The sequence below is a fragment of the Doryrhamphus excisus genome, linkage group LG11 (assembly GCF_037039965.1).
Source record: "Doryrhamphus excisus strain RoL-2023G ecotype Guam linkage group LG11, RoL_Dexc_Guam_v1.1, whole genome shotgun sequence".
Taxonomy (NCBI): Eukaryota; Metazoa; Chordata; class Actinopteri; order Syngnathiformes; family Syngnathidae; genus Doryrhamphus; species Doryrhamphus excisus.
The window spans coordinates 3,029,794-3,101,882 of NC_136367.1; the positions used below are offsets into that span (position 1 = coordinate 3,029,794).

Consider the following 72,089-nt stretch of genomic DNA (forward strand, 5'->3'; position numbering starts at 1 on the left):
CGCTGTCTGGCACTGGACATGACCCGAGGACCGAGTTGAGAAAGATATGGGGGGCGGGGTGGGGGGGGGCGACTACAGACTGCTTCCAAGCCAACTGGGAGATCCAACACAAGGAGAAGCTTGTTCTTTTTTTTTTTTTTCTCAGCTTTTACCATCTTAAAGGGGGAAAAAAAAGCTGGAATACCAGGAATAATGTAATTACAGGCAAATAGAAGAATGAGGGTTAATTGGAGTTAAGTGTTTGTAAAAAGCAAAAAAAGTTAATATTATATGCGGGAGTATAAATATACGTGGGTTCATTCCGCCAGCAGTGCAGAAGCAGCAGAATTCCTACTCAGACTTTTAAAATAAACACATAATCCAGTAGTTCCGAAGGAATGGTTTGAGTGTATATTTTCTGGAAGATAATACCTGGCTATTTGAGGTCCAATCATTAGGTTCTAGTCGATTGTGACATGAGATTAGAATAACATGTAGAAAACATGAAGCTGCCCCCGCATGGCTGGGAGGTCGAGCACGGCGATCCGACACCGCAGTGATGGATTCCACCTCCTGTTGTTTTCATCAAACAATCATAATCTCCCCCTTGTGACCATCCATGCCCTGGATTTGGTGGGAAGTGCCCTGAAAGCATCATAAAGGGGACCTCACATAAAAAGTTACACCTAAAGAAGGCGCTTAATGGTGTTTTCTGGATTAATAAGTCGAATTGTGTATCAGGATATTAATATAAGACGACTGAATTATTATTTAAGTCACATTTTTTTGTGTCCTTTTTATACTGTATGTAAATTTGATGCTTCTCCCCAATTATTGCCGAGATACGCCTTTAATTAGTCCCTTCAAGTGGACTAATTAAAATCAGTACAAATAGTAATACAAATGAGAATTTATTGCACAGTTTATTGCACAGTTATTGTACAGGATTTTTGGAGCAGTCTAAGAACGCAACCTTGATGAAAAGCAGGGGATCTACGGTACTTCGAGAAAGAACAAGGGTGGGCAAACTGTGGCTCATGGGCCACATCAGCCCTCCTAGTGTCTTAATCCGGCCCACTTTTAACATGGAAAGCGTAGCTAGCAATTATTGACGAGATATACCTTTTAATTAGTCCCTTCAAGTGGACTAATTAAAATCAATACAAAAATCACACATGCAAAATCAAACTAATACAAATAAGAATTTATTGCACAGTTTATTGCACAGTTATTGTACAGGATTTTTGGAGCAGTCTAAGAACGTACCCTTAATGAAAAGTAGGGGATCTACGGTACTTCTAGAACAGGGTGGGTAAATTGTAGCCCGTGGGCCACATCGGCCCTTCAGGTGTCTTAATCCGGCCCACTTTTAATTGGAAAGCGTAGCTAGCAATTATTGACGAGATATGCCTTTAATTAGTCCCTTCAAGTGGACTAATTAAAATCAGTACAAAAATCACACATGCAAAATCAAAGTAATACAAATGAGAATTTATTGCACAGTTATTGTACAGGATTTTTGGAGCACTCTAAGAACGTAACCTTGATGAAAAGCAGGGGATCTACGGTACTTCGAGAAAGAACAGGGGTGGGCAAACTATGGCTCATCAGCCCTCCTAGTGTCTTCATCCGGCCCACTTTTAACATGGAAAGCGTAGCTAGCAATTATTGACGAGATATGCCTTTAATTAGTCATTTAAAGTGGAATAATTAAAATCAGAGTACAAAAATCACACATGCAATAAAAAGAAGAATCCATGATTGATGCAGTCACACATTTATTGCACGGTTTATTGCACAGTTATTGTACAGGATTTTTCGAGCAGTCTAGGAACGTAACCCTAATAAAAAGCAGGGTATCTATGGTACTTCTAGAACAGACAAACTTCGGCCCGTGGGCCACATCAGCCCTCCAAGTGTCTTAATCCGGCCCACTTTTAATTGGAAAGCGTAGCTAGCAATTATTGACGAGATATGCCTTTAATTAGTCCCTTCGAGTAGACTAATTAAAATCAGAGTACAAAAATCACACGTGCAAAATCAAGGTAATACAAATGAGGAAGTTATATACAGCATTTATAGCTGTGCACATGTTGATCCAGTCACAGGTTTATTGCACAGTTTATTGCACAGTTTTCCACTTTTATTTACTTTTATTGTACACGATGTTTGGAGTAGTGTAAGAACGTAACCTTGATGAAAAGCAGGGGATCTACGGTACTTCTAGAACAGGGGTGGGTAAACTGTGGCCCGTGGGCCACATCTGCCCACCAAGTGTCTTAATTCGGCCCACTTTTAAATGGAAAGCGTAGCTGGCAACATGACTTGCAGTGTTACTGTGGCGTGCTTGAGTCGCAGTTGCGGATGTGTTGCGTTTTAGTTTTGTTGAACCGTGAGAAAGTGTGTCATTCTGCTTGATGTCACGTTATACACAGTATTATATCGTAGTCGTCTGTCATAGAACATTTTAGAATAGAAAAAAATTGTTTTGTTGTTTGAGTAAATCATTGGTACATATTTTTTTTGCATGTAACAATCTGTTGAAATATTAAAAAAATGAAAAAAGTCCCCATAAAAAGTGTCCACTTTTGGGGTATACCCAATTGTACTGAGCTGTAAACAAACACGTTGGAGCTTACACATGCATATCAAAGTAAAACAAACTTTTTGCGAATGACTTCCTTGTCTTTTTAAGCTAACCTAAACCGGGAGATTATTCATGTAGTTTTCAAAACCAGAATAAATTACCAAGTATTTCTAAGAGGCAGGTTGACTGGTGCTGATATACAGTAAGACAGCAGACCCTAAATCAACTGGTCAGTAACTCAAATGAAGCAATAAATGCATGAGCAAAAGCACAACTGCTTTGATTGCTTCAGTCACAATTGACTGAAAACAACCCTCAATTATAATCACGAGGACAGAACGAGGCTGGGGGGGGGGGGCATGGCGTAGTGGTGTGTGCTGTGGGAGTGTACCATGGAAATCAACGGTGTAGTTTGTGACAAACTGATTTTTATTCGTAATTCATTCCAGAAGGTCAAAAGCAGTTTTTTTTTTTTCAAAATGAGATATTCAGTAATGTTTATTCAACGGTGATACGTCACATTTGGCAGGGGGGGGGGCTCTAGTTATTTATCAGCCATGCACGGACAGTAAGTCAGCAATGCGTAGGTTCTTTGTTTGGGTACTTTATTCTGTGGCGTGATTGGTTCCAGACCTTACGGTGGTAGGATTCCTTCTTTATAAATAGATTAGTTATTGCATACAAAACCTGTTTATGACCCTCTTAATGCATTTTTTTGTAACATTAGAGCCCTGTAGACATGATATAACACCCCTATAGTAACCATACCCATTCATATTACCCAATATAGTAAATATAATCAGAGAAAGAAAGCAATTTAAGACATAAATACAAGTCCCAGAGCCTGTGTTTATTAATATGATTATCTTATGTCTGCGGTGAGATCATTTAAACCTGCAATAAAAGTTGTTGTTCTGGCGATCAAGTCTGACAGCTGGATTAAACCTTTTGATTAATTGAGCTACTTTTAAGCTTCAGTTAGTTGAAAATACTGCAAAGTCAGCTGTCTTCGTGGCTGGGAGGCGGGGTACACCCTGGACTGGTGGCCAGCCAATCACAGGGCACATATAGACAAACAACCATTCACACTCACATTCATACCTATGGACAATTTGGAGTCGCTACTTAGCATGTTTTTGGAATGTGGGAGGAAACCGGAGTACCCAGGGAGAACATGCAAACTCCACACAGAGATGGCGGAGGGTGGAATCGAACCCGGGTCTCCTAGCTGTGAGGCCTGTGCGCTAACCACTCGGTTGCCGTGCAGCCCCGGAAGAAGTACGTTTTTTTAAGAACTCTGCATTCAGTGTCTTATTCAGAGATGGCCGAGGGTGGAATCGAACCTGGGTCTCGTAGCTGTGAGGCCTGTGCGCTAACCACTCGGTTGCCGTGCAGCCCCGTAAGAAGTACATTTTTTAAGAACTCTGCAACGAGTTTCTTATTCAGAGATGGCCGAGAGTGGAATCGAACCTGGGTCTCCTATCTGTGAGGCCTGTGCGCTAACCACTCGGTTGCCGTGCAGCCTCGGAAGAAGTACATTTTTTAAAAACTCTGCATTCAGTGACTTATTCAGAGATGGCCGAGAGTGGAATCGAACCTGGGTCTCCTAGCTGTGAGACCTGTTCGCTAACCACTCGGTTGCCGTGCAGCCCCGTAAGAAGTATTTTTTTAAGAACTCTGTAATCAGTTTCTTATTCAGAGATGGGCGAGGATGGAATCGAACCCGGGTTTTCTCGCTGTGTGGCCTGTGTGCTAACCACTTAACCACCGTGCAGCCCCGTAAGAAGTATTTTTTTAAGAACTCTGCAATCAGTTTCTTATTCAGAGATGGGTGAGGATGGAACCGAACCCGGGTTTTGTCGCTGTGTGGCCTGTGTGCTAACCACTTACACACCGTGCAGCCCCGTAAGAAGTATTTTTTTAAGAACTATGCAATCAGTTTCTTATTCAGAGATGGGTGAGGATGGAATCGAACCCGGGTTTTGTCACTGTGTGGCCTGCGTGCTAACCACTTATCCATCGTACAGCCCCGTAAGAAGTATTTTTTTAAGAACTCTGCAATCAGTTTCTTATTCAGAGATGGGCGAGGATGGAATCGAACCCGGGTTTTCTCGCTGTGTGGCCTGTGTGCTAACCACTTAACCATCGCGCAGCCCCAATTAGACAAATAATTAAAATAGTATAATATAAAGTATAATATAGTTAACTCAATATACTCAAAATATTTACCCACCACTGATTTAGACGGACACTTTAGATGAACAAAACCGTGGTACCAACTATAGGTTGTCATCATTCTTCTCCTTGGATGCACACGTACTCCAGTTGAAGTGGTGCTCCTTTCGTATGATTGACATTAAACTTAAATTGTTTGGCTGGAGGATCATTTTAGTTTCAATGCAGGAGACGTTAAGACTGACATGATTAACCCATAGGTGAGCACTCGCAGTCCGTGATTCCTCATGTCTGCGAGGCCCGACGCTGCACTTGAAATTATGGGGTATTGTATGAACGGCGGGGACCCGCGCGGTCGACTGCGAGTTTGAACAATCTGGTCATTTGCCATCACATCTGGACTATGAAAGAGGTCTTATTATGGATCCCACTGCTATTCTTGGCAAGCCACGCCCTGTTTGCATACCGTGGAAGTTCAGAAAGAGCGGCCAGAGACAGCTGACTCTTGCAAGATTAGCTCCTTTGCTGCAAACACTTAAGTTAACAAGCTTTAACTAGCAGACAGGAAAACTGTCATCAGTGATTTAACAGGCGTGGGTCTTCACGATTAGCTTTTGGGGGGTTGAAAAGGCGGTTCTGGTTCATAGTGTTCAGTGGCTGCAATTCTGCAATTATTTTAAAAATGATATTTAATGGTAATGGTTTTATTTCATTTGAACATGCATCAGATTACAATTGAATGCATCACATAATCAAATCAGTTCACAGTTCCACATGTGCAAAAGGAGTAGGAAGAACTTTTACAATCAGTAACTGTTACATTTGTTCACTTCCTGCTTTCCATAATACAGTTTAAGTTTTTTTTGTTTGTTTGTTTTGTTTTTTTAATGCATATGACCATCCAATGTAAGTGTCAATATAGTGAGATATATATATATATAGCACGTCATGACTGGTTAAAGGACTCCTTGTATCCTTGGTTTATGAACCAGTTCTCCATTATTTTAAAAATGATATTTTATGGTAATGGTTTTATTTCATTTGAACATGCATCAGATTACAATTGAATGCATCACATAATCAGTTCACAGTTCCACATGTCCAAAAGGAGTAGGAAGAAGCAAAGCTTATTAAATCCTACCTCTCCATCTGGTACTTTTACAATCAGTAACTGTTACATTTGTTCACTTCCTGCTTTCCTAAAATATTTTTTTGTATTTTTTTCATTTTTTTTCATTTTTCTTGTCACATACCGAAGTACGAAGTGATATGAGCATCCAATGACATAATGGGTACCATAGTAAGTGTCAATATAGTGATATATATAGCACATCATGACTGGTTCAAGACTCTTCATCAACTGCTTGTATTGTTTCTTGAATTGGCTCATCGTTGTGCATTGTTTGAGGGTCTTAAACAATTGTGTTATGGGAACACAAAGTGAACTTTTAAACTGCGATTTTGTGAAACGCTGTGCTGCATCTGACCGAGTAGTTTTGACATGAAAAGTTTTACGAGGCCGTTCTTGTTTGCTTTGGAGTCTTGTGAAAGAGGCCAAAAAAGAGCCTGGTGAACTCCGGCCAGACCAGCTGCCGGCAGGAGCGCAGCTCGCTACTTAGAACCCAAGTCCTTGATTTTTCTGCTCCAACCGCACTGAACTTTTAGCTGACTCTGTGATGCAGACGCATTTTGGATTCTACGCAGGTTTCCGTCCTCATCTTTCTCCTCTGCTTTACACCTCATAAAAACACAATTTGTCTCTACGGTTGAATCTTTTGCAATAAGTCCCTTTTTTTCAAATTGTCATTTACAAGCAGTGTTTTTTTGAGGCTATCAGTATTACTTCTGTGGCGCTAATGCATTCAGTGACTCATGTTGCATGTTTCCAGAACAGAACTAAAATAGAACACGGTGGATTAGAAGAAGATTGAAGATGTATCCTCTCACACGTTCACATCAAAGCAAAAAGAAGCCTCAGAGACTTGGAGGATTAATATGTGCAGACATGTTTCATGTGGCAGCAGCCGCGCAAACTAAGTATGTTTACGTTTGAGTTCTTCCCCCCCCCCCCCTTTTTTTTTTTTTTGCCTGTCAATGATTTTCCTGGCAGGCTACAAGTTAGCCAAGAGATACCAAAGCAGTCTGACTTTGTCGGATTTTCTTGCCTGCTACTGTAACCTGACAAACTTTCCAAATATTGAACAATCATAATTGACCGTGCAGGTGTTACAGTTATTGCATAAAAAACTTGTTCACGACCCTCTAAATGCATTTTTTTTAAACCTGCAATAAAAGTTGTTGTTCTGGCGATCAAGTCTGGTGTTTGTATTTTCAGGCAATTACGCAATTCCACAGAGAGGCGCAGGTGTTACAGTTGTCCCTCGTTTATCACTGTTAATCAGTTCAGACCCGACTATGATACGTGAATTTCCATGAAATACATTCAAAAACGAAATAACACCCCGATAATCACTTTTACACTCATATCACTCAATATAATAAAAGAAAATAAGACATATATAAATATAGACTCATGTACATGTTGCCATTAAACGCCACTTTGGGATTTTTTTTTTTTTTTTTTTTGTAAAATCGCTTCAAAATTCTCAGGTTCTTTGTTATTTTTGACTTATTTTCAGTGCGCGACTCCCTTGTCCCTGACCTGGGAACACGAACACACATAGTTTTAGTATGTTTAGTTTAGTACATGTCAGAGAATAACAATTTTAGAATTTCCAAATTTTCATTTCTAAAATGCTATCAGTTGATATCAATATCTGATTTTTTTCTGGATCATTTTAAAAATTCCACATGTCGTTTTCCACATATTGCTATCTGTATCGGCTGATATCAGTATCGGAAATTGAGAGTTGGACAATATCGGCATATTGGTTTTCTGCAAAAAAAAAAAAAAAATCTGCAAAAATTTTGCCCATTTTGGACATCCCTATCCATTTCTAACCTTGGAAATTTAACCTTGACATATTTCAACTTGGGGCTGCACGGCGGACGAGTGGTTAGGACACCCGAGTTCGAGTCCACCCTCGGCCATCTCTGTGTGGAGTTTGCATGTGTGGGTTTTCCTCCCACATTCCAAAAACATGCTAGGTTAATTAGCGACTCCAAATTGTCCATATGTATGAATGTGAGTGGGAATGGCTGGAGACTGACAACGTGTGTGATGAAAGAATTATGAGCCTGTTCAATTGTAACCCTGAAGAAGATGACTTTAATGGTTTGAGTTCCCAGTTCCTATGACATTTATGCTAGGCTACTGTTACTAGTAACTAGTCATGTTATACTCACTGTTGGGAACGGTTCAAAAAAAAATTTTTTTTAATGGGTTTTCCTCCCACATTCCAAAAACATGCTAGGTTAATTGGCTACTCCAAATTGTCCATAGGTATGAATGTGAGTGGGAATGGCTGGAGACTGACAACGTGTGTGATGAAAGAATTATGAGGTTGTTATATATATATTATATATATTTTTTATATTTTTTATATATTTTTTATAAATAACAGTAAACATTGCCCTTTGATGTTATTAAAAGTAATGGACTTATCATGTGAATTTTTTTTCCGCATTGTGCAGCAGTTGGCTTTGACATCACTGTCATGTGTTCCGGGTTAAATTCCGTGAGTGATGTAAAGGATGGTTAGAAATCTGATTTAGATAGGTCGGCTAAGTCGGAAATTTGATTTGAATCAGATTTCACACCACCTACAGCTAAACTTATAGTTATTTCTTGCCATTCACACTTGATTAAGGGTCTGATTTCAATCTTGCTCATCTAAAATCACTTCAGTCCGTCTTAACATAACACATTACAACATAATCCACTCCGTCTGGCTGTCTTTTAGCCTTTGTGTGACACCTCCCCTAACCAGACAGTGTGACATCATCTTCTAGTGACTGTTGCAAAAACCCGTACAACAAAATAAAGCCGCTTCATTTTCAACTAAACACCACAAAGGCATTATGCAACTCCCTGGACTTCCTGTTATTGCCTAAGCTTTTTCTTTATTAAAACTCTTCACCCTCAGTATTATATCAGAAAATGAAATAGTCTCCATATGGGACAAAATGTTACCATTTTATTTATTATGTAGTAGTATGGCACACAAAAAAAGTAATTATCAATTTTGCTCAGCTTTTTGACTGCATGTGGGGCTTATTCCAGGTTAGAGATGTGCAAGTCATGAACGAGTAGTTCAAAACGTGTGAGTTATTTTACCTTATGGGATGCATACTTTCTTCCCACTGCTACTGCTCTTTGTATTAAAAATAAAACAGGTAACATGGAACAGCAGGTACTGGACAAAGACTCGAGTTTCACTAACACAGGTACTGGACAAAGACTCGCGGTTCACTGACACACAGGTACTGGACAAAGACTCGCAGTTCACTGACTCACAGGTACTGGACAAAGACTTGAGTTTCACTAACACAGGTACTGGACAAAGACTTGCGGTTCACTGACACACAGGTACTGGACAAAGACTCACGGTTCACTGACACACAGGTACTGGACAACGACTCGAGTTTCACTAACACAGGTACCGGACAAAGACTCGCGGTTCACTGACTCACAGGTACTGGACAAAGACTTGAGTTTCATTAACACAGGTACTGCACAAATACTCGCAGTTCACTGACTCTCGGGTACTGGACAAAGACTCGAGTTTCACTAACACAGGTACTGGACAAAGACTCACGGTTCACTGACACACAGGTACTGGACAACGACTCGAGTTTCACTAACACAGGTACCGGACAAAGACTCGCGGTTCACTGACACACAGGTACCGGACAAAGACTTGTGGTTCACTGACTCACAGGTACTGGACAAAGACTCGAGATTCACTGACACACAGGTACCGGACAAAGACTCGCAGTTCACTGACTCACAGGTACTGGACAAAGACTTGAGTTTCACTAACACAGGTACTGGACAAATACTCGCAGTTCACTGACTCTCGGGTACTGGACAAAGACTCGAGTTTCACTAACACAGGTACTGGACAAAGACTCGCGGTTCACTGACACACAGGTACTGGACAACGACTCGAGTTTCACTAACACAGGTACCGGAAAAAAGACTCGCGGTTCACTGACACACAGGTACCGGACAAAGACTCGTGGTTCACTGACTCACAGGTACTGGACAAAGACTCGAGGTTCACTGACACACAGGTACCGGACAAAGACTCGCAGTTCACTGACTCACAGGTACTGGACAAAGACTTGAGTTTCATTAACACAGGTACTGCACAAAGACTCGCGGTTCACTGACACACAGGTACTGGACAAAGACTCACGGTTCACTGACACACAGGTACTGGACAACGACTCGAGTTTCACTAACACAGGTACCGGACAAAGACTCGCGGTTCACTGACACACAGGTACCGGACAAAGACTCGTGGTTCACTGACACACAGGTACCGGACAAAGACTCGTGGTTCACTGACTCACAGGTACTGGACAAAGACTCGAGGTTCACTGACACACGGGTACCGGACAAAGACTCGCAGTTCACTGACTCACGGGTACTGGACAAAGACTCGAGTTTCACTAACACACAGGTAATGGACAAAGACATGAGTGTCACTGTCTAATGGGTTCTCAACAAAGACTCCAAGTTTCACTGAACAAGGGTACTTGAGGAAGACTCGACTCTCACTGACTCAGGTAATCGATGAAGATTTGTATTTTCCTGGCTCACGGGTACTTGAGGAAACAAGTGTTCCACTGAGTCACAAATACTTGATAAAGACTCAAATTTCACTGACTCACCTCATGGGTACTCAACAAAGACTTATGTCAATAACTCATGGGTTCTGAACGAAGACTCGAGTTTGACTAACTCACAAGTAATGGACGAAGATTTGTGTTTTCGAGACTCATGGTTGCTTTGACGAAGATTTGAGTGTCACTGTCTAATGGGTTCTCGACAAAGACCCAAGTTTCAGTGAACAAGGGTACAAAGACTTGCATTTTTTTGGTTCACTGAGTCACAACTACTCGATGAAGACTCAACTTTCACTGACTCACCTCACGGGTACTCAACGAAGGCTTTTGTCAATAGCTCATGGGTTCTCGACGAAGACTCGAGTTTCACTAACTCACAAATAATGGTCGAAGAACTGCATTTCCCGACTCACGCGTGATCCATCACTCCAGCGCTACTGATCAAGAGTACTCTAGGAAGACTAGAGTTTTACTGGCTCACAGGTAATCGACAAAGACTTAAGTTTCAGTGGCTTATGGGTACTCCAGATAAATTCTAACTCCACTGACTCAAACCAACTCAACAAAGTCGGAAGTTTTTCTGACTCACGGTACTCGACAAAGACTTAAGTTTCAGTGGTTCATGGGTACTCCAGATGAATTCTAACTCCACTGACTCAAATCAACGAAACAAAGTCGGAAGTTTCTCTGACTCGCGGTACTCAACAAAGATTTGAGTTTCACTGACTCGCAGGTAATCGTCAAAGACTTTAGTTTCGTTAACTGAAAGGAAGGATTGATTTGTTAAAAACCGCAAACTTAAGTCTAAAAGAACGTATCAAGATCAAGTGGACTGATTTTACGTTTTTTCACACGATGTTAATCTGTGACAGGCGATTCATGGGAATAGTACCAAAATCCCACAAAAAAAAATTTGACTCAGCAAAAGGAATTAACTCTTGCTACATTATGATTTAATTACATGCCATTGACTTATTTGCTAACTATCAGGTGCTTGCTGAGCGATGCATCCTTTCCGTCTCTAAAGATTCCTGGTCATCATACAGTAATTACTCGCCCGGCCTCTTTGCCCACCCACTCTCTTTGTATCTATTGAACTCGGTCGAAACAATACAAACCCAAATGAAAATATATTTCGCTTCCTGGCAAGACATTGGCACATGTATCCAGACCAAAAAAATTCCAAATAATCTCAACACTATGTACGGAGAAAGGAATAATCTCTCCCAGGTGGCATACAGTTTTCCCCTTTGTTAAGAAAAATAAGCTTTCTCGACTGAACATAGCCGCAGGCAAGGATCCAGCTGAACAGCATTCCACTTTCACATGACCTTCTTGTAGACCTGCCCTGGAGCTAAAGCCTCACTGTCCATTTTTTTGGCCACACCCCCTACCCATTTGAGTGGCCGAGATCGTTTAAGACTCCCCCGTTCGTTTTCGACGTCTTCCACCTCCTCCTTATTAAATAGCTTGAATCCGTTCCATCAGGACTTCTATTGCCTTGTCCATTTTATTTGTGCATTTATAGTTTTATTTATAAGTGCAGGCCCAGGAAAGTTATAGCGCCAATGTTATGCCAAGGAATGTGATATTTCTTGTAAAATGAAAATGTCCTCAGATTCATCAGGTCATGCCCAAACACTGCAAAATACTAATTATCCACTTATGATATTCATAATTCTATTCTTGTTTTAACAATGGGAAATGGAATATATAATGAGTGTCCTTGTCAATGTTAACCAGGATCTTTGTAATAGTGGTGTGTCGGTCATGAACGAACGGGTCAAAGGAACGAGTTCTTTTTGTAAACAGAATGAACAAGGTCACCACCCTTAAAATACCCGTTCAGTCCGTTCACTTGCAAATGTTTTTTTTTTTTGTTTGGCTGGAGAGTCGGTTCACCGTTCCTTTTGCAGTTTGGGACTATTTGCGTACTTGCCTGTCTTATCCTATCGGCGCGCCTCGCTCTGTGGGTGGGGTTAGCTGACTGAAAGACCGAGACCGAGAGATTGACCGACACTGTCTGTGACCTTGTTCATTTGGTTCACAAAGAAGAACTAGTTCTTTTGACCTGTTCGTTCATGACAGACACAGAGTCGGAACAAACGTGAACATGAGTGAACGGACTAACTCAAGGCTATTGACCAATTGAGGGAAATTAACGACTCTTTTTCCTGAATGAACCAGAATGATGGCTGCACGGCGGTCGTGTGGTTCGTGTGCAGACCTCACAGCTAGGAGACCCAGGTTCAATCCCACCCTCGGCCATCTCTGTGTGGAGTTTTCTCTGGGTACTCCGGTTTCCTCCCACATTCCAAAAACATGCTAGGTTAATTAGCGACTCCAAATTGTCCATAGGTATGAATGTGAGTGTGAATGGTTGTTTGTCTATATGTGCCCTGTGATTGGCTGGCCACCAGTCCAGTGTGTACCCCACCTCTCGCCCGGAGACTGCTGGGATTGGCTCCAGCAACCCCACGACCCTCGTGAGGATAAGCGGTTTAAAATTAATGAATGAATTTTAGAGCCCTCTAGGCATAAAGTAACACCCCTATAGTGAACTTTATACTCATATTACCCAATATAGTAGACATAATAAGAAAAAATAAGATGTTTTTTTACGCAGCATGACAGACAAGTGATTAGCACGAGGGCCTCACAGCGAGGAGACCCGAGTTCAATTCCACCCTTGGCCATATCTGTGTGGAGTTTGCATGTTCTCCCCGTGCATGCGTGGGTTTTCTCCGGGTACTCCGGTTTCCTCCCACATTCCAAAAACATGCTAGGTTAATTAGCGAGTTGCAAGTTGACCTTACAACAATAATCTCTTGGAAATTGGTACAGTGGCCTTAAACACCAAGAGGACTCTAATACCGACCAATACCGACTCTTACATGTTGTGCTGTCATTTTTTACATGATTGTGGTCTCCCCACTTCCCCCCCCCCACTTTGTGACACACTCAATGTGAGTTCAGTATTGACTAATGCTTCCCCAATTAGACCCTCTTCTTTTCCCACTCTCGGTGATTAAACACATTTCAAATTGTAAAATGCATAGGTACTCGCCACTAATGAATGATGATGATTAAAGATGATGACGATAATTAGATTTGCTGTGCCTTACGATGGCGAAGATGATTATGAAGATGCCACAGCAGCCAAATCAGCAGGAAGCATACATGTAAAAAATCAAAATGCCCACATCGTTGTCATTGTTCTAACCATGTTAATATTATTATTATTAGATTAGAGCACCGTATACATGAAATAACACCCCTACATTACATGAAATGAAACCAGGATCACTGCAGAAACATAAGAGACAACATTAAGCATAGCATGCTAGCTGGTGAGACTCCAATATATGTATTCTAAACTTAAGAAAGGGTTGTCCCCGCCTCGCGCCCAAAGACTCCAGTGAGGATAAGCGGCATAGAAAATGTATGGATTAAGAAACTGTTTATGGTAATGGTTTAATTTAATTTGAACATGCATCAGATTACAATTGAATGCATCACATAATCAGTTCACAGTTCCACATGTCCAAAAGGAGTAGGAAGAAGCAAAGCTTATTAAATCCTACCCCTCCATCTGGTACTTTTACAATCAGTAACTGTTACATTTGTTCACTTCCCGCCTTTCTGATATAATTTATTATTATTATTATTATATAATTTATTATTAGAATTATTTATTTATTTTATCATAATTAAATATATTATAATTTATTTATAATTATTTTTATTTTTTTTAATTTATTATTATTATTATTTTGTATATATGTTTTTTGTCACATACCGAAGTATGAGGTGATATGACCATACAATGACATAATGGTTACCATAGTAACCATCAAACAAAGTAGGGACTAAGGACAAAGTGAAGAGCCAAAAACTTACCACTTCCACATGAAATGGGAGAACCTTTTTTAATTACTAATTTAATTTAAGAGCATACGTGTAAAGTGTACAATTATGTATTTTACTACAACCATTGCAAGGTTTTTCCAAAATGATAATTACTTTACATTGCAAATAATTATAATTCCATTACCACTCGTTACCAAATATTATTACTATAAATCTATAAAAAATACATTTTTTAAAGTAATTTTCCCAACACACTATATTTCTTACTCTGGGTTTTCTGCGAAAAAACTGCCTAATTTTGGAAAGAAAATACTGTGAAATACTGAAAACAAATACTGTGAAATTATTTATGTTTACATGGGGATCTACTGTGCAAAAATACTACCTAAGTACTTAAAGGGTCTCTACTCTTAAATCTGACAACAGCTTGCTTCATAAAGAGAAAATACCCCTGGTTTCTAAATATGGTGTCATGTGTTTGTACTGAGTAGTCAGTACAGCGACGCGTTGCAACAATGGAATAGACGGGGCATCTGTTTGATAACGCTACATCACAAGAAACTATATGTCAGTCAAGGCTTTTGCATACAGTACACGTTCCTTGTTCTTCACATCAGTAACCGATGAGTGGAAGAAGTTTTTTGATCAAAGCTCCATGTGGCGACGGAAGCTGGCAAACGGGAACAAAATATATACTCGACCCCAAAATCGATTATCTTATCGATGCTTGGTTTGTTCTTTTTTTGTTCGACGGTGTTTCATGAAGGGATGTTTTCCTGTCATGGCATCTGGTGTGTATTAAATGCAGACCTGATACTGCCTGTTCAAAAAAAAAAAAAAACATGACTCAGGGATGGATGGATGGAAGCTTTCAGACCAGTGTCTGTCTTCCCACACGTTGCTCTGCTATTCTTTGTCCATCACCCAATAAAACACGCACATCGTTATCCGATACCCTAAAACTTAGCGACCGATCAACATTCTCCAGCTGGACTTTTCAGTTTTTTTCTTCAAAGCACGGCTGGAATGCCTTGAAAAAAATAAAAAATAGTCAGGATATAAAATATTTCTGTGCAGACTATACTATATACTATTTTCTTCTTGAAAGGCGATGAACAAAAGCGCCGGGAACGTGACGGAATCTAACGTAATAACAATCGTTTAGAACCCAGTCGAGACCAAATTACCTGCTAAAGTCATATTGAAGCGTCTTGTTTTGATACAGTCTACATTGCTGCGGGTCGGACTCTTAATTAGATCCTGCCTGTGTTTCCACTGAGGCCTCTCCCCGACAGGCTTTATCCAGTTACGTCTGGGCACAGCACTCCGGGGAGCTCACGTTTGTGATGGCGTTGTGGCGTAGATGGGCGGTGGGGGTGGGGGGGGTCACTGTCCCTGATGCCACCTGCCGTCTGTGGAAACAAGGTTTGTTGTCACTCAGCTGGGGACTAATGCAACAAAAAGTGGCATGGTTAGTGTAAAGGTAATCTGAATCGACGAATCTGGATTACTACACCAACTGACCCTGGTCTCTGGAAGTAAGGGTGTGGAGTTTGAACACAGTCTATATGGTGATGTTTCTGAAATATTTTTTTTAATGTATTTTGTAAAAAAGCTAAAAAAAAAAACTGATACCGATAAACATTAATCTTTTTCTCGTAACAGTTTTGCTGTATTTTTATAATTTTTGGTGGACAACCATCTTGGTGAAGAGGTAGCTAAGCCAAGTATCACCTTGTACTTCGGTACGGGACAAAAAATTACAAAATTTAAAAAAAAAATTAAAAAAAAACCCTTAAACTGTATTATGGAAAGCAGGAAGTGAACAAATGCAATGGTTACTGATTGTAAAAGTACCAGATGGAGAGGTAGGATTTAATAAGCTTTGCTTCTTCCTACTCCTTTTGGACGTGTGGAACTGTGAACTGATTATGTGATGCATTCAATTGTAATCCATTACCAAAAGCCACCGATGGTCGCGATCATTGGGTAGTGACCGAAAGCACAAAACCGTGGGTACCAGCAGACAAAATGAGTTTCCTCTGTTGGGTGGCTGGGTTCCCTAAGAGATAAGGTCAGAAAACTGGACAAACTCTGCATAGAAACGCTGGTCTTCCACTGTAAAAGGAGCCAGATGAAGTGGTTCAGGTATCTGGTGAGGATGCCCAGGAAGGAGCTGTACGGAGAACCTGGGCTTCCCGTCTTAGGCAGCTACACGGGCGAAACGGAAAAAGATGAACGAATGGAAGACTGGAAAGCCCTGAATTTATAGTGTCGCTATTTGTCAGGCTTGCGTCTTTAAGCAGGCTTGTTAGCCTCCTTTGTTATTGCATCAAACGAACCGATACATGACAGCAGTCAGTAGATCCGAAATCAAAGGAGAAGGCTAAATACTGAAATCAAAGCTAGATACTGAAATACTTGGAATACGTGTAGCTAAAAATCCAAAGTAATCCGAAGAAAAAGCATAAGAAGTTCGAAATTTTGATGCTAAACTATGGAATTACTCCAATCCCAGCAGTTTTTGAGGAATAATTTCCTCCAAATCGTACAGAATTTAAACTTTCGAGGTTTGACCAGTCTTAGGTCTCCACCCAGACTTCATATATATGTACATACGTATATGTAAGCGTGAGAAAATAAGCAAGATGAGCCAGCGACTTGACACACTGAAATATAGCCCTATCTGCTTGTGCGTGCTCGGCCTTACAAGAATTTGCTGTGGCCCTGAGGACGTGTGCGAGCGAGCGATACAGGAATCAAACATTGTTTCCATTTCTTTACCTAATCAAAGGCAAGGCTATACAATGTCTTTCTTTTGAGTGTGTGCCACTATTCCTGCACGTGCTTCCATTTCAACCCCCCTCGGCACATCAGCGACGTGTTTGCTTCCGACTGCCATTTATTACCGGCCAACTGGAAGATTCCAAGGTCTGAGTCATTTTGCGTTGCCTCAGTGGGGAGGTTTGTTCTGGGGATCTGCATGGTCTGTACCCTGCCTGTATCGTTTTAGCCATAGGTCTTGGGAAGCGAGGAACATTGCAGCAGTTCTATTTGTCAACTCGCCTTGAGCAAGTTCTCTGTATGCATAGCAACTTCCAGTAAGTAGTTATGAATATGTAACAATGCACGACATCAACATCAAGTCGGTTGCGCCATGATTCAGAATTTGACTAAAATTTTCCCAAATTTTCTTTCGTCTTCCCTTCAGGGGTCGCCACAGTAAATCAATCTGCTCCATCCAACCCCTCAAATGTACTCTTGTACTTCCTGATCCTATCCATCCCGGTCACTCCCAATGACAAACTCAGCATCCTCATTTCTGCTACATCCAGTTCTGATTCCTGTCTTTTTCTCTAGACCAAACAACATGGCTGGTCTCACCACAGTTATACACAAAATTCTAGACCGTTTCTTCGACAGTCAAACCTTGGTTTGTGAACGTCCTGGTTTTCATACGATTCTGTCTTGGTTATTGTACAATATTTTATGCAACAAAGTGTTGTATTTGGTGTATTGAATCTTGTGTGCAGAGTCACAGGTGATCGGACGATATTGATCAGTGGCTGATCAGTCCGAACATTCCTAATAGAAAGCATCATTATATTTTTATCACATGGTTTGCATTTTAAATTAGCAAATTGCAACATCATTTGAAACAAAATGGCCGTGTTTACTGAAACAGATAATACAGTCATGATTTGACTAAAAATTTCCCAAAATATACAAAAGTCTCTTCTTTCTATTTCGGTGTTTCCCTTTCAGGGGTCGCCACAGTAAATCAATCTGCTCCACCCAACCCCTCCAAATGTACTCGTTCCTGATCCTATCCATCCTGGTCACTCCCAATGACAAACTCAGCATCCTCATTTCTGCTACATGCAGTTCTGATTCCTGTTTTTTTCTTTAGACCAAACAACATGGCTGGTCTCACCACAGTTTCGTATACTGTGGTGAGTTATACACAAAATTCCAGACAGTCGGAATCTTGAAACCGTTTCTTCGACAGTCAAACCTTGGTTTGTGAACGTCCTGGTTTTCATACAATTCTGATTTTCATACACTGTCTTGGTTATTGTACAATATTTTATGCAACAAAGTGTTGTATTTGGGGTATTGAATCTTGTGTGCAGAGTCACAGGTGATCGGACGATATTGATCAGTGGCTGATCAGTCCAAACATTCCTAATAGAAAGCATCATTATATTGTCCCTACTAGTCACAATTTGCTATCAATCTGGATAGCTAATACCAAAGGTTAAATCGGTAGATCTTCTCTACGACATTTTTCCATTGGTCTTCTTCAAACTTTCAGTGATTTTAATCTAAATTTTAATTATCGCAATTGCATTAGATTGGACGACACCGCACGTAGTTTCGAATTCAATAGAAACTGTATCTCTGTCTGAGATTGAAGACAACAAGGTGATATGAGGTAACAACGTATTAGTGAAGCCGTTCATATAAGACCGTATGTGCTGCAGGGCCATATATCACATGGTTTGCATTTTAAATTGGCAAATTGCAACATCATTTGAAACAAAATGGCCGTGTTTACTGAAACAAATAACACGGTCATGATGTATTCTGCTGTTTTGATCCATTTATTTATTATCATGTGTATCACAGTCCATGGGGGGGTTGGGTTTGCATTGGAAATGCACTCAAGAGTGGAATTTGTTTTTGCTTTACCCGAAATGTCAAAGGAGATACATCATAAAGGAGCAATGTGTGTTTGCGTGTTCCTTTGCTTTCTGAAAGGATGAGCAGTGTTGATGGAGGTGATGAACTCTGTGTAATGATGATGTGTGTGTTGCACCCAGCGCGAGGTGTTAGATTTCCTTGACTCACTCATATGCTCGGCTCAGTTTCAGGACTAAGAACAAGGAACAATCGAGGTTAATTTTTTTTTTTTTTGCACAATGTCGAGGGTTGACGAGCTTTGTGGTCACACAGTACAAAAAACTCTCCCCCTGAGGTAATACCCTAATAATGCTTTTTTTTTTTTTACTCGTTTGACCTTTGTTTTAATTAAGCTTATTTCTCCCCCATTCCGCAGTGCCGCCGCCTTCAGACATGCCACGCCAAATGGCATTACCAAACGCTCCAAGGCGTGTAGCTTTAAATTAATGTTCAAATAATTATTGAAGAAACTTTGCTTTAAATGATGCTATTCCGGATATGCGTTTTTTTTTTTTAGCGTTTATCTTCTTTGAGTTGCATTCAAGAAGTAGCAGTGGTTTCTTTTGCTACAAATATGAATTCTGTGCAAACACAGCAAGAAAGCAAAAAGCACAACTTTTAAAACTTTGGCTGTCTTCGAAACCGAATACTAATTACTAAATACTTCCATAGCCATACTATCAACACTGCATACTGCATACCCGATCCATCAGACAGTATGCAAAGCGTTTACACTACAGCGTACTACATGATAACCCACAATGGCCGTTTAGATCCCGAGTGTGCCATTTATTTGTCCAAATACCAACCGTTTACAATTTAGTTCGGACGAATTCAGCAAAATTTAAGCTAGCCGAAGTGAGCAAAGCACTTTCGGTTATTTTGACAAAATAAAACACCCCGTTACTTTTCTCCGACAAAAAAAAAAAACATAGTGATAAATCACTGCTTTTACTTTGAAAAAAAGAAGCGAACCAACTCACAATATATCCTACTTGACATATCCGCCGTTTGGTCCATTATGCAGCTCGGTGTTCAGTCAACATTTTTTGGTTTTTTTTCCGTGGTGACGTCACATCGCGTTGCAAACCTGGGTAATTTGAGTGTGAGTAGTAAGCTGATGATACAGACTCAATAACATTTCTGGCGAATGCAGTATACATCCGGGAACTTCTCGCATACTCAATCACATACTGCCAGCGTAGACACACCACATACTCGAAGAGTTAGTATGAGTAGTAGGTAAGTATGCGGTTTCGAACACAGCCATTGGTTTCATTTCATGCTGAGGGCAAGACTTCCTGAATTAGGTCGGATTTACACGACATGGTTCAGTGTGAATTGCTTGTTTGCACTCAAAAATACATTTTTATTTCTGACTTTTCGCTCAAAAGTTTGGGATCACTTGGAAATGTTTTTGGCCGGTCTGAGATATGGCTTTTTTTTGGCTTCACTGGTGATACTGACATTGGTGATACTGGTGTTTGACGGGTATTTGACTATTTAGTGCAGTTGCCAGGTGACGACCTGTGAGGCGTCTTTGTCTTAAAGTACACACTCTCAGATATTTGTCTTCTTGCACAGTTGTGTATCGTTTTTGTTTCCTTGTTAGACCCAGTTTGTGCTGCTCTCTGAAGGGAGTCGTTAACAGCGTGGTAAGAGATTTTAGTTTTAGTTTTGATTTTTAGGTTTTCTAATAATCTTTTAGCCTTATAAAATGATGAACTTGGATTAGCAGCCATACCAGGAGATTGACACAGATGACTGACAGTTGTTGATCGTAGGCCTCTATGCAAAAATGTAGATCGTTCTTTGAAAATCATCAGATTCATTTTAATTGTTTGTGAAATGAAAAAAAAAGTACACACTCTCAGATATTTGTCTTCTTGCACAGTTGTGCATCGTTTTTCTTTCCTTGTTAGACCCAGTTTGTGCTGCTCTCTGAAGGGAGTCGTTAACAGCGTGGTAAGAGATTTTAGTTTTAGTTTTGATTTTTAGGTTTTCTAATAATCTTTTAGCCTTATAAAATGATGAACTTGGATTAGCAGCCATACCAGGAGAATTATGCAGAGGACTGACAGTTGTTGATCGTAGGCCTCTATGCAAAAACGTAGATCGTTATTTGAAAATCATTGGATTCATTTTAATTGTTTGTGAAATGGAAAAAAAAAATGTTTGGGAAATGAATGAAAATATGTTTTTCTTTGGAAAACAAAGAAATTTGCAAGTGATTCCAAATTTTTGACCCATCTCAGGTAACATTTTTGTACAAGTTTCCTACACTGAAATGACTCACGTAAGCTATCGGAGTGATAAAAATCGGCATTGGAATTGGCGAATCCGACTTGTCCATAGGTATGAATGTGAGTGTGAATGGTTGTTTGTCTATATGTGCCCCGCCTCTCCCCCAAAAGACAGCTGTGATAAGTGAGGATAAGCGGTACAGAAAATGAATTAATGAATGAATATGTGTTCATATATATTTTACCTGGTCCCTAAACCTGAAATGCAGTCAAAAATAATTTACCTTTAGTGAGTGATCATAAGGAAATACCTGTATTATCCGCTTTTTTTTATCACTGATTGTCAGTGGGAAAAAAAAAGTATGTTGGATTTTAACAAAAGGTATTTTTCCCAGCTTCCCATCAGGGCCGCACAGATTTGAGTTTGACGTGTTTCTATGAAAAAAATGTTAATAAATATTCATCACACAGCAATCAAGATGATGTGTTTGAGAAGGGATTGAGAGCTGTATGAAAGAAACAAAAACAATATATCAGTGGAGACTCCATCTGCTAACACTTCGCATAACTGAGCTTCCCGGTTTCGGAGGCCCGTGCACCAGAATTATGGGACTGCTTGATGAGTAGTTACGTCGCGTTGGAAGGGCCTTGGCGAGAGGCCTTGGCCACAACTGGAAGAATATCAGAGGACAGAGTCATTAGACATCCCTCATTCTCACTCTGCAGTGTAAACGGCCCAGCGGCCTCTTTCCAAAGCAACCCAAAAAGAAAGATCACCTCCGTCGGGCTGAAATTGGAGTGTGCACAGAGGAGGGGGGCGACTGGGGGGCGTCTGAGCTGAGTAGGGGGAAAAAAGAGCTATGCGCTACTATTTATTGACTCGCCCGCAGAAGATCACTAAACTGTTTCAAGGCAGAATCAAGTTAAAGGCGCTTTTCCCAGAAGCACCGCACACATTACAGGAGTGACAATTTGCCGACATAAAAGCTTGAGCACACGATAGAGAGAAGATTCCTATTGCAAGTGTACTTAACCCATCATTATGTTAATTATTTCCTTCTTCTGGTTTGCCTCACTTAACTTATGTTGAATAAGGCAAGTGAGACTTAAAACCACCAACGATAATTGGTGGCTTTTTGCTATTCGACTCCCTTTGCACTTGAGAAGTAGAATTTATTTTAAGACCTTTTATTCCCTAGAAATTTTCAAAATTTTGGTTAAATACAATCGAAAAAAAAAATATGCAATAGAAACATCTCTTTCACCTTAAGTCTGTAACGATACTGTGCAAAAAAAGCACACATTTTTCCTGATTTATCATGTTTTTTTCATTATACATTTATTTCATACTCTGTTTTGGTGATCCTTGAACGCACCGTAGTAGTCAGAACTCCATTCATGCTGAGTACCTACAGTATATATGCAATACTTTACATGTGTTTTCTCCATTTTATGGTAATTCTCGCAAAACTAGGGGCGACACTACAATTGTAAAACACGATAATGGACTGATTTAAAAAAAAACATACTTTTTGAAGTGTGAGTTCAAATGTGTTCAAATTCATCGTATATTTATGTATTTCACTGCCTCACATCCAGAACAATAAACGTTGCAGTTGAATTTGTGTGAAACCAATACAGTCTTGGTTAACAACATTAAGGTCCGACTCAAACCAAAATGGACTCTAACCAAGGCAAGTTTTCCCATAGAAAATAATGTAAAGAATAAAATAAATAATAAAGAAAAAAAATCTTGTAATTAAAATTTAGTTAATATACATTATTTAATATAATATAAAATAATTTACAAAATATTTTGACTTTATTCTCATAACATTATAGAATATTTCCTTAACCTAATCTTCCAAAACTTTCTCATAATCTAATACTTACAACTTATGCCACTAAAATTACATTTTTCTTCAGAATAACATGACGTTATGCTCGCAAACTTAGATTTTCTTCGTAATATTGTGACTTTACACCACCTTTTTTTCCCTTTTTAATTTTTCGTTTTCTTGTTACATTATATTTACATTTTATTTTCCTACACTTGTGAACTCACCGTGCCTGATGATGGCAACCAGAGGCTTTCCCGTCATTCTTATGAGAATAAACAACATAGAATATGGATGAGATAAAAAAAAAATTGTACAAATACAGGAAAACTTGAATGTTCAATTGTACTTCAATTCTGAGTTTATTTGAAAAAAGTGTAATTTTTATATATTCACATCCTTCCCTTTTTGACGAGCTTAACTACGTGCGTATGGGTGGTGTGGGTTGAAGCAAGCGGTCCTCCACAGCTCCATTTACTCACTCCATATCTCTATATAGTGCCATATTTAATAAGCCACGTCCACTTCAGTACTTGAGCAATCCACCCAAATGTGGAGGATTACATTGAAATCTCACTCATAGCTAAATTGTAGGAAAATCATATTGCTGATCGTAAGGCAAGCAAGAACTCACTAATGTTAGATTTTGATGTCAAAAGTCACTTTTATGCAATCAAATATTCATTAAAACAGTTACTGCAAATTAGGCAAAAAAATATAAATTATTTTTTTAATATATTCAATTAAATAGATTATAATAAAACAAAATTTTGAGTATTTTTTTTTTATTAATATGCTTGTCATCCTCCTGCCAAAAACCCATTCCTGTGTGATAGTCGGGGGCCAATTACAAGTTGAAGGTTGTTTTGACTGAAACAGCAATTAGAGCAACAAAAAGGCCATTTTAAGTATTCAATATGTGCAAAAAGATGAGTCCACAATTTTATGCATTTTTAATTATTAACCACGTATCAGATTATTGAAAGGTCAGCAAATGATCCGCAATGTTAGTGTATTGTGTTACTGACCTTACTGTTTTTTTTTCCAGAGCTTAGTTGCCGTGGAAACAGCCCCATACTGCAAGCAGTAGCGGAATCATCGACATAGATAATTTCATGCAAATATTTTGAATGTGCTCATCATATAAAAGCATAACCTTGTCAGAAATAGTGCTTAATTGTGTAATCAATGTATTATTTTTATTTTGTACATTGAAGGAAAGCATTTTAGTTGGAAATAGAACCTGTTTTCAAACTTGTAAATATGTTTTTTTTTACATTAGAGCCCTCAAAACATGAAATAGCACCCCTATATTCACTTTTACACTCGTATTACCTAATATAGTAGAGTTTATATATAGATATAGTTTTTCGAAGTGTGCTTCTTTCAAACCTCCACTAAAACTTGTTGTTCTGGCGATCGGGTGCGGTGCTTGTGTGTCTCGCTGAACATTACAGTGACATTACTGAGTACATTTTTGTTTTTTAATTAAGGATGAGCAAGTACACCACTATCTGTATCTGTTCACCCATCTCAATTATCTGTGTCCGTATCTGTGTAAGGTGTGGGCGGGGCATAAAGCGGACATTTGGTAATGGTAATGGTTTAATTTCATTTGAACGTGCATCGGATTACAATTGAATGCATCACATAATCAGTTCACAGTTCCACATGTCCAAAAGGAGTAGGAAGAAGCAAAGCTTATTAAATCCTACCCCTCCATCTGGTACTTTTACAATCAGTAATTGTTACATTTGTTCACTTCCTGCTTTCATAATATAGTTTTTTTTATTTTTTTTTTGTGTTTTTTTTTTGTTTTTATTATTTAATTTTTGTCACGTACCAAAGTACGAGGTGATATGAGCATCCAATGACATAATGGGTATTTAGCAAACATCAACTGTTATATTTGTTCACTTCCTGCTTTCCTAATATAATTTAAGTTTTTTTGTTCGTTTTTTATTTTATTTTATTTCATCGTTTATTCTCATCGTTGTGCATTGTTTGATTTCCTTACTCAATCCATTCCATAGTTTGATTCCACATACTGAAATGCTATGGCTAGCATAACGTAGTCCTAGCATATAAGTGTTTCAAATGTACTTCTTCCCTGACATCATATTTCTCCTCTCTTGTAGAGAAGTATTGGATGACATTTTTAGCTAATTGCTTATTTTTTAGCCTTATGCATTATTTTAGCTGCTATATCAGCAAGTTTTAAGCATTTGTGATTTTAGAAATAAGGAGTTAGTATGTTCTCTGTAGGCCGCATTATGAATTATCCTTACTGGCCTTTTTTGCAGTACATTTAGCGAGTGTGTTTATAGTTATTTAAACGGAAATGTGTAAGGGGTCTGAAATTGACATGGCTCAATGAGACGTTGCTATATTAACTATTATTATTATTCTATATATGTACTGTGTATGTGTGTCAGTGATCTGTATGACTTATTATTTAATTGATTCATGCAAACACGCAATAATGGCAAATAGGGAAATAATCAGTCAACGTGTCAGGAAGCTTGCTGATGTAGTTTGGTGCCGCAACACATTCAAGGTAACTTTAAAAAAAAAAAAATGGAAGTCAACCAACATCATTGATTGGACCGTGTCGACTTCTACTGTATTTGTTGACCAAATAGTGTTTTTTTTTCACATCAATTGTTCCGCCAACAAACAAATCACATATTTAAAGCAGCACATTTAAATATAGCACATCTGAGAGAAAAATTACACTTAACATGTTGGTTTCTTTGTGTAGTGCCAACTGTTTTGGTTTTTTTTTAATGAATTTCTGAAGTATCCTCACTTTAAAGGCAAAGAAGAGCATCTGAGCACACAGTGGAAAAAACCTCCGGAGTGTTGTAAAGGAACGCTATAAGCTTTTTACACTTTCCCCAGCAATAATGATCTGTTCAAAGAAATATTAACACCTTGCCTCCGCAGGGATCTGCACTCGATGTGTAATTATATGACACACTGTGTGAGTAATGCTGCATTTGGCCTCCGAACTACTTGAATGGGAGCTGTATTTTCCACACAGTGTACTCAGTATTTACTTTAAATCTGATTCACCGTTCGTGGCTGTTACTTATATCATTTATCTTTGTGTGTGGTTTTTTTTTTGGTCTTTTTTTTTTTTTGCATACATAATCTGATATCCAGCATTTGGAACAGAAGCTTTTGTTCTGAAAAACTTATCATTAAGGGAGTTGTGCGTATTTTTATTATTTTTTTTTTTTGCTTATGCAAATCAAATAAGTGCATTGTTAAAGTCCCACTAATAAATATGTAGAACAGGGGTCTCAAACTCAATTTACCTGGGGGTCACTGGAGCTAGGGTCTGGGAGAGGCTGGGCCGCATCAGGTTTTCCAAAAAAAAAAAAAAAAAAAAACGCATTTATTAAAAACAGAAAAATATACAAACTTTTTCAGTGCTTTGGTTCCGATTTTCTACAAGAAAAGCTCTGATAAAACATTCCACTGTTCTCAAATATCTTAATTTATATTTTTCTGCACAAAATAAGATGAAAAATAAATAAACAAATCAAGAATAAAGAAAATCAATCAGTAATAAATAAATATAATAATAATAATAAAACGGCAAATAATAAAAACTTAAGAAACCACATATAGTTGGTGGGTAGACAAATTATTTTTTTTCAGATTAAAATGAACAAAGCATTATTAGAGCCCTGTAGACATGACAAAACACGACTATAGTCACATTTATACTCTTTTTATTTACAACATATTGCGCAACTGCAGGGTCTTGAGACACATGCTAACTCGCAAACTAGAGAGCTAGCGGCCTAAACGGTAGCCTTTCAAGTTATTTCCTTTAAACTTAAATAAAAAACTTACCACTTCCACACGGATAGGGAGGATAACTATTAACAGTTATTTAACCTTTAACATGAACATTAATCAAACGTAATAATTTTTTTCTGGGTACATGATACAATACAGCATCCATATCAAACTAACATTAAACTTTCATATCAAGGCGGGGGCTTAAACTAGAGTTTACTGATGTAAAATAACTAATGCATTGAATTATTAAGCTGGAATGATTTATTCCCAGAACATTATTATCTACTATATTCTTTGAGTTTTTCATGGTTTCAGAGAAAATCTTCAAAAAAAAAAAAAAAACAGTAACATTAGCTTTAAGTAATAAACTGAATTTTTAAAGTAGGTTTTAAGGGCTCTTCAAAGATGAAGTGGTTGAATGGATTGGTAGCATTAGTGTTCTCATGCAACATTCCTTCTTAGTAACTGGAAAAGTGCAGCAGAGAAGAACTCGAGGTGAAAATATGTACAAAAATATTATATAGCCTCTCATCAAAATACTTTTTACACTACCTTTTTGACAAGGAGGTCAATAATTCTGCAAGTGTTGTGAAGCAATGGATTGGATTTTCTATAATATTCATATTCCATTCTTTGTAATGGGGAAAGTGTATTTGGTTAGAGTACGTTTTGGTTTTAGTTGAATCATCTGGAAAGGCACTCGCCAGCCAAGGTTCCAAGGTTAATTGGTGTTTTTCTTCAGATATAAAAAAATAACAGAACCCCAACGAATAGTAAATGTATTTTTTTTTCAAAATTTTCAGGATATTTCACCTTTAACACTGTTTTTGTTGCGAGTGTAGAAATTGTATACATCATACTTAGACGTGTTTTTCTGGTTATTCCCTGGCCCAGGTACATTGGAGTTGTAAATTATAACAAATACTTCTTAATATAATGTACTCCAATAAAACACCAAGCTTCGTGATAACCATAAATAGAGTTACTGCCTTTCTGACAGTGTCAACAACGACAAAAAAAAGTAAAAATATAAGCTTCATAAAAGTCAAATTCCCGGCAGAGTCGCTTTACTGGATGTTTACAGCCCATTGAACGCCTTCAGGCGAAGGTCTTTTATTTGCTGTCGTCTTTAAACCGTCCACAAGCATGGAAAGTGTGGGAATGGAGACTGTAAGAAACTCTATGTAATTCACATCCATTGGAACCTTGGTTAGCGTCCGCCTTGGTTAACATATTTTTGTTTTTCACGTTGAAAATGTATGCTTTCTGTACGTTTGTATTTCTTGTTAGCATCTTATTAATGAGCAGGAAATGGTAACCAGAAACAGAAGTGGCTAGATTACAGCACCAGTCTATGATGTCATCAGTGGTTGACTCTCAAGTACTGTACGTTAACATGTTTTTACAGTGTTCTAATTATATTTTTACATTCATAAAACAAGTGGTTGCCGAGTGATTAGCGCGCAGACCTCACAGCTAGGAGACACGAGTTCAATCCCACCCTCGGCCATCTCTGTGTGGAGTGAGGAATCTCACTTTACGGAAATACTTTATGTACTCGGTATAAACTTATCTCATAATGTACGGTGCATTTGACAAGACATCACTGTGCAGGCCTGTGTTATGATGTACATTTTTTTCCTTAAAATATATATTTTTTCTTATTCCACGAAGTAGATCCGGGTTCAATTCCACCCTCGGCCATCTCTGTGTGGAGTTAGCATGTTCTTCCCGTGCATGCGTGGGTTTTCTCCGGGTACTCCGGTTTCCTCCCACATTCCAAAAACATGCTAGGTTAATTAGCGACTCCAAATTGTCCGTAGGTATGAATGTGAGTGTGAATGGTTGTTTGTCTATATGTGCCCTGTGATTGGTTGGCGACCAGTCCAAGGTTTACCCTGCCTCTCGGCCGAAGACAGCTGGGATAGGCTCCAGCACACCCTTGTGAGGATGAGCGGTAGAAAATGAATGAATGAATGTTTACTATATTCGGTAATATAAATGTTAAGGTGACTATAGGGGTGCTATTTCATGTCTAGAGGGCTCTAATAGTGCTAAAAGCCATATTTAGAACGTCATAACCAGGTTTTCTATGCTCTCACCATGAAAATATCCACATTTATAAATAAGGAATCTCACTTTACGGAAATACTTTATGTACTCGGTATAAACTTGTCTCATAATGTACGGTGCATTTGACAAGACATCACTGTGCAGGCCTGTTACGATGCACATTTTTTCCTTGAAATATATATTTTTCTTATTCCATGAAGTAGACCCGGGTTCAATTCCACCCTCGGCCATCTCCCCGTGCATGCATGGGGTTTCTTCGGATACTCCGGTTTCCTCCCACATTCCAAAAACATGCTAGGTTAATTGGCGACTCCAAATTGTCCATAGGTATGAATGTGAGTGTGAATGGTTGTTTGTCTATATGTGCCCTGTGATAGGTTGGCGACCAGTCCAAGGTTTACTCTGCCTCTCGGCCGAAGATAGCTGGGATAGGCTCCAGCACTCCCCCTTAAAACAATACTAAATGCGTACAAATGACAAAGGGAAGTGCATAATGAACATTTAATGGTTTAATGAACTTTTATGGTTAGTTTTACTTTCAATGAAGACCATTGTTCCCAAAGACACGATGTGGTAGCGAGACAACACTTGTTTTCTCGTGAGTTATTTCTTAAATTCAATTGTGTTTCAGGCCCCAGGCACCATGAAAATGTTATAATACAAGAAAGAAAAGAAAAGCAGAGGACCAGACTGGATGGCAGGGAACAACTAGAAGACATCTACTAAACATGATGTCCAAACCAGTGAGTTTTCTTTTTGTTTTTGGTAATTTAAAACAATTCTGTGTCATATACGTTTTGTCATCCTGTTCTTGCTTGCTTCGGATTCAGACCTACCACCATTTGAGGTAGCTTAAAAATGTTGTTTACATGGCAGTGGATGTGTTATCAGCATCATCGTATCAGAATGTTGCTGACTCACTTTTGCATTACCAGAGGCTAGAAACTAGAATATTTGTATAAATTGCATTTTGGGGCTAGGCGACACAAACTTGTTACGTTATCGGCTCCACAGGGTGCGTCATTGTGACCATTTGAGGTTACTAGAAACTATGCAAACTACAGTCCCAGACCTGATTGGTGTATTTAAGGATGTCGGTATTTCTGTAAACTCTGTGTTTATATGTTTTATCTACTGTATGCTCATCTGCCGGTTAATGTTTGCATTTTCCTCGGTGTAAGTCAATTACGTGTAGACGTGTTTGTCTGTGACTTTATCGGAATGATGGATTTCTGTGTGACCGTCACTGCTTTGTCTGTTGATGTTTCGATGTGTGTGTGTGTGTGTGTGTGTGTGTGTGTACAGCAGGAATAAAGCGCCCCATTGATAAGAACAAGTTCTTCTTGTTAACGTATCAGCAGAGCTGGATGCCGGCCAGTGTTAAAAGTCTCAGGGGCGTATTTCTACACAACCCCTTGCTATGACACGGCACTTACTATTCTACAGCTTCAAACACACACACACACACACACACACACACACACATGAATGGCGAGATAGTCCCGAGAATGGAACATGTGTTAACGCTCTCCTTCCAAGAGATACATTGAAGAGGACATTGAGCAATGTTTCATCTTACATCTCTCTAGTGGCCGGCCGCCTGCTTGCAAGGCGTCTAAAATGCTTCCATGTGCAGTCCACACATTCCGACTACCTCTCTGAGGCATTTCAAGACTCCCCCTAAAGATACCAGATACCCCAAGGGAAAGCAGATAGTCATGAGAAATACCTGCTGGCTCCGGGTTACCCATAAGAGTTTTTGAATAACCGGATGAGGGAATTTTTGCCATTCTTCGTGCATACGTTTGCACGGCGATTGTTTTCCTACTGTTATACACCAGGGAGATGGAGCCAGGGCTGGTTTACGACAGTCGTAATCACCATCCCTGGCGGCTGCACAGGGCCATCATCTCCAATGGGCTGTTGCAGGGCACACCTTGCTGTCAAATAAAAGTGTCTGGATGAAGGTCGGGGGGAAGAACAAAGCGGTGTGTTGAAAAATGCAGATCTCAAAGGACGAGATATATACGTACATATATACATACCCGTCCGTCTGTTGCACCGCAGGCAATGTTCTGCCTGAGGTCTATTTGTTTAACCATCACATATCACTCTGGATTAAAGCAGCGGAACTGGCCCGTGCTATCATTCTTTGCTCGAACCCCAGGTTGTGTCAAAAACAAGTGACTTGCAATGACAAATGTTGTTCGGTGTCAGAACTACATACCTACATACCAAAATGGAGTACTGGGGGCCATGTTTACTTTCGGAAACCACTCAAACGCATAGTATTCACGAATTTCCGACATTTTTACAAAAACATCCCAACCGGGCATCATACCCTGTACTGTGAACGTAGCCTCGTTTATCGGAAGACTCTAACGGTCTAGCAGAACCAATTGCCAGGCCAATAGTTGGTAATGGTACTCCATAAGAAAGACCAAAAACCCTGAAAAAGGAGGACTGGGGACCATGTTTATTTGTGGAAACCACTTCTCGAACGCATAGTATTCATGATACATATCAAATTTCCGACAATTTAACAAAAACATCCCAACCGGGCATCATACCCTGTAGTGTGAACGTAGCCTCATTTATCGGAAGACTCTAACTGTCTGTAACTGACCATAAGAAAGACCAATAACCCTAAAAATGGAGGACTGGGGGCCATGTTTATTTTCGGAAACCACTTCTCGAACGCATAGTATTCATGATACATATCGAATTTCCGACATTTTAACAAAAACATCCCAACCGGGCATCATACCCTGTAGTGTGAACGTAGCCTCGTTTATCGGAAGATTCTAACTGTCTAGCAGAACCAATTGCCAGGCCAATAGTTGGTCATGGTACTGCATAAGAAAGGCCAAAAACCCTGAAAAAGGAGGACTGGGGGCCATATTTATTTTTGGAAACCACTTCTCGAACGCATAGTATTCACGATACATATCGAATTTCCGACAATTTAACAAAAACATCCCAACTGGGCATCATACCCTGTAGTGTGAACGTAGCCTCGTTTATCGGAAGACTGTCAAGCAGAACCAATTGCCAGGCCAATAGTTGGTAATGGTATTCCATAAGAAACACCAAAAACCCTAAAAATGGAGGACTGGGGGCTATGTTTACTTTTGGAAACCACTTTTCGAACGCATAGTATTCATGATACATATCGAATTTCCGACATATTAACAAAAACATCCCAACCGGGCATCATACCCTGTACTGTGAACGTAGCCTCGTTTATCGGAAGACTCTAACTGTCTAGCAGAACCAATTGCCAGGCCAATAGTTGGTAATGGTACTCCATAAGAAAGACCAAAAACCCTAAAAATGGAGGACTGGGGACCATGTTTACTTTTGGAAACCACTTTTCGAACGCATAGTATTCACGATACATATCGAATTTCCGACATTTTAACAAAAACATCCCAACCGGGCATCATACCCTGTACTGTGAACGTAGCCTTGTTTATCGGAAGACTCTAACTGTCTAGCAGAACCAATTGCCAGGCCAATAGTTGGTAATGGTACTGCATAAGAAAGGCCAAAAACCCTGAAAAAGGAGGACTGGGGGCCATGTTTATTTTTGGAAACCACTTTTCGAACGCATAGTATTCACGATACATATCGAATTTCCGACATTTTAACAAAAACATCCCAACTGGGCATCATACCTTGTACTGTGAACGTAGCCTCGTTTATCGGAAGACTCTAACTGTCTAGCTGAACCAATTGCCAGGACAATAGTTGGTAATGTTCTGCCTGCCGTCTATTTGTTTAACCATCACATATCACTCTGGATTAAAGCAGCAGAACTGGCCCGTGCTATCATTCTTTGCTCGAAGCCAAGGTTGTGTCAAAAACAAGTGACTTTGCAATGACAAATGTTGTTCGGTGTCAGAACTACATACCTCATGATTGCATTTAATCAGAAACATCACTGCACTTTTTAATCGTAATGCACGGGTACCCGACATCTGTTTGCACGTGAGGGCATTCAGGATGACAAAACCGCAATATTAGACAAGGTTTTAGTTGACTGCGTCAAGACGGAAAGTATCATCATACTGTATATAGCCCTGTCTGACTGAACTGATTTACTAACTTCCATCCCCTTAGCATCGGACATTATATGGTAATTCGAGAAGCCGTATTTAAAGAGCATGAGAGATGGTGAGGACTAGTGTGTTTCCAGATGTCTCTGATGTAGATCAGAGCAGTCGCCACCAAAGTGTGTGTTCCAACATTACCGCTCTTTAAAAGCTTTTAGGTAACTCTTAAGTGAATGGAAAGTGACAAATCCAAAAAAAGCGGTTTAAACAAAGAAAGGTCTAGGGTCTTACAAATGAAACTGGCGCTATGTCGTAAACCGCCAAAGACGTTGCATCTCCAATTTGAGCATCACACCAATCAAGTGCTCGGACAATAGATCCCGATCTATGCGATGGACTGGATACCGCTGCATCTGAGCAATCCAATGGAAGGCCTTGTTAGTACTGTTATTATCTGGGAATGCCATGACATCACCGACACATTGTGGCTTTTCTGTTCAAGATCTTCAAGAACCGCAGTCGAAACGCTCTGGTCGCCTATATCCGACCTATAAGTCATCAAAATGTGTGTTTTGCCGCTTTGGGTTCAGGTTCTCATAGATGGAGACTAAAATGTTGTCCAAAAATGTACATCAATGTTCCACCCAGCCAGGTTTTGACCCCTTTTTCATACGTTCATCGGCACATCAAATACCCCTTCTTAATCTCCTACGCAAAATAATTGTATCACAATGTTGAGTCTGGCTGCACAAATTCCCTGAAAATGGAGAACTGGGGCAATGTTTATTTTTAGAAACCACTTCTCAAAAGCAGCGTAGCCTCGTTTATCGGAAGACTCTAACTGTCGAGCAAAACCAATTGCCAGGCCAATAGTTGGTAATGGTACTCTATAAGAAAGACCAAAAACCTGGAGGACCTGGAGGAAAAATGGAGGACTGGGGGGCCATGTTTATTTTTGGAAACCACTTCTCGAACACATAGTATTCACGATACATATCGAATTTCCGACATTTTAACATAAACATCCCAACTGGCCATCATACCCTGTAGTGTGAACGTAGCCTAGTTTATCGGAACCAATTGCCAGGCCAATAGTTGGTAATGGTACTCCATAAGAAAAACCAAAAACCCTGAAAATGGAGGACTGGGGGCCATGTTTATTTTTGGAAACCACTTCTCGAACGCATAGTATTCACGATACATATCGAATTTCCGACAATTTAACAAAAACATCCCAACTGAGCATCATACTTTGTAGTGTGAACGTAGCCTCGTTTATCGGAAGACTCTAACAGTCTAGCAGAACCAATTGCCAGGCCAATAGTTGGTAATGGTACTCCATAAGAAAAACCAAAAACCCTGAAAATGGAGGACTGGGGGCCATGTTTATTTTTGGAAACCACTTCTCAAACACATAGTATTCACGATACATATCGAATTTCCGACATTTTAACAAAAACATCCCAACTGGCCATCATACCCTGTAGTGTGAACGTAGCCTCGTTTATCGGAACCAATTGCCAGGCCAATAGTTGGTAATAGTACTTCATAAGAAAGACCAAAACCCCTGAAAATGGAGGACTGGGGGCCATGTTTATTTTTGGAAACCACTTCCCAACATCCCAACTGGGCATCATACTTTGTAGTGTGAACGTAGCCTCGTTTATCAGAAGACTCTAGCAGAAACGGTCTAGCAGAACCAATTGCCAGGCCAATAGTTGGTAATGGTACTCCATAAGAAAGACCAAAAACTTCTTTTTTAAATACTCTCTGGTACAGGAGAATAATTGAGTATAATTGTTTGTATGTAAGAACATATCCAGTATTTGCCTCTTAAATGTCATTTTTCCATAGCTCACCATTCTAATAATAAACCTTGATGTCACCATACCCTCCAAAGGCACTGTAAGGTATTTCTGGATTACAAAGCAACTGATGTCAATATTTACTAAGGGGGGGGGGGGGTTCTCCTGCGCTTCTTTGTCATGCTTTGTTGACATGACAACCCCATCCAGCCACCGCCTGGCAGGAAATTCAGGATGTCACTTCGGTCAACATTTCTCATTTTTTCATATTATTATATTACACCCTTTGAGGGCATTCGTGTCAAAGCTGCAGTTTGCGGCCAATTGCCTTCGGCCATTGTTTTAGTGCTGTTATTCCGGGCGCTGGGCCTTTATATAGCGCTGATAAAGACCAAAGCGATGACGCATTCATCTTAATACGACGTGGTATCAGACAGGTGCACCGTCTTGTTCCTACCTTTTTGTAAGACAGCGCAATTAATCTGATTTGTGCCAAGTTTAAAGCAAAGACAGCAGGAGAAGAAAAATGAAAAACTAAAAGAGAAAGTCATGAATTTTACAGTGGAGTCAAAGATCTGCAGTCGTGGTTACCTTTTTATACTTTTTTTTTCTGTGGTAGAACTAGGGCAGTATGAGCTATAGAGATGAGTCAAGTCATATGATGCTGAGATGGAAAAAAAAGCCATTATTATGGAAAGAAATGTCCATTGATGCTTTTATTTTGAAAATGCATGAACTCTAACTCATGCTAATGCTAACTAATGCAGAGGTCCCCAAACTATGGAGTGCAACCCTGCGGTACAAGGGTGTATGATGTATGAATTTTCAGTATTTTTCTAGGGTAGAATCGGAAAGGCCTGGTCTAGAGTTTGGTCAGGAAGCAGAACTGGAGGTAGCAGAGATGAGGATGCTGAGGTTCTCATTGGGAGTGACCAGGATGGATAGGATCAGGAACAAGTTCATCAGAGGGACATTACATGTTAGAGGCCTTGGAGATAAAGTCATAGAGACCAGACTCAGATGGTTCGGACATGTCCAGAGGAGAGATCGTAGAGCTGTCAAGGTTTATGGATATAGTGAAGGAGGACATGAGGGTAGTTTGGTTCTCACTCAGTACAGATGCAGAAGACAGGATTGGATGGAAGCGATTGATTTGCTGTGGCGACCCCTGAAGGGAAATGCCCGAAGAGAAAGAAACGACAGGAATCAGAACTGGAGGTAGCAGAGATGAGGATGCTGAGGTTCTCATTGGGAGTGACCAGGATAGATAGGATCAGGAACGAGTTCATCAGAGGGACATTACATGTTAGAGGCCTTGGAGATAAAGTCAGAGAGACCAGACTGAGATGGTTCGGACATGTCCAGAGGAGAGATCGTAGAGCTGTCAAGGTTTATGGGTGTAGTGAAGGAGGACATGAGGGTCGTTTGGTTCTCACTCAGTACAGATGCAGAAGACAGGATTGGATGGATGCGATTGATTTGTTGTGGTGACCCCTGAAGGGAAAAGCCCGAAGAGAAAGAAACGACAGGAATCAGAACTGGAGGTAGCAGAGATGAGGATGCTGAGGTTCTCATTGGGAGTGACCAGGATAGATAGGATCAGGAACGAGTTCATCAGAGGGACATTACATGTCAGAGAGGCCAGACTGAGATGGTTCGGACATGTCCAGAGGAGAGATAGAAGAGCTGCCAGGTAGAAGAGGTTTATGGGTGTCGTGAAGGAGGATATGAGGGTACTTTGGTTCTCACAAAGTACAGATGCAGAAGACAGGATTGGATGGATGCGATTGATTTGCTGTGGCGACCCCTGAAGGGAAAAGCCCAAAGAGAAAGAAACGACAGGAATCAGAACTGGTGGTAGCAGAGATGAGGATGCTGAGGTTCTCATTGGGAGTGACCAGGATGGATAGGATCAGGAACGAGTTCATCAGAGGGACATTACATGTTAGAGGCCTTGGAGATAAAGTCAGAGAGACCAGACTGAGATGGTTCGGACATGTCCAGAGGAGAGATCGTAGAGCTGTCAAGGTTTATGGGTGTAGTGAAGGAGGACATGAGGGTCGTTTGGTTCTCACTCAGTACAGATGCAGAAGACAGGATTGGATGGATGCGATTGATTTGTTGTGGTGACCCCTGAAGGGAAAAGCCAGAAGAGAAACAAACGACAGGAAGCAGAACTGGAGGTAGCAGAGATGAGGATGCTGAGGTTCTCATTGGGAGTGACCAGGATGGATAGGATCAGGGAAAATTGCATCAGTTTTCATACGGTTTTCATCAGTTTTCCCAACAAAATCTAACAAGTAGTGCAGCATACAGTACATACGTAAGAAGATGATGAAGTCCGGATTTCTGTCTACATTGCAATAATTATTATTTGTACGTATTAATTCTAAAATGTAAAATTGTAAAAAATAGCCTTTACCAGAGTCACCACTGCACTCTAGCGGGGAGGTAATGGCCATATGTGATTCATTTACAACAGCGCCTTTCAATTAATCCGGACAGGGTTGCAGGCGCCAAGTTCGGGCCTCGTGCCACCTGATCGAGAGAGAAAGAGCGATCCTCTGCTCTCCTCTGGGATGAGCATTGAAAGGCGATGCCTTTTGAATCGATTCGCTTTTAACTTGTCACTCTCCCCTTCTCTTCCTCTTGGACTGTTTTCCTCTGGAGACGGTGAAACCGGCCCAATAAGACACTCGGGTTTTATCAGAGGCACCCTGAGAGGAGCGCTAATTCTCTCGCAGGCGTCCCACTCAGAGACCCCCCCTTAGGATGTTTTGTCAGACTATTTCCAAACTGGGGCGACGTGCTGTGGTAGTAAGTGAAAGCAAAAGAAGGGGGGGGACACAAAGTAACCACAGTGACCAGATGGAACCACAGATTGTTGCAAGGGGGCGAACTGCCTCAGCAAAACCATATGGGTCAAAAATGCTATTTTTGCTAAATCCCATTTTTTTTTTCCACAACATAGTAAACAAAAAAACGAAAAACCCGAAAATCCAGCATCTGTATGTCTGCGGGGCATTCCGTTTCTTGGAGGGTTCGATTTCGACTTATGAGCGTGATTCCAAATATTAGCTCGCCAAGATGTAATACCGCAAAGCATAAAGTTACAACATAACTTGCCAAGGCTAATGCTGCGGGGCTGATTGTGACGGGAAGAAATAACAAAAGAAACGGTGATGATGATGACGAATTAACGACAGGAAAGAAACCAAATCCGTGAGATCAGACGTTTGAATGATGACACCCCCGTAAGAAAAGACAAGTAGTGCCATCAGGATAGAATAGGATTAAACGCCGCAGCTTAGCCGTGTCTGAAAGAATAATTGTATTTGTCGCTGTCTGTTGGGAAGCGCTTTCACCTGGTTGCTGATGTAATCTGGATTTATCCGACTTCCTGTCTCATCTTGCAACAGGGGATTTTTCAATCTGGGGGACGCAGACAGGTAATACAGCTCTGCAACATATGCGTTGAACCAAATCGTTGCTGCTGTTAATGTCTCTTCCCGACACATTGTTGTCTAAATAGAAATTAATGAATTGAACTAAGTCTGCGAAATAATAATAATAATGACTAACCATTGTTTATTTATGCAGAATTTTCAATTAAATCATATTATATGCACCATATCGTAATTATCTATGAATAAAATAGAGCAATTAATAACCGTCTCAGGTCATGTGAGTGTAAACTGCAGTGAGCAGTTTTCCACTCTAATTTGAAAACGATAATAAATCAACAGGAAGGTGTCAGAAGAGAACAAGTTCAAGGGGCTGAGGTGTTTGACGTTTCCGGGACTCGGTTAATTAGTTCGATGGGGGAAGCTGATGACAAACACAGATTGAAGTTCGAAGAACAGTCGGAGGGTTCACACGGATTTAAAGGTGAGATAGTCACATGACCAGACTTCTAACGAGTTCTGAGGAATTGATTTAATGGTAATGGTTTTATTTCATTTGAACGTGCATCAGATTACAATTGAATGCATCACATAATCAGTTCACAGTTCCACATGTCCAAAAGGAGTAGGGAGAAGCAAAGCTTATTAAATCCTACCCCTCCATCTGGTACTTTTACAATCAGTAACTGTTACATTTGTTCACTTCCTGCTTTCCTAATATATATATATATATATATATATATATATTTAAAAAATGTATTTAATTTTATTTTTGTCATGTACTGAAGTAGGAGGTGATATGACCATACAATGACATAATGGGTACCGTAGTAACTGTCAATATAGTGATATATATGGTTGCATCATGACAATCAGTAACTGTTACATTTGTTCACTTCCTGCTTTCCTAATAATTTTTTTTTATTTTTATTTTATTTTAGCACGTCATGATTGGTTCAAGACTCTTCATCCTTGTATTTAGCAAACATCAACTGCTTGTATTGTTTCTTGAATTGGCTCATCGTTGTGCATTGTTTGATTTCCTTACTCAATCCATTCCATAGTTTGATTCCACATACTGAAATGCTATGGCTAGCATAACGTAGTCCTAGCATATAAGTGTTTCAAATGTAGTTCTTCCCTGAGATCATATTTCTCCTCTCTTGTAGAGAAGTATTGGATGACATTTTTAGCTAATTGGTTATTTTTAGCCTTATGTATTATTTTAGCTGTTATATCAGCAAGTTTTAAGTATTTGTGATTTTAGAAATAAGGAGTTAGTATGTTCTCTGTAGGCGGCATTATGAATTATCCTTACTGGCCGTTAAAGGCAGTGGTCGGAAATTTTGACGCTGATGAACATCAAAATTTCATGCTTTCATTGTTAAGCCCTACTTGGAAGATCCTTAAGATCCAACAATGCAAAATGTAACTTATTTGCATTTATGAAGAAAACAATGCAGATGTCTTGACTGGTTCTGGTAAATAATAAATAGTTGTATTCAGTTATGTTTGATTCTTCAGAGCCGTGTTGGTAATTATGACCCACTGTAGCATTAAAAACAAACCTTATCTGATTTTTCTAATTAGGCTTATCAGCATTTTTTGTTTTTTTAAATAAAATTTTTGTCATGACCTGTCCAGACAATTACAATATTTATACTGTAAATAGTCAATATCGGTCTGGATATTGCATTTATTCAGTGTGAGTGGATTGACTCAAAGATTACAGTTTCTTTTTTACAGTTAAGCCTAGAAGGCAGAAGCCGCCCTTCCACCCACCCAGAAGACTTCCTCTTTGCACGAGTCAGGAAAGGAAATTTAGCCCAGATGTGACTTCAAACAAAAGAAAAGCAACAGGGATAGGAGGTGGGATCAGGCCCATCTTTTCTCGTGACCCCAAGACCCCGCTCCTTCCTGGCATCTGTCTATTTTTCCTCCTCTGCTAGATTGTCTATTGTAAGTTGCAGTCCGTCGGGTGTGTCATCGGTACTTTCACCAAATATGGTGAACAAGCGCGGATGAAGCATTCCCCATTTTTCTGCTTTGTGTTTCTTTTTTTTTTTTTTTTGTCATAGATCAGCAGCTAAGTATAGCTAACGACCAAAGCCTGAAAAATACTAGGATATTAATCATAATTTCATGCAAAAGAATGGGATTTTTTTTTTTTTTAGGTCCTTTAGGGATTTTTTTTTATTTCCAGAGAGTGTCCACAAATCGTATTGCTTGTCTGACAAGGGTTGTTTTGATAATGTCGTCACTTGGACTCAAATTAGGCTAATAAATCTTTTTTTTTAGCATCGGAAATTGAGCAGGGCTGCACGGCGGATGAGTGGTTATTGCGCAGACATCACAGCTAGGAGACCTGTGTTTGATTCTCCTCGTGCATGCATGGGTTTCCTCCCACATTCCAAAAACATGTTAATTGGCGACTCCAAATTGTCCATAGGTATGAATGTGAGTGTGAATGGTTGTTTGTCTATATGTGCTCTGTGATTGGCTGGCCACCAATCCAGGGTGTACCCCGCCTCTCGCCCGAAGACAGCTGGGATAGGCTCCAGCACCCCCTTATGAGGATGAGCGGTAAAAAAATTATATTAGGTAATATAAATGTTAAGTTGACTATAGGGGTGTTATTTCATGTCTAGAGGGCTCTAATAGTGTTAAAAGCCATATTTAGAAGGTCATAACCAGGTTTTCTATGCTCTCACCATGAAAATATCCACATTTATAAATGAGGAGTCTCACTTCACGGAAATACTGTATGTACTCGGTATAAACTTGTCTCATAATGTACGGTGCATTTGACAAGACATCACTTTGCAGGCCTGTTATGATGCACATTTTTTCCTTGAAATAATTTTTTTTTCTTATTCCACAAAGATCCAGGTTCAATTCCACCCTCGTGGAATTGCGTGTTCTCCCCGAGCATGCGTGGGATTTCTCCGGGTACTCCGGTTTCCTCCCACATTCCAAAAACATGCTAGGTTAATTAGCGACTCCAAATTGTCCATAGGTATGAATGTGAGTGTGAATGGTTGTTTGTCTATATGTGCCCTGTGATTGGCTGGCCACCAGTCCAGGGTGTACTCCGCCTCTCGCCCGAAGATAGCTGGGATAGGCTCCAGCAACCCCCGCGACCCTCGTGAGGATAAGCGGTATAAAATGAAGAAGGAAGGAAATTGAGCACATTTTAGTTCCTTTCGTCCAAGACTTCTTAGGAATTCAGGTGTTTTGTGTACCAAAATTACGACATGCAACATGTGGTGATTAAAATATATTATGCTCAATAGCGGTCCCTCTATAATAATAATAATAATAATAGTAGTAACACCAATGATGGGCACCATACTATTTGACCGCAAAAGGAAAAGATGCATCAGGAAAAGATCATGGCGATGGTTGTTATTCATTATTTTTAGTTTAGTTTCTGAACAGCACTCTCCTTGACTGCTATTGGAAAAGAAGTTTAAAAAGAACCATGCAGGAGCAAACAGATCTCCCACTGTGAAACCTGTCAAGAGCAGTCTCAACTCAATGCTGGAAACAGGAATCGAACAGCCATCTCTGACATCTGATCCCGCTGCCACGCCATTCTCCTCCTGATTCTCTTACTGTGTGCGCATCACCTGATTTATTACAAGTTACACAGCACATTATTCAAATTAAATATTTTTTGTATTTATTTATAAATTAGCAGCAATTAGCGGTAAAAGTCTATTCGATCTAATTTTTTGGACTTTCAGATTTTTTGCTGTGAGATTCCAAACTGGTCACTAGCATTACATGAGGAATTTTCCTTTCCGAATGACTTTTCCGAAAACAATGATATCCATGAAAAGGAATATTCCAATCTCTTGTCTACATGCGCCGCTATAACCAACCAAAATAGTCAATAGGGCATGCCCAGTAAAACGTAAACATCAACATCACATGATACCGACTTCCTCAAGTTTTTCTTTCACTTGTTGGAATAATTCCGTATTGCCAGTTTTTCGTCCGTCCGGTCTTGAAATTTAGTTTGGATCAAAAATAAACTAAAATTAAAATTAGGAAAGCAGGAAGTGAACAAATGTAACAGTTACTGATTGTATTGATGATGTGCTATATATACTATATCATTTCATTGACAGTTACCATGATATATGGTCATATGACCTCGTACTTCGGTACATGACAAAAATAAAATTAAAAAAAAAAATTTTAATTAAAAAAAACTCAATATAGTTTAAGTTTTTTTATGTTTTATGTTTACGTTTTTTTTAAAACCTTAAATTATATTATGGAAAGCAGGAAGTGAACAAATGTAACAGTTACTGATTGTAAAAGTACCAGATGGAGGGGTAGGATTTAATAAGCTTTGCTTCTTCCTACTCCTTTTGGACATGTGGAACTGTGAACTGATTATGTGATGCATTCAATTGTAATCTGATGCATGTTCAAATGAAATTAAACCATTACCATTACCAATACATGAGGTGTCGTTGCAGACTACCTGGAATTACAAATGCAATCGCAAAAAACGGGATCCCTGATGTGTCACTTTGCTTAGCAAAGTGTGATATACGCTGTAGGTGGATCTTTTCAGGTGTATTATTTCTCAGAGCGGAGAGACTCAAAAGTCAGCACAAAATGTCGACCGTGTTGCCTGACAATTACAGGATGTGTTGCTAAGCAGCCGACTGAGGTATTAAATCTTGGGAAGACCGGGATGACATCAGAGCCTCGTGTCAAAAGTGGCAGTAATCCACAATCCTCTCTTCCTGTCCTCTTTTGAGCGATTTCAACCCCCCTCCTCCTTCTCCTCCTCCATCGCCTTTCCTTCAAAACTACACCAACAATCCCCCCTCCTCGGTGTGTTTCCTACCCCCCCCCCTTTCCTCCCGCTACTGACTTACAGGGGCTTGCTTGTTGTCAAGTGTTTTTACAGGCTGGCTTCAACACAGGGGCAGAATTCTGTCTGGACTTTACCGAGAACTCAATATCTCACCGTCAGCCATTGCTTGCAATGACCCAGATTTTGACGAGGTCCATATCCAATATCGCAGATATGCAGTTAGATGGTCGTGGCACATTGGAAGCCCGCAAGGTACCTGAGCTATATTTAGTTTTCATATAAGACAGCCGGCGAGTGATGAGTGAATTTTCTTAAGGACAGACAAAGTAAATGCAATTGAAAAAAACAAAACAAAACACCAATTTAATCTAAATTAATCCAAGTTAATCTGATCTAATTTTATCTAATCTAATTTAATCTATTTCAAACTATTTCAATTTAATCTAAGTTAATCTAATCTAAATTTATCTAATTTAATCTAATTTAATCTAATCTAATTTAATCTAATCTAATTTAATCTAATCTAACTTAATCTAAGTTAATCTGAGTTAATGTAATTTAATCTAATCCATGTTAATCTAATTTAATCTAATCTAATTTAATATAATCTAATCTAATTTAATCTATTTTAATCTAATTTAATCTAATCTAATTTATTTTAACTTAATCTAATCTAATTTAATCTAATTTAATCTAATCTAAGTTAATCTAAATTAATGTAATTTTATCTAATCCATGTTAATCTAATTTAATTTAATCTATTTTAATCTAATTTAATCTAATTTAATCTAATCTAATTTATTTTAATTTAATTAATCTAATTTAATCTATTTCAATCTAATTACACATTTTCACACATTTTTTCCACTAGTTTTGTGCATTTGATTGTACTGCATTTTTAGCTGTCATCCTCAATTTGTTTTTGCTTTTTGAAAAAACATGTTTTTGGCAAAGGAATGGAAGCTCCATTGTCCTCCGGGAGTAAAATTTTGTGTCTTGTCTTCTGGTAAACATGCTGTGACATTACATGCATATAGACTGACAATTGATGGGAGTAAACATAATTACATCACCTAAGAAATTAATAACCACATTGATCATCCACTCTCAACATAATCAGCATATTTTCTTCTGCAGGGTGCAATCACGTCATGATTTCCCACAGTTTGTTCTGTAAAAGTTTTTTTTTTTTTGTAACACTAATGTGGTCGGCACCTTTTGAAGTGCTTCGCAGTGTCCAGATGTAAATACAGGGAGAAACGTGATAAGCTAATGATGTCTCCAGGGGAGGGAATTTAACCAATGGATAAACATATCGGAATATCTCTGCAGACTTTTTCTTCCTTTCTCTGCCCTTGTTTTTAATGCTGATTGTGTCCTGGAAAAAGGAGCAGATGGACATTGACTTTCATGTGTTTAGGGGTCTTGTATATCTGCAGTTCCATCAAGGTTCAGAAGCGTGCAGAGTAAATATGCCACACCAAAACATGTTAAAGGTCTCCAGGCGGCGGCAGAGAAAGGGAATTTCCACACACAAATTCCACAGAGGATATTGACTGAGGAGGAAAAATCCTTGTAGTGTTTGACATTTGGGTCTCTCACTTAAAACTAACTCAATCTTGGTTTTTAATGGCTGCTTTAACATGGTCATCAATACTCTGGAAAACCCAATTAAAGTATTTTAAGGTCTTTAAGGTCATATTCTATACCATAGACCAGAAAAACAATAACATAAAAAATAATAATAACATTGCCTCTGACAAAGTGTGTGCGACAATGAGTGGCACGTGAGGTTGGAAATCCTAAATATCTTTCAATTAGCTCTCAATTAGCTTTCTTTATTTGTGTATTATCAACTATAATACCCACTATATTAGGAAGTGGGGTTGGTTTGTAGTTAGGAAACACTTTGTTTTGTTTGGGGTATTTTTTGTTTGTTTTTTGTTTATATTTTTGTGTCCCGTCCAGCTAACTGGGGCAGATAGTATTGTTGACCTAAATGCGCTTACATGCTAAACAGATTTACTTCCCTATACTATGAAAATTTTTTTGGATGTTTTTTGTTATGCGAATTTGGAGACAGTAAACACTTTGGAAACTATTAAAACACATTTTTTTTTGTCGGGAATAACAAATCCAGCTGGAATAGGTGCAGATTCTGGAAGATCTATAAAGTTTTCTGTGCTGGTTATTGTATGTAGCTGCTCTATAGGAGTCCACAACTCAATACAAAGAGTCAAAAAGAGAGGATTATAAAGAAAAACACAGAATAATTTTGAAAAGCGCTATACAAATAAAATGTATTATTATTATTATTGTATTATTATTATTATTATTATTATTATTATTATTGTTATTATTATTATTATTATTATTATTATTATTATTATTGTCGTTATTATTATTATTGTTATTGTTATTGTTATTGTTATTATATGTACCTTAATCATAAGATATTATCCTATCATAGATAGACAGCAGTAATGGGGTAAAATATCTTGAAAGCATCTTTCCTGAAGGTAAAGTAGGCCGGAGTGTGCACGTTCTCCATAGCCTGACAGTGTTTTGGTATCTTATAAACAAGGATTACAAATGGATATTCTTAGCCAGTCATATAAACACCGTTATGGAAATACGGCCATATTCAAAATACAGTCGACAGTCTGGTTATTTGTTCATGTAAATATAATCATTGTCAGGAATAATTTCATTCATGTGCTTGATTACATGAAAACTGTGAAATGTATCAAACCGTTTCTTTTGTAATTCACATGCCAAAATGAAGACACCCCATAATGCTACATCAACAAAGACCGCCAGCGCCCTTGCTGCAAAACATGTCCATCAAGGCAAAAAAAAATAAAAATACACCGTTTCCTCTAAATTTAGTCGATCAATAATGCATGTGGAGAGCGGAAGCTTGTTTTATGAAGGAGCTGAATGTGGAGTGAAGCTTACGTGGACATGACAGTTGAAATTAAACACGATGGACAAACACTGAGAATGACCACCATCATCTGTCAAAGACTTCATGTGATTGAAGACCTTAATGGCGCTGAATGGACGGAACGACAGCGGCAATTTGAAAAGGAGACGCATGATTTGTCTGTAGACTTTTGAAGAGTTGCCGACGTTGAGCCAAGGGGGGGGGGGTGGGGGTCACGGAAAGTCGGTGTTGTTGCAGACATAATGTTTGGCAACCCGACGGCTAAGATCAGAAGCGTGCACATGTTGACCTGTGAGGATCATGTGACTTCTGTGTGCCTTTCTCACTCCGGAGCTCGGGCTAAGCTGCCTTTTCAATGTCGGTGCACAGTGGCTTAAGTGTCACAGTCAAAAATCCAAGGTTTAGGACTATAATAAGTAGTGAAAGAGCAAAAAAAAAGCCCAAGACCATCACACTACCACCATCATATTTTACTGATTTTTTTTCTGAAATGAGAGAATTTAACCTTCAAAATTTTTAGCTCGGGCTGCACGGCGGATAAGTGGTTAGCGCACAGACCTCACAGCTAGGTGACCAGGGTTCAATTCCACCCTCGGCCATCTCTGTGTGGAGTTAGCATGTTTTCCCCGTGCATGCGTGGGTTTTCTCCGGGTACTCCGGTTTCCTCCCACATTCCAAAAACATGCTAGGTTAATTAGCGACTCCAAATTGTCCATAGGTATGAACTCTGGAGCTCGGGCTAAGCTGCCTTTTCAGTGTCGGTGCACAGTGGCTTAAGTGTCACAGTCAAGAATCCAAGGTTTAGGACTATAATAAGTCATGAAACAGCAAAAAAAAATCCCAAGACCATCACACTACAACCATCATATTTTACTATTGGTATGATGATTATTTTTTCTGAAATGAGAGAATTTAACCTTCAAAATTTTTAGCTTGGGCTGCACGGCGTTCGAGTGGTTAGCGCACAGACCTCACAGCTAGGAGACCAGGGTTCGAGTCCACCCTCGGCCATCTTTGTGTGGAGTTAGCATGTTCTCCCCCATGCATGCGTGGGTTTTCTCCGGGTACTCCGGTTTCCTCTGGCATTCCAAAAACATGCTAGGTTAATTAGCGACTCCAAATTGTCCATAGGTATGAATGTGAGTGTGAATGGTTGTTTGTCTATATGTGCCCTGTGATTGGCTGGCGATCAGTCCAGGGTGTACCCCGCCTCTCGCCCGAAGACAGCTGGGATAGGCTCCAGCACCCCCTGCGACCCTCGTGAGGTAAAGTGGTAGAAAATGAATGAATGAATGAATTTTCAGCTTTTGGCGTCATGAACACTGACCTTAACTGAGGCAAATGAGGTCTGCGGTTCTTTGAATGTACTTGTGGGGTCTTTTGTGACCCCTTGGATTCATCCTCGCTGTGGTCTTGAGATAATTTTGGTTGATCGGCCGCTCCTGGGAAAGTGGACTCCACCACTGTTTCATGTTTTCTCCATTTGCGGATAGTGACTCTCACTGTGGTTTGCTGGAGTCCCCAAATCTTTAGAAATGGCTTTTTAAGATTGACAGTGTAGTGTTTGGTTGTGTTGTTATTGACTAATTGACTATTGGCTGTCTTTGATTTTATCAAATACCCCTCTCCCCCAAAAAACTACTTACAGTAGTTGTGTTTATTATTTTTCATAGTCGTAGTTTCCCGATATGTGTTTACTTATCTGTTACATGCCGTGCTGTCATTTTTGCATGTGCACCGTGATTGTACTCAGTGTTCCGTCTAGTTCAGTTCACCGTGTGACAAGTTCACTGCAAGTTCGGTCTCGCTTGCCCAATTAAAGAACCTCTACCTTTTTTAAGCAAGCTGAAGTACCTCTGAAAATAGAAAATGAGTATTTGAGTATTTCTTCAAAACAGTATCAAGTGAAAGATACAAACGCCGCCGTGTCATCAAGCACGAAACAAATGAGACTTTTAAAAACATTAGTGTTTGGATCCAGGTAGTCCAGCTATCCACAGGGTGCTTTTAACCTGTCAGAACCTGAGAAGCTATCGAATTTGTTTCCCCGCTGGGGACGTGAAGCTTGTCAGCTGTGGTGATCAGTCTTTTCCTGTTTCTCTTAGGAAATCATATATGAATATCTGTTACTATAGTTTTTTGTTTTTTTTTTACATGGCTTGGTGAAGTATTAATTTAAGGTACACGTTGCATTAGTAGCCAGTCAAGCAGGGTAAATAGTTAAATTTCGATATACGTTTATGTCATTTCTGCATGAAAAAAAAACTTGGATACATAATTTAACTAATCTTAACAAACAATTCATCAAAAGACTGACATATTTGCCATCTTTAATGACACAGGCACAGAAAACTTTACCATCATTCACGTCATAGAAACGAAAGAATTACGTAAAAAAAAGACATTTTTCATGTCCATGACCTTATTGTGAACTTTTTCATGTTGTCGAAAAGATGCACAAGTTCATTTCTCACACGCTAAACTTTGATGAATGGATAAATGGTGAGCACACAAGCCACAAGTGTCCGCAAGATGACTTTACCACTTTTCGGTTAAAAGATTACATGTTGCTTAGTTTGTAACCCACCAAAAACAACATCAATGTTTTTATTTTTTTATTTTTATTTTTTTACTTATCTTAAGTACCAGATGAGGCATCGATTGAGCTAAAGTTTATTTTCCACTTTAAGTTTAGCTTTTGATAGTTTCACTCGGTTATCCTTTCCGGTCTGGATGCAACAGAAAGCAAAACTGGAGGTAGCAGAGATAAGGATGCTGAGGTTCTCCACGGGAGTGACCAGGATAGACAGGATCATGAACGAGTACATCAGAGGGACATTACATGTTAGAGGCCTCGGAGATAAAGTCCGAGTGAGGGATGTCCACAAGAGAGTGAATATATTGGTAGAAGGATGCCGAAAGAGAAAGAAGAAGAACTCTTCCAAATGCCCGCAAGGCATGCTGGGTAGTCCAGCTGTCAATGTCGACCATGTTAACTTGTTTAATTACTACTCTGACAGCCGAATCGACATATTTTGCAAACAAGCAAAAAATTGGCAAACACAGCAAAATGTTGGGAGAAAGAGTAACAAACTACCCAGCATGCCTTGCGGCGAGAATATCAGGTTGATTTTTGGTATGCGTATTACACATAGATATTTGTTTATATGCCCACATGGTGCAGCATGTAGGTTACTGTGTTGCAACCATTGATAGCAGACCAACCCTTGAACATCAAACATCAAACAGCAGAGTTGAGGATGTGGGAGTGACCAGGATAGACAGGATCATGAAAGAGTACATCAGAGGGACATTACATGTTAGAGGCTTCAGAGATAAAGTCTGAGAGAGGGATGTTCACAGGAGAGATGTTCATGATGCCGAGGTTCTCATTGGGAGTGACCAGGATGGATAGGATCAGGAACGAGTGCATCAGCGGGGCATTAAATGTTAGAGACCTTGGTGATAAAGTCAGAGAGGCCAGACCGAGATGGTTCGGACTTCTAATAACAACGGAGTCCACCTGAGTAGATCTGTCCATCTAGCATGGTAGCCGTTAGCATGTTAGCATTTAAGCTATTTTACTCATGTCTAAAGGCAAATACACACATAGTATGATGTAGGGAGGTTATAGGACGACCTTGCCACTTTCTAAACTTGATGCTTTTTTGCTGGGAGCTAGCATGATGACTGTTAGCATGTTAGCATTTTAGTTAATTTACTCATGTCTGAAGGCAAATACACACATGCCATGATGCATAGGACAACCTTGGCACTTTGTAAACTTGAGGCCCTCTTGCTAAATTCTAGCGTGGTAGCCGTTAGCATGTTAGCATTTAAGCTAATTTACTCATGTCTAAAGGGAAATACACACATGGCATGATGCAGGGAGGTTATAGGACGACCTTGCCACTTTCTAAATTTGCTAGGCCCGCTTGTTAGGTGCTAGCATGGTAGCTGTTAGCATGTTAGCATTGAAGCTAATTTACTAATGTCTAAAGGCAAATAGACACATGGCATGATGTGGGGACACTATCGGACTGCCCCATATCTTTCGGGACCTGAGGCTGTCTTGCTAGGTGCTAGCATGGTAGCTGTTAGCATGTTAGCATTGAAGCTAATTTACTAATATATAAAGGCAATAGACACATGGCATGATGTGGGGACACTATGCGACTGCCCCAAATCTTTCGGGACCTGAGGCTGTCTTGCTAGGTGCTAGCATGGTAGCCGTTAGCATGTTAGCATTTAAGCTAATTTACTCATGTCTAAAGGCAAATAGATACATGGCATGTTGTGGGGACACTATGGGACTGCCCCAAAATCTTTCGGGACCTGAGGCTGTCTTGCTAGGTGCTAGCATGGTAGCCATTAGCATGTTAGCATTTAAGCTAATTTACTCATGTCTAAAGGCAAATAGATACATGGCATGATGTGGGGACACTATGGGACTGCCCCAAAATCTTTCGGGACCTGAGGCTGTCTTGCTAGGTGCTAGCATGGTAGCCGTTAGCATGTTAGCATTGAAGCTAATTTAGTAATGTCTAAATGCAAATAGACACATGGCATGATGTGGGGACACTGTGGGACTGCATCAACCTTTTTCGGTACTTGAGGCTTTCTTGCTAGGTGCTAGCATGGTAGCCGTTGGCTCGATAGTGGTGAGTGTTTATATGCATTAAATACTTTCAGTGTATCAACTGTTCATTGGAACGTATCTCCCCCCAAAAAACTTCCGTATTTGAAGTACATTATTCATTGTAGTAAATGCATAATTTATAATGTGAGTCTTGATGTGGAGTTTGGGAAAACATTATTTGGAGTAGTAAATTTTGCACAAATGTGTCCTTTTTTATTAGTATTAATGAGAATCGGATTGAAAGGCGTGCCCATATCATGGTTAAGGTTGCATCTGTAGGCATGTAGGGATAAAGTGTGTTGAGAGACAGACTATTTTCTGCAGTGTGAGGGCAGCAGGGAGGATCTGTGGCTCACAGCCATCACGGGGTATGCTGGGGGGGGTGGGGGGTGCATTCTTTATTCAGAGGAGGGGAGGGACTCAGAGAGAGAGAGAGAGAGAGAGAGAGAGAGAGAGAGAGAGAGAGGTGCAAGGAGCGCACACGTCGCACTATTAACTGGATGCATCTAAGAAAACAACTCCAAGGAAGACTTGTGCTAGAGATACACCAAAAGGGAAGTTGATCCACAATTAAAAAAAAAAAAAAAGAGCGCACCGGGCGCACGCAGACAGCGGTCATGGCGTGTGATGAATCCGGCGACGGACACTTCCAAGTGTGGGTCCTCGCGGTTCTACTAGAGCGCACCGGATCCCTGCACCCGCTTCCTTCGCTCTGTGGCGCCGGTGGTATTGCGTAAAAAAAGGCAAAAAAAAGTAAGGATTGGACGCGGGTGGCTGCAAATATGCTGCGACGAGGGTTGATCGGAAGCTCCTGGCACCAGAGGGACCAGACGGACCTTTACGCATGATCATCCAGCCGGGCCCAGGGAAGGATACTGTGAGGAGGGCGAAAAGTTGAACGCAGTAGCGGCTTAGAGGGAAGGATAACGACTCGGCAAAGGTATTTATTTATTTATTTATGATTTATTAAGTCAAATAAAAAAAAAATAAAAAGCATCCCTACTGACTGATTCCAAATCAAACCATTAAATTGCTGTTTTTTTGTGTTTAGTTTAGTAAAAAATACTACCAGACATATATTTTTTTAAAAGATTACACTTCAAGGCGTCTAAATGCTCTTAGAAATATTCCATTCTCACTGAGCAACCTTTTGAAGTATACCTGATCCGCTGCTTATCACCCCCATTAAATACCTTCACCATTTTCAACTTTTAATTGCGTTTCTACCAGCAAATCCACTTTTAATCCGATTTTCCTGGCTACGTATCACAGCGTTCATCAGGAGGTGAAGAAAATGTGCTCACAACCTCGGAAAATTGAATAAAAGGATTGAAAAGTGGTAAAAGATTTTTAAATCTTAACTAAGAACCCCCTAAAAATGGACCCTTTTTATGAGTGCAGTAATAATAATATGCATGCAGCTGCCTTGTCCTCCTGTGCTTGCTTACCCTCCCTTAAAGCTTATTTGATTAAATTAAAAAAAAAAAAAAAAAGTAGCTCACAGATGTGTGTCAAATGATTTGTCCACCCATGCAACAAAGCAAGCCGGTGGCTTTGCAGTCAAATGGAACACATAATCATTTGCACTTAATCATGCATGCTTTATAATATCGTTAAAATTCCCTGCCACGCAGGCGATAGACTTGCATGCAACAATAATGCAACTCTTGGCCTGTTCCTGTGCTTAACATTCACCTCATACTTCCCTTAATTGCGTGTTATCCATCAATGCTTCAGGGTGGAGGCTTCAGTAAAACGCCTGAACGCAACATAAGACAACCTGGAATCTTGAAAAAAAATTATATGCAGGAATAGCGGATGTTTGATGCGTCATAAAAGTTACAATAATGAACGAGGGGTCCGAATGTAATGTGACGACCTTGTACTTGGCTGAACCCCCCCACACACACCCCCCCTCCCATAATGAAAAACAACCCATATATTGATCATTTATCGCAGGTGTATTTTGCAATTCCATTCCGTTTAACAGCTTATATATATCATATGTTACTCGCTTTGTTTGCTTTTTTTTTTTTTTACCCACAATTCCATTTTTCACAGCTTCACCCCTTGAGGTTGATGAATGTACAATGTAGGTTATACATAATAATAATATTAATAATAATAATATCAAGGTCGTGTTAGGCCGCTGGCAAAACAGAGCCTCTGTTTACTATAAGCAAAAAAAAAAAAAAAACAGATTGTTTCCCCTGCTGCGTTTATGTTTATGTATAAACCGAGCAATATTAAATTTTCATTAATGTTGGAACACATGCTGACATTTTCGATTTAAGCTAGGCACTACCTCTGGAAATCCTTTATGTGTGTGTGTGTCGTTGTTGATTCCCTGCCTTGACAAGAGTGCAAAGGGACAAAAGCCCTCTTTATGTGTGTGATACCGGATATGCTAGCGCTGTTGTGAATATTTATCAGAGACGCTTTAACTTTTTTTTTCCCCCCAATCAGTCCGTGCATCAGTTGACATTGGCGGTAAGCAATGCGATTTGTCACTAGCGCCTTTCTGTTCTGCATCATAAGAGAGAACGAGTGTGGTAGAAGCAGAGACGGTTGGTATGCTTCTGTGTTTGTCAAATAGAGAGAGAGAGAGAGAGAGAGAGAGAGAGAGAGAGAGAGAGGAAGGACCGGGGGGCAAAAAAAGAAAAAAGAGCCCACCCTCGTTTTTTTCAGTTTTTTTTTGCAAACAGGCCACCCTGAAAATACTAGCATTTCTTTGTTTTCCCACAGGTCTCTGGTTCCAAATGTCACCCTCCTTGGACTCTGCCCCAGTCGGGGAACAGCAGCAGTGTGTGACGGACAGGCGAGTGGAGCCTCGAAGCGGCGTGGCCCCTTCAAACGGCCCCTGGCTCAGCTCTGCATGGCGCAACCAGTGAAAAGTCCTGCTATGGTCTGACGTCTCAGCATGGATGGAGTCAGTCAAAGGACCGTCCGCCGCTAATGAGACCGTTGCTGTTCATTCGAGGACTAGCATTTATTCCGGATTACTCCCGACATTTTCCTGATCGTTTATCACCAAACGCTTTGTGGTGGACTTTTTTTTTAAGTTTGGTATTTGGTGGATTTCTACATTACTGTTCAAGTTTTTGTATTTGTTTCAATCACTTATAGTTATTTTTTATTTAGTGACCGTTTTTTTTTTTCACTATGGAGTTTCTGGCTGGATCCTGGAATAAGGATTGGACTTCATTCTTACAGTTTTGGTTGACTGTAATCCTAAGCCTTCAAATGCAATTCAGCCCAGGTGCCTCATGCCCGGAAGAGTGTCGTTGTGACAAATTATTTGTGTACTGCAATGAACGCAGCCTGACATCAGTGCCTCTGGGGATACAGGAGGGCTACACTGTGCTCTACCTGCACAACAACCAGATCAACAATGCTGGCTTTCCTGTCGAACTTCACAATCTGGCTTCCGTGGAGACGGTATATCTCTATGGCAACCAGCTCGATGAGTTTCCTATTAATCTGCCCAAAAACACCAGAGTATTGCATCTCCAGGAGAACAATATTCAAACAATCTCCAGGGCAGCCCTAGCACAGTTGACTCGATTAGAGGAGTTGCACCTTGATGATAACTCTATCTCCACAGTCGGGGTGGAAGAAGGCGCCTTCAGGGAGGCGCTAAGCCTGAAACTGCTCTTCCTCACCAAGAACCACTTAAGCAGCGTTCCCATCGGGCTCCCGGAGGACCTGAAAGAGTTGCGATTGGATGAGAATAGAATCGCCGTCATCGCCGAGGAGGCTTTTCAGAATGTGACACGTCTGCAGCGCCTCCTGCTGGACGGGAACCTGCTGACCGACGAGGGCATTGCACCGGGGACCTTCCAGGAGTTGTCGAGCCTCCGCGAGCTAGCGCTGGCACGCAACTCCCTTACATTTCCTCCTCCGCTTTTACCCAGCCAGTCACTGGTCAAGCTGAGTCTGCAGGAGAACCAAATCGACCAGATCCCAGTTGCAGCTTTTGCAGATTTAAACAGGCTGGAGAAGTTGGATATTTCCAGTAATCAACTTCAGACACTGACGCAGGGTGTGTTTGATAGCCTGTCAAGCTTACGGCATCTCATGGTGCGAAATAACCCGTGGCGTTGTGACTGTGCGGTGAAATGGGTGGTGGTTTGGCTCAAGTCGTTGCCTTCCTCGATAAACGCCCGAGGTTTTGTGTGTCAGAGTCCGGATCGGGTGCGCGGAATGGCGGTCCGAGAGCTCACCTTGGATATTATCGAATGCCCGGTCGACGCCGGGCAACCGTCATGGCCTACTATTCGCTCCACGCCCCCTCCACCGCCCACGACCACCCCTGTCACCACCGTTATCTCCACTCTTGTAACCACGTCCGTTCCTGATTATTTAGACTCACCTTCTCCACCTTTACCCCCGATTTATAACAATCCACCCGGACCCCTGCCTCCTTACGAGGACCCACTTCAGATCTCCTTCCATGTAGTCAACTCCACAAGCATCGACGTGAGATGGGCTTCCTATTTCACCGTCACAGCCTACAAAGTCACTTGGGTTAAACGGGGTCAAAGCCAAATAAACGAAGGGATGCAAGAACGGACGGTGAACGGCGGTCAACGCCATATCAGCCTCGCTAATCTGGAACCGCGGTCTGTGTACCGGATCTGTGTGCACGTTTTGGACACCCATAACTCCTACAGGCCCGGAGAGGATACAATATGCTCTGAGGCCAGGACCAAGTCAGCTTTACCGACAAAGAGTCCTGGTTCGGGGCAAGCTCCAAAGGAGGGCGTTAATTCCACGTTGTTAATGGCCGGCATCATCGGCGGAGCCGTGCTTATCATTTTGGTAACACTACTCAGTCTCTTTTGCTGGCACATGCACAGGAAGAGCCGGTCGTCTTCGACTAAGTGGAAATACAACCGCGGTCGCAGAAAAGACGACTATTGCGAGGCCGGAACCAAGAAGGATAACTCCATTCTGGAGATGACTGAAACCAGTTTCCAGATCGTGGCGCTGAACAACGAGCAGCTGCTCAAGGGAGATTTCCGTATTCAGCCCATCTACACACCCAATGGGGGGATTGGATTTAGGGACTGTCACCTCAGTAACAACAGCTTGGCGTACTGCAAGAGCAGCAACGTGCCCAGTACTGAGTTTTGCCACACGTGATTGCTGCGGTAAACGGTACCGTGGCGCCCCCCCTGTAAACTCCAAAAAACACTTGACAAATATAAACAATACACACCGACACTGTTTGTGTCGAACAGAACAGAACAGAAAAGCGTAAAAAATTATCTTAAAATATAACTGTACAATATATATATATATATATACATATATATATTTCCAAGTTCTGTCTATGATGTAATTTATACTGTGGATAATGTGGGAATCTCTGCTATCTTTTTTATTCATACAGAAAGGAGATTCAAGTGTTTTGCTTTTTTTTTTTTTTTTATAAAGCGCAGGGTTTTGAAAAGTTGTTTTAATGGTCAGTACCGTACATGAACACAGATTTGTACAATCACCGCAACCTGGGTGTAGCTTCTGCTGTCAGCCTCGGAAAAAATGTCGGGCACTCTGAGAGAGGGCAGGGATTCTTTGCTAACCACAGAAGCAAAAAAAAAAAAAAACAAAAAAAAACATACAAAAATAGTCATTAAAATAACACAATACAAAGAATTGATGACAGGACTATGGAAAAGAGCAACACTGGTGGTGTGTTTTCTACTTGTGTTAACAATAGCGGTGCTTGTTTATGAGCAGGGGTCTCAAACTCAATTTACCTGGGGGGCCACTGGAGCTAGGGTCTGGGCAAGGATCAGGTTTTCAAAAAAAACCCAAAAAAAAACGCATTTATTAAAAACAGAAAAATATACAAACTTTTTCAGTGCTTTGGTTCCGATTTTCTACAAGAAAAGCTCTGATAAAACATTCCAAAATTTTTTATTTTTATTTTTCTGCACAAAATAAGATGAAAAAAATAAACAAATCAAGAATAAAGAAAAATCAGTAATAAATAAATATAATAATAATAAAACGACAAATAATAAAAACTTAAGAAACCACATATAGTTGGTGGGTAGACAAATTATTTTTTTCAGATTAAAATGAACAAAGCATTATTAGAGCCCTGTAGACATGACAAAACACGACTATAGTCACATTTATACTCTTTTTATTTACAACATATTGCGCAACTGCAGGGTCTTGAGACACATGCTATCTCGCAAACTAGAGAGCTAGCGACCTAAACGGTAGCCTTCAAGTTATTTCTTTTTAAACTTAAATATCCAAAAACTTACCACTTCCACACGGATAGGGAGGATAACTATTAACAAGTTATTTAACCTTTAACATGAACATTAATCAAACGTAAAAAAAATTTTCTGGGTACATGATACCATACAGCATCCATATCAAACTTTGCGCGGGCCGCACTAACATTAAACTTTCATATCAAGACGGGGGGGGGGGGCTCAAACTAGTCTTGAGACACATGCTATCTCGCAAACTAGAGAGCTAGCGACCTAAACGGTAGCCTTCAAGTTATTTCCTTTAAACTTAAATATCCAAAAACTTACCACTTCCACACAGATAGGGAGGATAACTATTAACAGTTATTTAAACTTTAACATGAACATTAATCAAATGTAATAATTTTTTTTCTCGGTACACGATACCATACAGCATCCATATCAAACTAACATTAAACTTTCATATCAAGACGGGGGGCCTCAAACTAGCATCCTGCGTGCCACATTTGGCCCGCGGGCCGCATGTTTGAGACCCCTGTTTATGAGGAATCAGGAACAGGATGTGCAGCAAAATCCCAAAAGTGCCTTCAACTCTAAAATCATTTTTGCTCTAATTGTTTATATCCGAGCAAAGATGAGCTTTATTTAAAAGACACTTTTTGGAACGCTCTCAAAAGTCAGTCAGTAGCAATATGATTAACATTAAAAAAAAAAAACAACAACAAAAAATCACTGTCCTCCATGCGGTGTTAAATGTGCAAAGACTAGAGAGCAGTTTGCTTTTTTTTTCCCATCCACAAGGGGGCACTTTCTCTCAGCTCGGTACTGAACATAGGCCATGAGACAAGACAGGAAGGAGCAAACAAAGCCACAAGGATCACTTTACCACCACCATTCCGCCGGAATCCATTACCCGTATGACATTACTCCGCTCAAACGCCATTGTTCCCAGTCTTATTGCTCATCGGGTGTCTTTAATGATGTGGAATCATTTAAAACTAACAGCGTCTTTCATGCTTTGTGGCTAAATGATATGGATTTTTCACCATTGTGGTCTATCAGGGGTGGGCTCTTTTGTGATGCACTTTCAGAAGAAACATAATTATTTTTTAACTCGTCTAAGCTTTTAATTGGGGAAATTTAATTAGGATCCTCCACAATGCAAACTGCTCATTCGGCTTGCATACTTTTGTCTGTTTATGCGCATTTCACGGCATCGGGAATGATAAGGGAAGAAGGGGGGGGGGGCTTACTCGTCTCTGCGCCCCCTTCCCCCCGTCTGTCCCAATATCTGTGATCCCTGCATGGGCTCAATTAAAGCAGTTTTCCCTGCCCTTCAGCTCATGGACTGCGGTGGCGGCGCTTTGCATGGGAGCTGCCAGCAAGAGGTCTTCATTATGAACTTCTTAAAGAGACTCTATTTGACTTGACATCATTTTATTTTGAAAGGGGGGGGGGGGCTTAAAGGGTTCCTAGCCTTATAATCCTCCACTCCCGAAAAGAGAGAAAAATATGCACTTATTTTCACTCGGCTGCATTAAGCTCATGTTGAGTAAGAGTACTAACTTTTTGCTATTGGGGCAAACATTCGAGAACAAATAAAAGGGCTCGTAGTTTTACATATTGTATCGATAAGAGGATTTACAAGTCCGACAAGACTTCCACGGCCCCATTGTTCAAAATAAAACCATTTTTTTTCATAGTTTTTCCTCATTCAACCAAAACAAAGCGTCATTAGCTTAGTAATACTTCAATAATTCAATATTATTTTAATAAAAAAACAGTCTAAACCAAGGGTGTGTGACTTTTTTACTCATTTAATCAATTTAAAATAACTTAATTATATATTTTAGATGCATACATATTAAAAATATACTATAGAACATAAGAAAAAAAAAAAGGAACGACTGGCCGAAAAAGGCCCCCGGACTGCACTTTGGACACCCCTGGTCTATACTGTGAACATGAAGTTACTCTTAGACGTCTGTTGGCGGCTCGGGCATTTAAAAAAAATACACTTTTTAAACATTTGATATTGTCGCATTAAAGGGACAGTACGCAAAAGGCTTATCCAGTTGCCTATGCCAAGACGGCGCCAATATTCGAACATACAAACAGCATTAAATTAATTCGCGGAGTCGGATTATATCGCAGTTAAGTTTGTTGTCAGCTAATAATAGTGATCGCTATTATAGCTATTATAGCTAATAATAATAATATGTGGTTCACATATCAATGTATAGCCTAGCATAAACATCCATTTTCGATGTCGAAAATGTTGTTCTACGAAGAATTTACAGTCTAACCAATTAACCTCACAACCCAAACACGGATTAGAATCCAGATTTTCCAGGTCAAATGACTCTGTGGCCAACATGCTAACCACTAGATCACCGTGCGTACAACACGATTCCAAATTATTGGTTTGCTTCGCTGAAACTTTTTTTGTGTGTACAAGCCATTGGTGAGTCCATTGAACGTTACTAATTTTTATGCGGTTTAATTGGTAATTATGAAAAATATACACAAGTTCTTGGTTGAACGCAGTGCTTATCAATCGTAACGGTGGTAGAGTGGTCGTATCCCAACCTGAAGGATGCTGGTTCGATTGTTCGAAGTGTCAATTTGGTTCTGATCGTTTAGTTTTTTTCATAAATTCTCATTTTTTATTTTTTCTATTTACGCATTTTTTTACCACCAAAGAGTGTGAACTTTCTTTGCCAGTGAATAGAACATCCATTGATTAAATACAAAAATCCTCAACAAACTGTACGATTGTTCGATTTTGATTTGATGTCCCTTCTTGTCACGATATCAGCATTTTAATCAACAAAACATTCGAATCTTCTGTGGTTATCAGAGCATCTCCACTTCCACGTTTGAACCTTTTTTCTACGAATATCCACATATCAGCACACCCAGAAAAAATCAATCGTGAATCATTGCCGACGACGAAGCACTGAACCAACACTACATTTTATCCGATTTCGATACAACACAAAATCCCCACTTATGGTTCATTTTTGTTGTACACTGACCCCCCCAAACAGATCACATGAAACCTTCACGTCGTATAATTTGCTGAATGTGTAATGCCGACGTCCAGTATATTTGCCTTACCTTTATATGCAGGAACGGTGCAGAAACGACGATAGAAAAGAACACAACATGAGACAGCGAGAAGAATGCTCGAAAAAGAAAGCACATTTTTTTGCAACCACGGCGGTGACAATAACGGTGCCAACAGGAACAACACTGCTTAGCGTAAAACGAGACTGTTTCATTCATACGACACAACATCGGTAATGATTGAGCGAAGCTGGGAATGAGCTTTTTTTGTGTGTATTACAACGAGATCCTAGGAATTAGACTCAACGGACTGCAGACTGACCACTGCTGTTATTTTAGGGTGCTGATAAATGACTCATTAAAAGTGATTATACATAAATAAGCATTTTTTTTAACCATAACTGCAGGCACATCGGCGAAGAACATCCGTTTGTTGATTTTTTTGCATGTACAGTATTAACCTTCAACTGCCTTTTAATTTGCTCATAGACTTACAAAGGTATATTTTAAAGCAGTCGTCCAACCGGTGGTTGCAATACTGAGGGTCTAGAGAACCTAAGCTGCAAAAATTTACAGTGCATGTAATATGGCAACGTTTGGGATATTTCATCCCGGCTTCCCGTCACCCACATAAAATATTTCTTAGGAACCAAAGTTTCTTTTCTCATGTCAAAATGTTGATGTTGTTCCATGTATGTGCCTTGAGGTTGAACTTACAATGTAAAGTCCTTGAAACCTTTAAATGTTTTTGCACAAACTGTACATACTTAAGTGAAGGTTTTTTTTTGTTTTTGTTTGTTTTGTTTTTTTTTTTTTAAATAAAAGAGCCATTGGATTTGAGAGCTCGTTCACGTTTTGTTTCGGAGAACTTCCAACTTGATACACAATGTTTTTTTTTTTTTTGTCTTTTTGTTCGTACTAACGTAATAACAGCCCACAAACGTAATACAAATCTGCAGCTTTGAATGTAATAATAAACACACATGTGTCATAAAGTGGTTAATGCGCAGGCCACACAGCGAGGAGACCCGAGTTCAATTCCACCCTCGGCTATCTCTTTGTAGAGTTTGCATGTTCTCCTCGTGCATGCGTGGGTTTTCTCCGGGTACTCCGGTTTCCTCCCACATTCCAAAAACATGCTAGGTTAATTAGCGACTCCAAATTGTCCATAGGTATGAATATGAGTGTGAATGGTTGTTTGTCTATATGTGCCCTGTGATTGGCTGAGCCACCAGTCCAGGGTGAGGCAGTCCGCCTCTCACCAGAAGACAGCTGGGATAGGCTCCAGTAATCCCCGCGAACCTCATGAGGATAAGCAGTTGAAAATGAATGAATGAATGAACATTATTAGAGCCCTCGAGACAGGAAATAACACCCCTATAGTCAACTTTAAACTCATATTACACAACATAATAGAAAATAAAGAGAAAATAAGACATAATATATATGACACGGGCTGCACGGCGGTCGAGTGGTTAGCGTGCAGACCTCACAGCTAGGAGATCTGAGTTCAATTCCACCGTCGGCCGTCTCTGTGTGGAGTTTGCATGTTCTCCGGGTACTCCGGTTTCCTCCCACATTCCAAAAACATGCTAGGTTAATTAGCGACTCCAAATTGTCCATAGGTATGAATGTGAGTGTGAATGGTTGTTTGTCTATATGTGCCTTTGTGATTGGCTGAGCCACCAGTTCAGGGTGTACCCCGCCTACCAGCTGGGATAGGCTCCTGCGCGCTTGTCACCCTTGTGAGGATTGAACTCGGGTGTTCTAGCAGTGAGGCCTGCGCGCTAACCACTCAACCACCGTGCAGCCAACTCCTAACTATCTTCAATGTAATTTTCCCAACACTGCAAGTATTGTAGAAGATGTTGGTTCTTTCTGAGCTGGTTGCATAGAGTTGATTATGTGAAATATTAAAATATTTCTCACATTTTACACCCCAGCAGAGTCACATCAAAACATGTCAGACATATTCCATAACACCAAGCGACATTTCCAAAAGGGAGGTGCAATCTCTTTTAATTCACGGATGTTTAAATCTTTCTAAAGCATTTTAGGATGAGAGGGAATTGATCAAGAGCTACACATCTGCTCGTGCCGCGCCAATACCGGCACGCTTTGTTTCTTCACCTTAATGAGTCCTCTATTTCATCTCCAAGAATATGTTTGTCATATTCCATATTGCAGCAAGTAATGAAATGTGGATGTTCTGCTTTTGAAATGAATGTTCAATGAACAGGTGTTCGCTTTTTTTGGTGGGTAAACTCATTAAATAACGCGATTTCGAGCGGGCGGTATTGAACATTCTCAAACGTGGACATGTGGTAGACTTAAAAGATTAAGCGCTGTTGTTTTCGTTTCTTTTAGTGTGGGCTGAGAAGCCTTTAATTACAGCGTGAGCACAGGTGAGGCCTCAGCCGCCATCTTCTCCTACCGGGCTAATGCATGTCACGTCGGGGGTCACTGGAATTCTCGGCCCATTTTCCGCCGACAGCAAATGCCACGGACATTAGGTCAATCAATTCAGTGTCACCTCGTTTCTGCAATTTACATAAAAATGAATAAAAAAACTTTGTGCTCAGCCGTGGAAGCTGATGACGGGGAAAGTTAGGCGATTTGTAGCATTCTTTTAATTAACCTCGCTCCTTCTTCGGCCCACATGGTTGCACCCACACATGCGGACATTTTATTTTCATCATTAACATTCATTGTTCATTCATTCATTCATTTTCTACCGCTTATCCTCACGAGGGTCGTGGTGGAAGCTGGAGCCTATCCCGGGTGAGAGGCAAACAACCATTCACACTCACATTCATACCTATGGACAATTTGGAGTCGCTAATTAACCTAGCATGTTTTTGGAATGTGGGAGGAAACCGGAGTACCCGGAGAAAACCCATGCATGCACGAGGAGAACATGCAAAATCCACACAGAGATGGCCGAGGATGGAATCGAACTTGCGTGTCCTAGCTGTGAGGACTGCGTACTAACCACTTGGTCTATAGTAAACATTCATTAATTCATTGATTTTCAGGGGTTAGTGGAGCCTATCCCAGCTGTCTTCTGGCGAGAGGCGGGGTACACCCTGGACTGGTGGCCAGCCAATCACAGGGCACATAGTATAGACAAACAACCATTCACACTCACATTCATATCTATGGACACTGTGCATCCAAAAGTATGTTCCAGCTGTCTTCGGGTGAGAGAAAATTATAAAAACATGTTTTGTGTTAACATTTTTTTACTTTCTGGAACAGATTAATGAGATTTACTATATTTATTATGGGAAAAATTGCCTTGGTTAGAGTCTGTTTCGGTTAGAGTCCTACCAACTGTCACGAGTTGACAACGCTGTATTCATTCATTCATTTTCTACCGCTTATCCTCACAAGGGTCGCGGGGGTTGCCGGAGCCTATCCCAGCTGTCTTCAGGCTGGGAGGCGGGGTACACCCTGGACGAGTCGCCAGCCAATCACAGGGCACATATAGACAAACAACCATTCACACTCACATTCATACCTATGGACAATTTGGAGTCGCTAATTAACCTAAAACCCACGCATGCACGAAGAGAACATGCAAACTCCACACAGAAATGGCCGAGGGTGGAATTGAACCCTGGTCTCCTAGCTGTGAGGTCTGCGCGCTAACCACTCGACAGTATATTTACAATAAATTTTTTGAAAGTGTGTTTTCAGTCAATCAAATGTGCAAGTTTTGAACGACTCGTTCACGACTCGCACACCTCTAAGTGTTTGGTTTTCAGTCGTTGTTGCAGGATTGTGTAAACAGTTACTGTCAATATTGTCTTGTGGACTTGAAGCCTCTCCAAATCCCTCAAAAAATCCTTAGTTTTACAACCTTCAGTTTAAATAGCAATCAACGTGAAAGCCTTTCATTTAGCTTGTTTACCTTGTCGAGCTAAAACCTAGCTTTTAACACTTGGAACTGAACTCTAGCCAGGATGACCATGTTTCAAAATCAGTTTAGAACACAGACACTGATTTTTTATGGTTGTACTGTTTAATTATCGGGCTGCACGGTGGATGAGTGGTAGGAGTAGAAGACCGGAGTTCGATTCCTGTGTGAAGTTTGCATGTTCTCCCTGTGCATGTGTGTGTTTTCTGCGGGGAATTAACCAAAACATGACTCCAAATTGTCCATAGGTATGAATGTGAGTGTGAATGGTTGTTTGTCTATATGTGCCCTGTGATTGGCTGGCCACCAGTCCAGGATGTACCCCGCCTCTCTCTCGCCCGAAGACAGCTGGGATAGGCTCCAGCACCCCCCACGACCCTTGTGAGGATAAGCGGTAGAAAATCAATTAATTAATGAATGTTTACTATAGACCAAGTGGTTAGTACGCAGTCCTCACAGCTAGGAGACGCAAGTTCAATTCCATCCTCGGCCATCTCTGTGTGGAGTTTGCATGTTCTCCCCGTGCATTAGTGGGTTTTCTCCGGGTACTCCGGTTTCCTCCCACATTCCAAAAACTTAGGTAGGTAGGCACAAAAAAACTGTTTCTAACCTTCTAAATATTTTTTTAGATAACATTATAACATTTTAGAGCCCTCCAGACATGAAGTAACACCCCTATAGTGAACTTTATACTCATATTACCCATTATAGTAGACATAATAAGAGAAAATAAGATGACGAGTGATTAGCGCGAGGGCATCACAACTAGGAGACCCGAGTTCAATTCCACCCTCGGCCATCTCTGTGTGGAGTTTGCATGTTCTCCCCGTGCATGCGTGGGTTTTCTCCGGGTACTCCGGTTTCCTCCCACATTCCAAAAACATGCTAGGTTAATTGACTCCAAATTGTCCATAGGCACCGGATACAAAAGGCGGGTGGTGCGTATTGCCCAAGGACATAACCGCAGTCAATGGCATGGTGGACACTCATAGTTGGTTCGATCCCTCATACCTCTTTATGACCTACTGGCTCTACCTCCTGAGTCACTGCTGGCCCGTTTCATGGCCATAGTCCACACAAATGCTTCACTTTTTTGTTGCTTGTTATTGAAGCTCGTGTGGGAATGACTTTCTTTAGGCTTATGATAAATACACATCATTAAAGTTACCACTCACGGAGTAATATTCCCATTGGGTGGACAGGCAAGTAGTGTTCATTTTTACATGGGTTTCAATGGAAATATACGAGAAATGGTTTCCGCGGTTCAAACATGGCTCCCCGACTGTTTTTGTGCTTGACTACGGACTATTATTTGTCCAAAAAACAAGTTTTATGAAGTATTCCGGTCACTGGGCATCTGTAATATTACATAACATTTGATTAAATCGCTATACTATATGTAGTCAGCCATTGAAAAGTCTCACATGTTCCTCCCATTCCATGTGGAAGTGGTAAAGTTTTGGCACCTTACTTTGTTCATCTTTCCCTCTCTGTTTGAAACACTTGAAGTTTCGAATAATTAAATAGGAAAGAGGAAGGAAGAGGAAGGAAGGAGGAAGGAAAACAAGGAAACAAGGAAAACAAGTTAGCTTGTTAGCTTGCCTGGCCAGTCATGTGTTGTAAACAAACAATAATAGGAGTGTGAAGAAGACTAACAATTGTGTTTAAAAAGGCATAAAAAGGTTTTCTTTGCTATAACTTCCAATGTATTCAATGTATTAATATTATATTAATATATATATAAGTTATATAAATATAATAATATATAATGTATTAAATATATTATATATTATATTAATTATATATATATTAATTAATTCATATTCATTCTTAATATTATATTATTAATTAATATATATTAATATGTATATATACATATTATTTTATTATATTAACAGAACATGGTTGGGTCTGGAATTGTGTATTTCAAATTTTCGTGCCAAACCCCTTACTAATCAAAACTTCCAAAATTATTTTAACATTTATTAAAAATTAACCTGGCCAGAAGGGATATACAAAATATTTTGAAATTTTAAAATAAATATTATTCACGGATGCCAAACATTTGTTCCGTGTAAAAAGCACTTGAAACAAATGGTGTACTTTGAATCTTGCCAGACCTGCCTCCATAACGCTCGTTCTGTTTTTTTTTTTTTTTTTTTTACAACATGTGTAAAAAGCAACTGGCCAGCTGTACTTACTTTTAATTGCTGACTAAATGAGTTTTACACTGAAAGCTGCTGTTTTACAGCCTAAAAGGCTTTCAGACCTGCCAGGCTTTTACAGTTACCACACTGAATACTGTAATTGTTGACGCTTAGTATAATGCTAAGTTTCTTTTTGAATGGTAAAACTCACCTGTTTGGTCATTTTCAAGGTTTTATGTGTGTGTTTTTTTTTTATCCCAGCTGCAGTAAAATACACACAGTACGCAACAAACACGCACACACATATTTAAGTGCTCCTATTCAATTGATTGGAAAACAACATTACCGCTGTCCGACGAGCACATACTTGTCCTTGTTTGGCCTTCGTGCTACCCATTCACAGAAGGGAACAACAAACAATTGCAAACACCAGTTATGCTTCATGATTGACATTACAGTAATGTTTATTGCTGCATTTAATGGTTAAAAACCTCTGAATTAAAATTAAAATATTGATCATCAAAAGAAAAAGGTACAGATGTATTATCAGCTGAATTAAACTGATATTTTTTTCAGTTGACGTATAACAGCCAAGTTATAAACAGTGTAAATAATCCAGTGATTGAATTTATATACATCAAAATTGAAGAAGAATCATTATTAAAGCCCTCATAATATAAAATAACACCCCTATAGTCACCTTGACACTCATTCATTCATTCACTTTCTACCGCTTATCCCCCCAAAAAAACCCACGCATGCACGGGGAGCACATGCAAACTCCACACAGACATGGCCTGAGGGTGGAATTGAACTCAGGTCTCCTAGCTGCGAGGCCTATGTGCAAACCACTCGTCCAACGTGCACCCACCTTAACACTCATATTACCTAATATAGTATAAATAATAAGAGAAAGTAAGACATAATGTAGACACACATGTTAGCACTTGGACAGTTCCTTGTTCCTTATTTACTTTCAGTTTCTGTTCATTACTTCCTGTGGTGGTCTCATTGATGAAACATTACTGACACCGAGTGACCGGCGCAGAATACTGCATATCACCGTTTTTTAATGCGTCATCTGCTTTATTTTTTCAGTCTTTTGGTCAGGGTTTTCACTTAATTCAGGAGATGAGATAATGAGATAATATTTTAACATTACTTTTAAGAAAACTACAATTCCAAAATATAGGTGTGGACAAACACTATTCAACTCAATTTAACTCAATCACAAAACAATACAGGCACATTCTAAAACATTTTATTTTTTGCAAAACTTTGCATTTATGTAGCTCCCGAGTGCAGCGCAATAAGTTCACGTTGAAAGAAATACAGTTCCCATGATGCTTAGAGTGCCGAACCAGGAAGTAATGAAAAAAGACCGAAATACCCGGAAATGGACGCCAGCAACAAGTGTTTTGGATCACAGCGATTATGGTTTGAGCTGCTCGTGACTTCACATGTAAGTATGTATGATTAAAAGTAGAATTATTACACCTTCAGCTTGGACATTTATCGCCACAGTGGTTGAACTACGATGACAAAAAGTACCCGCCAAGTGACGAGTGACGAGTGACGCAAGGAACATCAAGGTAGGTTGAACTGCACATGTTAACTTACCATGTTAGCTTCCTTGTTACGTGTATTATCATTCATAGTAACGATGGCATAGTTCATGAATGTAAACTTTGAAACAACACGTCTCAGATGTAAGTCTAATTGTTAATATGGTTAATAAAATATATGAAGGTAGGTTGAACTGCAAGGTGTATAGTATGCGATGAGCATGCTATACATGTTAGCTTACCATGTTAGCTTCCTTGTTACGTGTATTATCATTCATAGTAACAATGGCATAGTTCATGAATGTAAACTTTGAAACAACACGTCTCAGGTGTAAGTCTAATTGTTAATATGGTTAATAAAATATATGAAGGTAGGTTGAACTGCAAGGTGTATAGTATGCGATGAGCATGCTATACATGTTAGCTTACCATGTTAGCTTCCTTGTTACGTGTGTTAATATTCATAGTAACAATGGCATAGTTCATGAATGTAAACTTTGAAACAACACGTCTCAGGTGTAAGTCTAATTGTTAATATGGTTAATAAAATATATCTAGGTAGGTTGAACTGCAAGGTGTATAGTATGCGATGAGCATGCTAACACATGTTAGCTTACCATGTCAGATTCCTTGTTACGTGTGTTATCATTCATAGTAACGATGGCATAGTTCATGAATGTAAACTTTGAAAAAACATGTCTCAGATGTAAGTCCAATTGTTAATATGGTTAATAAAATATATTTAAAATATCTGCTTCCATAAATGAGTAAGACGAATGCTTTAATATTCAGGTCAGCCAAAAGTTATGCTTGTTATTCCAACTAACAGTGTGTACCTCATTGTTGTCTACAACCTGTATGGATTTCATCTGTAGTTGTGAATCACCACAGAGCGAAACTTAAGCTTATTTGTATGCTAATTGATGATTTCCGCATCAACAATAAAGTGAAAGATAGGTAATTTTGGCAAACACATCAGGATAAAACATGAAATTGGCCTCCACCGAATCACCACTTCCTCTGTGTCTTCTATCACTACCAAGAGTGTGAAGTTTCGTAATGATAAAAGTTGCATGAGATGCCTGGGTGATATTTATGCACAGCGATAAAGGTGTCTGAAAATAACTTTGTAATAAATCCACGACCGTGTATGTGAAGTGCTCATTTTTCACTAATTAAAGCACCACCTGCTAGGGACACTTGGAGCAAATTCCCCGGTAGATGGCAAGATTAAAGTTTAACTTCCTCCCCTGGACCTCGGAGATCTTGGTCACGCTACCATATGTTGAGCCAGTGGGTTAGAGGAGTCACAATTCCGGGTGGGACAGAGCAGCTGTGACCTTGAGCAAGACCTGTCGTCTGCTAAGACCTATAATGAATGAAGATAGTGATGAATTGTGAAGGCAAGGTGTAGCAGGTGAACAGGAAGAGTCTGAAAATGTTTTTTTTATGTGCCTTTGAGAATATAAACACAACATGAAGTACATTGCATCCCCACACATTCACGATTCAGCATTAACAGCACTGCAAATTTACATTTATTTTTAATACAAATGCTGTAAAATGGCCAGTACTGAAGGGGTTGTGTGTCACCATTGAGCAATGGCAATTGAAGAGAGAAAGGGCAGTTTCCGGAGCTGAATATAATCTAATAATTGTTGCATTAAAATGTTGCCTTTCATAACGTAATGCATCTCAGTTTTAATTGACACAAACTTTGGGTCATACTCATTAACAGAAAGCATTTATCTGTAACCATTTTCAAGCTATAACCTTTTGAAATAATGTTATAAAAAATGAATATTTTCTTGAGAACATTTTGTTGTTGGAGGAAATCTTGTGGCTGGTGAGTGTAAAAAGCCCCCCTCCCTGTGTGTGTCCTGCCTTGTGTGGGACAAATTGTCAAGAGAGGATGTCGAAGCTCTCATGAAACCTGACACCAAAGTGAAATAAACATAGCAAACATGACTAAATTGCTTGCAAAAAAAAAAAAAAGTTGATTATTTTTGTGCTACAGCTTAAATATGCTTTCCTACGAGTACTAGTAAGTTGTACTAACAAAGTGAACTCACATCTTGGCATTGTTATTGTATTGTAAGGTGCCGACTGAGCGTCTGAACAGCCCCCATCCAGAGGTGGTTTTGTTTACATCCTTTTCACAAGTGTGAACATGAGTGTGACCTTGGCTGCAGTTTCTTCGAGATGACTTATTCATTGTTGAAAACAGAAAATGCCTCTTCTGAAACTCTTACCAATTCCGTGTCTTTTTGCTGAACCTGCACTTCTGAGTAAAAAAATAAATAAATAAAATAAAACAGTTTTGAAGTGCTAAACAAATATCTGTCTAAATTGGGAGCTCATTAGAGTCTCACGCATCTACTGAGGGCAGGGAAACGCGAGACATTACGAATTGATTTCTCTATATTTGGACCATGAAAGCCGAGTGCATCAAGAGAAGATGAACGTCTCATTTCAGATGCGCTTATGGCTGAGGCTGAATTAAACAGCTATGTCGAACAAGCTGTTAACAACATGCGCTCGCTCGCCTGCTTTTTCCGTCTTTCTACATCTCCGGCTTTACTTGAAGCAGCCGCCTTGAACGGTGAGCGAGATCCCGCGGGAATGTGTTGAGGGAAAGGGCCAATGGGTGAAGAGGTGGTGACAGTTCATATGGCAAAAACCAGAGAGGAGTTCGCTCGGTAGACAAAAAGCATACGCCCTTTTGTCTCACAGCTGGGAAAACTACGGCTCATAGCTGTTTAAATATTATGTGGGTAAGACAGTTTCTAATGGGGGCCCGGGTCCGGTGTGCACATTACATGTTAATGACTTGGAACACAGACAGCCCAGCAGAGTCTCAAACTGCCAGTTAAACATATGCTGCACACGCCAGCGGTGTTCAGACGCAAACCGTGTCATGATACTCATTCTTGGATAGTAGATTACAATCTCTGTGTGGTGGTGGTGGGCGGGGGGGTCTTCCAAAGGTGAGTCACTGTCAATCGCATGTGTTTCTCCGTGTTTGCATGTCCAGCTTGACGATAATCTCTCAAGACAGCGTTGATGCTAATGATGAAATTTTATGGCTATTCTTTGGCAATCCTTATAGCCATGTTGTACTAGTAGTCCACTGGGACGGCGCCAGTTGGTGCCACTTCGCGCCACAGCGAGCCACTACGCACCAATCACTTAATTTTGGCAACAACTGGCGTCGTCCCAGTGGACTCCTAGCATCATTGGCACAACTTGGCTCGCGCCATTCCATTCCATTGTTCCATTGTTTGCGACATTTGGTTCCACTTGGTGGACACTTTGTGCCGATTTTAAACATTTTTTTTAAATTTTCTTGCCAGCAAACTCAATGTTTGCTGTCGTTACGGGCCACCACGAGCCAGTTTGAGCCACTGCACGCCACTAGGCACCTAATTGGCGACACAACAAATTGCATTAGCATAAGGATTTAAATAATTTAGCAGTGAAATTATTGGTATCTTCTGTTTAATCTAGAGCAGGGGTCTCAAACTCAATTTACTTGGGGGCCACTGGAGCTAGGGTCTGGGCGAGACTGGGCCGCATCAGGTTTTCAAAAAAAAAAACCCCAAAAAAAACGCATTTATTAAAAACAGAAAAATGAATAAACTTTGCTTTGGTTCCGATTTTCTACAATAAAAGCTCTGATAAAACATTCCACTGTTCTCAAATATCTTAATTTTTATTTTTCTGCACAAAATAAAATGAAAAATAAATAAACAAATCAAGAATAAAGAAAATCAATCAGTAATGAATAACTAAATATAATAATAATAATAATAATAATAATAATAATAATAATAATAAAACGGCAAATAATAAAATCTTAAGAAACCACATATAGTTGGTGGGTAGACAAATTATTTTTTTCAGATTAAAATGAACAAAGCATTATTAGAGCCCTGTATACATGACAAAACACGACTATAGTCACATTTATACTCTTTATTTACAACATATTGCGCAACTGCAGGGTCTTGAGACACATGCTAACTCGCAAACTAGAGAGCTAGCGACCTAAACGGTAGCCTTCAAGTTATTTCCTTTCAACTTAAATAGCCAAAAACTTACCACTTCCACACGGATAGGGAGGATAACTATTAACAGTTATTTAACCTTTAACATGAACATTAATCAAACGTAATATTTTTTTCTGGGTACATGATACCATACAGCATCCATATCAAACTTGCACGGTCCGCACTAACATTAAACTTTCATATCAAGGCAGGGGCCTCAAACTAGTGTCCTGCGGGCCACATTTGTCCCGCGGGCCGCGTGTTTGAGACCCCTGCTCTAAATGCACAACATAATCATCAAAACAATTAGTTCATTTATTGCAGACAGTAATTTGTTTTTCTTGCATTGTACTCCAAGGCGCAGTTCACATGATGAGGAGTTCAAGTGCACTGCGTTACAGACAC

The 72,089-nt window shown here is 39.9% G+C and overlaps 1 protein-coding gene across 2 annotated transcripts; it reads left to right on the forward strand.

Annotated features, from left to right (window-relative positions):
- The first annotated feature begins 29,668 nt into the window (after positions 1-29,668).
- On the forward strand, positions 29,669-56,932 carry flrt2 (fibronectin leucine rich transmembrane protein 2). 2 transcript variants are annotated; one of them, XM_078794504.1, is made up of 2 exons: positions 29,669-29,758; positions 53,448-56,932. In XM_078794504.1, exon 2 carries the CDS (start codon positions 53,865-53,867, stop codon positions 55,845-55,847), a length of 1,983 nt encoding a protein of 660 aa, XP_078650630.1. In that variant the 5' UTR covers positions 29,669-29,758; positions 53,448-53,864; the 3' UTR covers positions 55,848-56,932. The 2 variants fall into 2 exon arrangements, with proteins under 2 accessions (XP_078650630.1, XP_057928140.2); XM_058072157.2 differs by lacking the exon at positions 29,669-29,758 and adding an exon at positions 51,138-51,642.
- The last annotated feature ends 15,157 nt before the right edge of the window (positions 56,933-72,089 follow it).

Excerpts from the sequence above, each read along its gene's own strand:
- flrt2 (XM_078794504.1), top strand. The coding sequence starts at position 53,865 with ATGGAGTTTCTGGCTGGATCCTGGAATAAGGATTGGACTTCATTCTTA.